This window comes from Salvelinus fontinalis, chromosome 6 (assembly GCF_029448725.1).
Source record: "Salvelinus fontinalis isolate EN_2023a chromosome 6, ASM2944872v1, whole genome shotgun sequence".
NCBI lineage: Eukaryota > Metazoa > Chordata > Actinopteri > Salmoniformes > Salmonidae > Salvelinus > Salvelinus fontinalis.
The window spans coordinates 76,516,761-76,588,849 of NC_074670.1; the positions used below are offsets into that span (position 1 = coordinate 76,516,761).

Here is a 72,089-nt window from a genome sequence, read left to right on the forward strand (position 1 = left end):
GTAGTCTAGAACCATAATGACATTAAAACATTTGTTTCTTCCTCAATATTAAAATATTCTTATTAGAAAGGTTTTTGCTGTTGTCGGCTGACTTTGCCCACTTCTACTTTTTTTTTTATTTAACATTTTTTTAACAAGGCAAGTCAGTTAAGAACAAACTCTTATTTACAATGACAGCCTAACAGGGGACAGTGAGTTAACTGCCTTGTTCAGGGGCAGAAGAACAGATTTTTACCTTGTTAGCTCTGGGGATTCAATCCACCAACCTTTCCGTTACTGGCCCAATGCTTTAACCCCTAGGTTACCTGCCATATAGACAGTATACGATACTGTATTTTATACAGACCTGTTAGCCTGTGTAAAATTGCATTGGGCAGTAACCGCATTGCTGTGTAAAATTGCATTGTAACTTTACACTAAGTGACAAATTACAGGTCATTCTTATTTATATATCTCTGCAGTGTCCCCATAACACGAAAGATTGCAAACCATTCATTCCAAATATCCAGGTGAGGTGGTATCAAATTTATGGGAAAAACATTCAGATAAATATTGTCTTTATTGACAAAAAAATAGAGTGAAGGTTTAAACAGGAATAGACAGAGAGAGCAGCAAGATGGAAGGTTTCACTCTTCATTCTCGTAGTCAGCAGCAACCTTCCTCTTTCCTTCTGAGTGGACATGGTTGCCCCAGGTGTATGTCAGGTACATGCAGATCATTGCTGGAAAAGAAGAACAGGAGAAGACCGGTTAGCGACTGAAAACAGGGATGTGGCTTGGGAGGCATACACTGAAAAATACAAGCAATGCATGTAGAGTTAGGCCATTTAAAAACATCCAAAGAGTCTGTTTTTTTTTTTTTTTTTACATGGGCAGACAGAAATTGTATCGAAAGAGGTCTTTACAGTGTGCCTCAGAGCACTCCTCTCGTAGACTAAGTCGCAATGGACATTGCTTTAGGAAACATAAAAGTAGTCTGAAAGTGTTCTACACATCTATCCAACTACAGCAAACAGACTACACTGGGAAGATTCTTAGTTGTAGCTGAATAGGTGTGTAGAAGCCTGAGTAGCCACATCTGGTCATTACCTACATGGGACACAGCCAATATTACACCTCTCATTAATATAAGGTTTATTCCATAGTCACAACGTGGGAGATGAGTCATGGTCCAATGACTACCTGGTCCCAGCATGTGTCCCAGGTCCCAAGCTACATCCATAAAATCAGTAGAACTGTTCCGATTGGAGAATGAGTTTGCGCCACCGGGCAGTGAACAAGAAACTATTAAATCAGTTGATGCTAGCGCCCCCCCCCTCCTCCCCAAATCAAAACCTAATATGGATGCCAATGTTTTGTTCTGGTATGCGTGCACACGTTTCATCTACTTCAGCATGAGGCTGACTAAGACAAACAGGTGTGAAACAGACCGGTGTGCACGCAAAGCGAGAATACAACATGGAATCCATGTATGGTTTTGATTTTGGGGGGGGGGTGGGGGGGGGGGGGGTAGCATCTAAACTGGATTTAATCGTTTCTTGTTCACTGCCCAGCGATGCAAATGGTGATTCTCCAACCGGAGAACTGATTATGGATGTAGCTTGAGACACCGGACATGCTGCTACCAGGTAGTCATTGGAACATGACTCATCTCACACGTTGTCGCTATGGTCTGCCCTTAGACCTCGTCTTATTAATTAATGAATCAATGGTCTAATATTGGGCTATGAGGCCATATTTATCAAGACTAGAGCAGAAATAAATCCAGAATTTGGCTTGAGATGTTTGATAAACAATATCCTGCCTGGTTCTTCACAGAAACCAACGTCCAAACTCTGGGAGTACTTACGGGGAGCAACTTTGAAGACGGATGATGTGAATCGTCTCCAGACATTTGGGATTCCTTTAGAGAAGTAGTTGGGGAAAGCCCTCTGCTCGAAGGGGGATAGACTATAGGTGATCACATGCCTGATCTTGGCCAAATCTCCAAAGTGGCGACCCATGGTGTCTAGAGAGACTATCTGAAATGACAAGGTAGGAGTATCGGTGAGGAAAAAGGTACACTAGTTTAGATGTTGCAATGCAGTCGTCACACAACTAACAATATACTGGTCCACCAAAAGTCACATTCTTTGGAACAATTGATTAGTCCCCCAAAAAATGTGTATTTCTCCATACATTGACACATCCTATGTGTTTTAATCAAATCAACTATATGCACTGAGCTTGTCTGATGCTTTAAGCTTGATTAATTAATTAATGACAAATGACTAGAGGGAGTCCGATCAGCAATTGATTTGATCGTGCTGGGCCGGGCTCAGAATTGCAGCACTGTTAAAAAAAAATACAAATTAACACCGATGTTCTGTGGTGGTCGCTGCAGCAGGGAGGAGCGAGAGAACGGGTGCTAGTCAGTCACACAGTCACTGTCTTTTTAATTAAGGTTATTGATTATAGAATTAAGTTGAGGTTTCCTCTCATCACTTTTCTTAGACAACAAGGCAAGGGCTGTTCTCATCTCATTCTGCTGCTACCTGCACTGAATTGATCTCAACACAAATATGCTGGTTAACTTTGCACATCGCAACATGGTCTGGGAAAAGGCCCCAATTCAACAGCGCTCTGATGTGTTTCAGAACCACGGACAGCAAACACTATCCAACATGGGAGAAAGCACATTTGTTAACAAATATTATTTTTGTTAGTGTTACACCTTTGTTCTTACTGTAATAACCATATACAATTTCATTACCACATGTCTTAAACTGATGGACTGTGCCACCCCCACAGCCTCCACAACAGATCAGTCCACTCAGACAGGTGTCTTGTATACCATGATTTATTTTTGTTGTTGCTACTGCTCAACTAAAGTAGTCTCATTCGACCAACCGCCTATTGACCAAACAATCGACTAAGAATGGGGTCAGTCCTAGTTTGTGGTGAAGTAAAAATGTGAGATGTTTTACAAAACAAAGTCATCAAGGATTGGATCCTCGCTAACCAATCAGAGTTTTAAAGTCAACGACAAATTTTCAAGAAACCGCTTTATCCACGTGTTCTGGCTCTGGCCCAATCCATCGGTTTCTGGGACAAATCAGAACAGTTAGAATGTTTGCGTTCTAGAAAATCGTCAGGGAGGTAACTCCGATTCATTGAGGAGTAGAAACTAATGTCCGTGGGCATAGCGTTTGGCTCAGGGCAAGGAGTTTGGGTTGCCAGGCAAATGTGCATTTCTTCCTCTTAAGAAATGACAACCAGCCAGTCTTCCACAATAGTAGTCAGAATATATTACCACCCTTCACTTACTTACAGCTGCACTGGGGTCAGACAGGCTTTGTTTAGTTTAATACACAGCGGCGCTGGCGCGAGATATTGCTCTGAAAATGAACCTCAATCCAATGATGAGAAGTGGTGTTGTATTGTCCCATTATTCCAACTGTTACACCGAGAAGATTGAATGAGTGCTATTAAAACTAGTTGGGATAATATAGGAGAATTCTGAATACAACGCAATTTCTCATCCCTGGATTGAGGTATGTTTCCAGAGCCATATCCGGTGCCGGCTCCTTAGTGTCTTAACCTAAACTGGAAGCCAGTCCGACCCCAGTGCAGCTCTGAGTAAGAATAGGGTCGGAATCTATTCTGACTAATATAGTCGACATTTCATGTAGTCACATTTATAAAAGAGCAAATTAGTTATGGTTGGAAGTAAAAATGTAACTGTCAATAGACTATTAGAAATGTTAACGTGATATCGTCGTTTTATTTCCAAGCATAACTGGATAGCAAACATTACATTAAAGTTACTAGCTAAATTAGATTGATAGCTAGCTAACTAACGCGTTAGCCAAGTTAACATCAACACCAAACATTAGATGACATGTCATTTCGTCAGTGACATTACAACACGTAAACTCATGTCTGACAGATAATATAAAGTATGAAGACGATACAACCTAGCTAATTAGCTACCTAGAAAAATATATTGCACAAAAGTGAGGGCAAACGGGACCAACCTGCAACAAGCTAGCCAGTAGCTAACCTCCCTAGCTAACGTGAAGACCTTGCTTGACATTCACGCCAAGATTTAAAATGTGTGTAATGACACGAGACTCTTATTTCGCAAAATCCCCAAGACATACACTGATATGACACGTATACAGGTGGTTCAAATTGTGAAATTAACCACAAAACCTTCAACTTTCCGTATCTCTTACCGTACTGCTTCTCAAGACCCAGATTAATAGTGGTTGATGACGTCTTTGCTCTGGTTTAGTTCAACGTCCAGCGCAATTAAGCCTTTACGTAACTTCCGTCCTTCTTCTTCAACGGTATAACGGCGTTCGCAACAATTAAATGTGCATTCCGCCAACTACAGCGCGGGTTGATAATAAGGATCCCAAAAATTGGAAAAAATTTGAGTACAAATAAAGTATCATACTAACTACCAAAAAAAAAATAAGTTAACCAAACAAAATCAACCTGCTTTTCTGTAAAAAAATCATTTTAATCAGATCCCAACACAGGCTCAGAAGCCTCCTGTGAGGGCAGGACATTTCCTTGCGACAAAAGTTCTTGTAGTGCTTCTGCCGTGAAGTTTTGCAGCCCCCAAAACTTCTCGGCTGCAGATATATCCAGCTTCTTTGACTTCTTAGACACTTGTGCTGTACAATTAATCACAGAAGCTATAAATGCCACAAAATCCACTTTCATCAAAAGTGTTTCCAGATCACCTGATTGACTTAAAATACTATCAACTGGTTGCAATGCATCCACCTCCATATCTTCAACATTGTTTCCTCTTTCCCCTTCGACTCTCTTCACCGCCTCCACATAGGAGATAAGCTGTACAAATCTGATCCTTGACACCTCAACCTTCTTCACCCTAACAAGGAAGTCTGGAGTATGATCCCCGCCACAGTTGTAACATTTTCATTGACAGATTCTTCAATATCATACTTCTCCTGTCTGCAAACATTTGACACGTGACCATATCCTTTACAATTCTCACACTGTAATGGTTTGGACACAGACATTTACAGTTAAGTCATTTAGCAGACGCTCTTATGCAGAGCGACTTAAAAATTGGAAAGTTCATACATATTCATCCTGGTCCCCCCAAAGGAATTGAACCCTGGTCCCCCCGTGGGAATTGAACCCACAACCCTGGCGTTGCAAGCGCCATGCTCTACCAACTGAGCCACGCAGGACCGTGGATGGTCTCAATGCATACCTCACATATCCAAGCTTCACATATTCAGGTAGCATCTCCTCAAACAACAATAATATCCACAGGCTTTTCTCCTTCCTTTCATTTACCATACAGGTCAGGTGACGTGCACTGACCACTCCTGGGATTTTCTGACTAAGGTACTCATCTACAGTACCGGTCAAAAGTTTCAGAACATCTACTCATTCAAGGGTTTTTCTTTATTTTTACTATTTTCTACATTCTAGAATAATAGTCAAGACATCAAAACTATTAAATAACACATATGGAATCACATAGTAACCAAAAAAGTGTTAAATCAAAATATATTTTATATTTTTCAAAGTAGCCACCCTTTGCCTTGTTGACAGCTTTGCACACTCTTGGCATTCTCTCAACTAGCTTCACGAGGTAGTCACCTGGGATGCATTTCAATTAACTGGTGTGCCTTGTTAAAAGTTATTTTGTGGAATTTATTTTCTTCTTAAAGCGTTTGAGCCAATCAGTTGTGTTTTGACAAGGTAGGAGGGTATACAGAAGACAGCTCTATTTGGTAAAAGACCAAGTCCATACTATGGCAGGAACCGCACTAAATAAGCAAAGAGAAACGACAATGCCATCATAACTTTAACCTGTTGGGGATGGGGGCGCTGTTTAGACTACTTATGCTAATTTGGCTAATTTTTTAAACGGCTTCCCACAAAATCCTTGATCGTACAATATGCATATTATTATTATTATTGGATAGAAAACAGTCTATAGTTTCTATAGGAGTTGAAATTTTGTCTCTAAGTGGAACAGAGCCCATTCTACAGCAATTTCCCTGACATGGAGTCAGATTTGAGAAATGTTGGCCACTCTTCTGAAGTCATTTAAAAGGGCACTGTCGTTGCTATGACTATACGGACACTTCTTACGTCTTCCCCTGGATGCCTTTACGTGATGACGATTCCAACGGGGTCGATTGCTCGTTCACAGGCCCTACAAATGAAAAAACCCTGAAGCTAGTCATTCTTTGGGAGCTGCGTCATGAGCCTAGAGGACACCGGAGCGCACCTGTTCCAAGCGTTAGTTTAGCCTGTTATATTTCTCCGGTCATCTTTTCACTCGTTTTAGGAGTTAAAAACATCATAAGGTAGTTAATTTAAGGCGTTTTATAGCAATTTATATCCGTTTAGTGCGATTTTGGGACATTTATTTTTGCAACGATGTGAAAAGTTGGGCACGCTTTTCAGTTCATCCCGAACGCAGTTGACATTTCCACATGGCAAGAGGACAGCTTTCCACCAAAAGACGATTTCTCCCAAGAAAGGATCCTTTGCCCAAGATACTGATGGAAGAACAGCTCAAGGTAGGACATTTTTATTATGATAAATCGTGTTTCTGTCGAAACATTTTAGTGGCTTAGGACGCCATGTTTTTTGACGTAGCTTCGCTTGGCGCAAACTGTATTGAAAAGTAAGGATAAATTAAAAAATGTAATAACGCAATTGTATTAAGAATTAAATTGTCTATCAATCCCTGTCCACCCTATATTTTTTAGTCACGTTTATGAGTATTTATGTATAAGAGTAGATCACTGTCTAAGTGGCGCAAGGACATTTTCTGACCAGCTGAGCTACATTTCACATTGTCTAACCATGATTTTGGTGGCTAAATATAAACATTTTCGATCAAACTCTATATGGATTGTGTAATATGATGTTACAGGAGTGTCATCTGAAGAATTCTGAGAAGGTTAGTGAAAAAATTAATATATTTTTGGCGATGTTGACGTTATCGCCCACTTTGGCTAGAATCAATGCTGGGCTGCTATGTGCTATGTGCTATGCTAATATAACGATTTATTGTGTTTTCGCTGTAAGACACTTAGAAAATCTGAAATATTGTCTGTATTCACAGGATCTGTGTCTTTCGATTCGTGTATGCTGTGTATTTTTACGAAATGTTTGATGATTAGTAGTTAGGTAAACACGTTGCTCATTGTAATTATTCTAGTCCATTTGTGATGGTGGGTGCAATTGTAAACTATGCCATCTACCTGAAATATGCACTTTTTTCTAACAAAACCTATCCCATACCATAAATATGTTATCAGACTGTCATCTAATGAGTTTTTTTGTTGGTTAGGGGCTATAAATATCTTAGTTTAGCCGAATTGGTGATGGCTACTGGTGTTGGTGGACAAATAAAAGATGGTGGATTATGCTAATGTGTTTTTAGGTAATAGATGTACATCTTTACATATTGTGTCTTCCCTGTAAAACATTTTAAAAATCGGAAATGTTGACTGGATTCACAAGATCTGTGTCTTTCATTAGCTGTATTGGACTTTAATGTGTGAAAGTTAAATATTTTAAAAAAATATTTTTTTTGAATTTCGCGGCACTGGTTTTTCAGTGGGGGGGGGGGGGGGTGTGCCGCTAGCGCCACGCTGATCCTAGACAGGTTTTAAGACATGAAGGTCAGTCAATCTGGAAAATGCCAAGAACTTTGAAAGTTTCTACAAGTGCAGTCAGACCAATCTGAGGGGACACATGCCCCTGTGGGCATGGCACTTCTGATCCCACACAAGGCAGAAAACCAAGCTGATAAAGCTTTGTCAAGCAGTATGTAAACTCTCCATCTTGTATAGAAGTAAATTCGGACATGATTGCAGATGCAGACGCACAAACTTTACGCTACACAATGGTATGCGTCTCAGCAGTCAAATGTGTATTTATGTCAGAACAACCATGCAATTTACAAATTATATTGAATAAATACTCAAGGATCTGTGCATGCTCTTTATTTTTTTTCAAGCAAATATTTAGATAATTATTCATTTATTCTTTTTTGTGATAATCAGTGAGCCGAACAAGACCATACAGTACATTTCATTTGTTTTGCATAAATAGATGACATGCATTTTAGTTCAATTCGTCAATATATTAGGTATGCAGTCATTTCATAACCCAGGGTAATAAATACACACAAAAATCAAGTTGTCTATAAAAGATAACTTACATTCTGGACCGTACGAAAAGAGAGGTTGTCCGTGAAACAACAGTCTGCAATCCCCAGGAATAAAATGAAACGTGAAAGTGTTGGATACGAGTATATAGGCCCACTTTTTTAAATATTTTGTCCAGAACAGATGTACTTAAAATGTACCAGTTAGTGTGAAAGAAGAGACTAAAGATGGCAGAACACCCTAAATAAATTAACAAAAATAATAACTTAAAAATCAATCCATGTTCTCATGCGTCAACACAATGCAAAAACACAAACAAAGCAAACAAAAAAAACAGACAGTAAGTGGAGGAATATGACATCTTCACAACATTCCTGCCTATCACGTCACATAAACATGTAAACAAAGGAAATCAATGCTATATATTTTCGATTTAGATAAAAATACTTTTTTGGCAAGTAAATGCATCTGTTCTAGATAAAATCCAACTCCATGCACTGATGTTTTGACAAAGACACTGATGAGTGACATGAAGTCACCAGACCAGGATGTTACAATAGGCGATTGTGAAAAAGTCACAAAAGTTGCTAAAGTCAAGCGCTTGAGGATGGAATAAGTCTAGCAGCAGTTGATGCACCAAGTTCAAATGGAATTGAGCCTGACCCTGGAAGTGGGCCTTTAGCGGCATGTGCACCTCGTAGCGATCATGTCATCTAACTCCTTGTAGGCAATGGAGTCACCTTCAAGGGTTAAAACACTCAGGGGGATGTACTCCAAGGGAACACACGAAGGCCGTGGCACAGAGGAGTCCAGTATGTGGTAGATCATGTTCTGGAAGAAAGTGTGTCTGGGGGAGCCGTAGATGAACCCCACAGCTCTGGGACACGTGCCTTTACAGTACCTGGGGTTGTACCTGTGGGGGAAAATGATCCAATGGCTCAGTTTGAGCTCACTGAAGCTCACTCTGAAGTCGTACAAGGCACAGTCGCTCGTAGGGAAGTCAGAAGTCGGGAGGAGGTCCGGGAGGACGGTCTTCGGGCTCGTTTTGCCTCGTGCATTGTTCGTGGATAGATCTGGAGATTCTCTCCTCAGTCTCCGGGTGATCCTTCGCTCCGGTTTGAACTCCGCCAGGCTCTCAAAGGTGTCCATCTCATTGGCTGACCTCGGATGACCTTGTGACCTGGTGGGCAGCCATCTTTGGTGAGCCAGCTCGCTGGTGTCATTGAGGTACAGGAGCAAGGACGGAGACCTTAGGTGGAGCTCCACGGGGCCCCTACCGCTCCTCTCCTCTCCTCCAGCCTTAGCCTCCCTGCCTCTGCCCTCCACACACGTCAGGTTGATCAGCAAATGGATGTCCTTCTTGTGGGACTGGATAAGAGGTCGGAGGAACGCCGTGATGTCCACCTTGAGTGCCACAATAAAAATAGGTTAAGATTATTGTGGTTTAACATCCTGTGATTGTAAATGCAGTGTATCCACATAGGTGGTTGAATTGTGCATTTAAATGATCAAATAAAGCCCTTTTTCATCTTAATACAATTTCCCTAAAGGAAGAAATAGCTGTTTGCATTGAATTATATTGAACTAAATAATCAATCACCTCAACCCACTTCCTCCTGTGGTCCGTATGGAACAGGAAGTTGACTGAGTGATGGGTGTTGGGGCAGAGAAGACACTGATCCTGGGCAGCCTGCTCTTTCACATCTAGGTAACATTGGGTAGTCATGGACGTGGCCTGCTCTTGGTCGAAGGAGTACAGCAGGACAGACTTCAGGAGCTGCTCCTTGGCTCTGACACGGTCCAGATTGTAGGAGAGGTCTTGCATGAATAACTCTGTAGGAAACATCGGAAATGAAGGCCTATGAGAAGAACCAGAGATTTAAGAGGAAGCGAGACACCTCACTGTGTCAAGTTGACTGGATGTCCTTTGGGGTGGTGGACCATTCTTGATACACACAGGAAACTGTTGAGCGTGGAAAAACCCAGCAGCATTGCAGTTCCTGACACATTCAAACCGGTGTGCCTGGCACCTACTACCATACCCTGTTCAAAGGAACTTAAATATTCTGTCTTGCCCATTCACCCTCTGATTGGCACACAGGGCCAGCTCCTGGTATAAGCAGTCGCTTAGGACCCCAGGCTACTAGGGGCATCGACCCCCCCCCCCACCAAAAAAACGTTTTTTTTTATTAATTCAGTGGGGTCTCAACTTCCTGTTGAGAGTTAGTATAGTAGAATAAACAAGATGCAAGTTAGAAACTTGGTTGTGAATCAGCAATTTTTTGTTTATTTTGTCAGTCACTGACAGTCACTCAAATTGCTCAGCTAACAATTTTCAGATTGTTAGTTAGTTAAGCCAGCTATCTAAACTTGTAGTAAACATGGCAGAAAACCTTCCGGGCACATGCACAAATCTTGCTTAGGGTCCCCAAAACGCTAGAGTCAGCCCTGATGTAATACACAATCCCATGGCTCAATTGTCTCACGGCTTAAACATCCTTTAACCAGTCTTCTGTCCTTCACCTACACTGACTGATATGAAATTAACAATATCAATAAGGGATAACAGCTTTCACCTGGTCAGTCTGTCATGGAAAGAGCAAGTGTTCCTAATATTTTGTGCACTCAGTTTTGAACTAGTGTCCCTATGTAAAATAGACTTTAATGCACACACTTACACCATTGCATTTCCATGTAAATTAAGTTTCACCCAAAACTCACCTTTGCTTTGCTCCAGGCACACACCCCGCGGGGTTATAAGTCGAACTGTGTTGTACAGGTGGTTGTTCCCTTCCAAACTCCTCTCATGTCTCGAAGACATCCTATACAGTCTTTTCATGTATCGAACATATCTCGAATCAGGTTTAATTCTTGGAGTCGTGTCTTGCCATGGATCTCCCTGTGCTGTTAGCGCCTTCAGAAGGGGTGACAAGATATTGCCATGTTGGTACAAAGTAAAATCGCCAAACTCGTCAGCTAGATTTGGCGTGGTCGGGGACGAGCCAAGTGAAAAGCCGCCGATCAAGAGTAGTAAAATAGAGGTCTGGTAATTAAGAAAAATAGTTAAGTGGAGAGGAGTCTCCATTGTAAATCAGTCCGTCAAAACTTGGAGAACTCCCTCAGGTCAATAAACCTATGCACATGTCACTGAAGTTTAACAGGTGTGCGCAATCAACCCAAGGGAAGCGTGTATCGCTACAGTGTGGGCAGTATCAGAAGGAAAGAGATAGGATGAGATCTGGTATGAGGGAGAAGGGGATACAGGAAATTAGTTTAAAGAGTATATTGAGTAGAACGTTATTAGATATAGTCTCAAATATTTTGTTATATTTTTTAAGAGCAACGGTATGATTTAGTTTCTCTCTGTCTCTGGCCTACACTCCAGTACAGTAGGTGGCGGTAATGCACCATAACTTTGGATGCCAACCGCCGAGAAACCCCACCGAAGAAGAAGACGAATCAACTCAGGGCTGTCAAAACCCAGAAGGGAAATGTAAGGGGCCTTGGAAGAAGGTAATGGTTATTTTGTCATCTACACAGAATATGTATAAATATGAAACGTTCCCAAGGATCAACTTCAACTGTCAGTGTATAGTAGAATGACTGATGAGCTGATTACAAGTGAGCATCATCTTTGCAATGAACCAAGTCATAAATGCAGTAAACATTAACTGTGACCACAAAAATCAGCTTACATCAGAAGGCCGATTGTGTCAGGGTGGGCTTGTGCTGATACGCAAACCTCTGTGTGTGTGTGTGTGTGTGTGTGCGTGCGTGCGTGCGTGCGTGCGTGTGTGTGTCTGTCTATTGTACCCTCCTTTACATCCTCGTGTGTGTTATTTCAGTCCCCAGCCTCTGTCTCCAGCGTTCCCAAACTCTTCCACTTGACTGGCTTCTTGGAACAGAACAGCTTTAAAGGTCCAATGCAGCTGTTTTTATTTCAATATCAAATCATTTCTGGGTAACAATTATGTACCTTATTCTGATTGTTTTCAATTAAAATGGTCAAAAAGAAACAAAAATAGCTTATTTTTATTGTTAAAAATGCACATTATTATTACAACCTAATAGTGTGAAAAGTTATATAAAACACAGGAAAATCACAGTCTTTAGTGCACTGGGTCTTTACCAGTTCTCTGCTCAGTGTTCCATGAGTTTAGGGGTAGAAAGGGGTTATGAAAGTACTGGTTACTGTTATACAACCCGACACAGGCCATACTTTAATAGTGTTTAAGGGCAGGGGAATGGGGAGTCCTATTAAAAGAGAGGCCCCTTTACTGCAGTTAGCCCAGAGCACTTCTAAGGATAAAGGTTGTCTGGTAGGCCTATATTTATATGAGAGGGACTACTTCTTCATCTTTTCACTTAAGTTGAACGTTATTTCCCCTGACAGTTCCATGCAGACAGAGGGTGATGTGGTCTATTTAAGCAATACGGCACGAGGGGGTGTGGTATATGGCCAATATACCACGGCTAAGGGCTGTTCTTAGGCACGACGTAACACGGAGTGCCTGTATACGGCCCTTAACTGTGGTATAATGGCTATATACCACAAACCCCCGAGGTGCCATATTGCTATTATAAACTGGTTACCAACGTAATTAGAGCAGTGAAAATACATGTTTTGTCATACCGGTGGTATACCACGGCTTTCAACCATACAGCATTCAGGGCTCGAACTTTAATGTAAAGTTATTCTATAATAATGACAGCTTTTGTTCACTTCACAGAGCCATGGTGGCCTAAGGAGATCGAACAAGCCCATAGAAGGATGATACCTAATTAACAGGGTTGAATGGCCACGGTGACACTGTGAATACAATTGTTTAACTGATTGCATCATCACCATTCTGAGTGCTGCCCTCTTCCCAGACAGAGAGACAATAGCACATTGTTTAACAAACTATCACTTAATTATGCTATTGTTGTCTGTGTTCCAAACCATGTCATCACTATTGTCTGTGTTCTAAACCCGTCATCACTATTGTTGTCTGTGTTCCAAACCATGTCATCACTATTGTCTGTGTTCTAAACCCGTCATCACTATTGTTGTCTGTATTCCAAACCCTGTCATCACTATTGCTGGTCTTTGGTGAAAATAAATCCTTGTAAAAGATGCATGAACTGATTCAAATTATTTCAATCTTTTTTTTTATAATGTAGCATTGGATCAATTTGAAATGTAATGGTGTGCTCTCTACATGGAAACTTTTTTTACACTGCAAAGATATATTTTTTGTAACAAATTTTACACAGAGGTTTTCTGAGAGGTTTTAAAGGGTTGAGGTGATACAAGTATGCTATTATGAGCCACACCAACCTGACTCAATACAGATAATTACATGAATGAGCAGCCAGCTGTTCATCATCTCTAAGCTGCTCCTCATCTATTGCCAAAGTAATAACAGAAGGCTGACTCCTTGTTTCCTTAACCGTGGTGGGGGTTGGAGTGATGGCTGATGGGTAAGTTGTGATAAGTGACTAATAGTACCCCTCATTCATGCTTAATGGTTTACTAATGGGGAACAGTTACGACTCTGTTAAAAATTCCATCTAAATTCCAGTCAGTTCTGGAATTGAGTTCTATTCCGGATTAAATTCTTACTCAATTCAGCAATTGAAATGGAATTGACCCTCACATAATTGTCATTATTATGTGGTGATTTTCAATGCAATTTCAAATGGCATGTTGTCTGACAAACAAACGTGTGAGACAAGAGAACCCGACTCCCCGGGCAGAATTCTCCCCACACAGAATGGGGAGCAGTGAAATCATAAATGTGGGGACGCGTGCGTGCAGCCAGCCAGGCAGGTAGCGTGCGTGCAGCCAGGCAGGTAGCGTGCGTGCAGCCAGCCAGGCAGGTAGCGTGCGTGCAGCCAGCCAGGCAGGTAGCGGCGTGCAGCCAGCCAGGCAGGTAGCCTGAGTGAACATGTTAAGTTCACTGCTCCTCACATAACTAACCTCACAGACGTTAAAGCTGCAATCTGGGATTCGTGTTTCAGCCCATCGGGAGCCCTGCCACTGAGGGATATACAGGGACATATCACAGACCGCACCTTTTAATAACACATTTAACCCCGTAGTCAGACGAATCCCAGCCATGTGTGAGCCTGTTTACGACCGGGAGGGTGAATTTATGTCTGAACGACTAAGCCAGCAGAAAAATATCTCAAATGGCTTGACACAATCATTGCTTAAAGATAGACTCAGCAAAATTACGTTGCTATGAGCAGCACCGCATATATTGAGAGGAGCGAGATGCAAGACTTCGCTCTCTCACAGTCACACACAGTATCTGCGCAATGTGCACGGCTTCGCCGGTAGCCAGGGGACCAAAACAGCGGAGAAGTTGACCAAGTATGCTGTTTACTTTCTGCATCTAAATGTCATATCGCTGAGTCCACCTTTAAATGAATAATGATCAGTGTAGGAGCAGTACTTCAAAGCTTCTAAAAACCAAACTGGTCATATGTGCAGAATAGCTTATGTCTAGGGCCCTGTGTTTTTGGGCTATCATCATGTTACATGACCTAGGACTTAACCTTTATTTTGAGCCTTTTCCACAAGTGGTAATTACACCAAAAATAAAACAACTACTGTCTGAGAATGGCGCTGGACAATCTGACATGGAAAAGCTTTGTTGAAAAATGTTTAAATAAAAAGATTAAAATCCAGGTCGTGACATCCCACTGACGTCAATTCAACGTCAGTCTTCCACGTTGGTTCATGGGAATTTCATTGAAATTACGTGGAAACAACTTTGATTCAACCAGTGTGTGCTCAGTGGAATGATTGTCCAAAAACACTGGGCCCTACTTATGCCTGATCTTGTCCTCTTCTGGCCATCTCCTGTACTGCCAAAGGAATCTGGAAAGGAATGAGATACTGATAGTGTGGCCTGTACCTCCTAGCTCCTCCATCACTCCTTCATATAAACAAAGCTGATAATTTAATGCGAAGGCAACATTCTATCCAGCTACTCGTAGCATAATGGCCTCCCACTTACCTCCCCTCGCCTACAATCACATTCTCAAGCTGAGAGGCTGCTTTCTTCTGCATTAATGTCACAGAAACAAGCTAAATCAGATAGGGAAAAGGGCAACCTTTTAAAGAACGAACCGTGAGGTTTTTCTCTACAAATGTATTTTGTAAATTTTTATTTAACTAGGAATGTCAGTTAAGAACAAATTCCTATTTACAATGACGGCATAGGAACAGTGGGTTAAACTGTCTTGTTCAGGGGTAGAACGACAGATTTTTACCTTGTCAGCTCAAAGATTCGAGCTAGCAACCTTTCGGTTACTGGCCCAACGCTCTAACCACTAGGCTACCTGCCGCCCCAAATGTAATGCTCTGTTCTTAGTGTTACGAGAACAGACAGGCACATCCCAATAATGTGTTTTACTTTGACACATTCCTGACAAACAAGATTGATTAAAGCAGAGGAAGAAATATGTGAAAATAAACAAAGTGGAATCAACACCATGGCATCAACACCATGGCATCAACACCATGGCATCAACACCATGGCATCAACACCATGGCATCATTCATGATGGCATCAACACCATGGCATCAACACCATGGCATCAACACCATGGCATCAACACCATGGCATCATTCATGATGGCATCAACACCATGGCATCATTCATGATGGCATCAACACCATGGCATCATTCATGATGGCATCAACACTATGGCATCAACACCATGGCATCATTCATGATGGCATCAACACTATGGCATCAACACCATGGCATCAACACCATGGCATCAACACCATGGCATCGTTCATGATGGCATCAACACCATGGCATCAACACCATGGCATCATTCATGATGGCATCAACACTATGGCATCATTCATGATGGCATCAACACTATGGCATCAACACTATGGCATCAACACCATGGCATCAACACCATGGCATCAACACCATGGCATCGTTCATGATGGCATCAACACCATGGCATTATTCATGATGGCATCAACACCATGGCATCAACACCATGGCATCAACACCATGGCATCAACACCATGGCATCAACACCATGGCATCAACACCATGGCATCAACACCATGGCATCAACACCATGGCATCAACACCATGGCATCAACACCATGGCATCATTCATGATGGCATCAACACCATGGCATCAACACCATGGCATCACTGTTAATGGAGAACACGAAGGTGTTTCTGTCCACTCGGTTGTTGCCAAGGTGTGGTTTGTTGACGTATGTCTATCTATAGTTCGGCTGAATCAATGAAATGACAGGTTGTTTCCATGCTGCAGGTACAGGACTACACCCCTGCAGTGCAGACAGAGAGTGTGAAACATAGAAAACACAAATGGTATTTGTTATGCAACTTTATAAAATAACTTGGGTCAGTATATATATAAAAACTTACTTCAACACATTACAGTCAATAACTTTCCTAAGAGCTTAGAAATCCTTATATAGCTATACATATGTCTCACCACTAAATCAAGACAGGTACAATATTAATACCTGAAAAGTAGATTGTGTTACCATCAGTACATGGCTTATACTAGTGCTTGTTCAGTTAGCTTAGTGAAATACTCAACATTCACATTGAGGCTTGATCAAATATTGTAATACAGTCTCAAGAGGGTTTAAATAGATTATCTGTTCAAATGTTGAACATTCAATGATGATAGAACATGTCTGAGAAGTGTCTGCGATGGTACGGCTGTGGCCCATCCTTTCTGTCATCCTCTGTGTCTTCACCAGCGTGGTTTTTGTTTCTCTTCCTGTGTCCCATCAGTCTGCTCAGTGTATTCAGTCCCCTGGGTAGCTCCCTGTCCTCCTCATCCTCTTGCTTGTCCTGACACCTGTCCTGTTGGGATACCCGTGGGTCCCCTAGCAGTTCCCTGAGCTCAGATGACACACCTTTCTCCAGGTAGTGGTACGACTTCTTCCCATCATTATCCCTTATATTCACACTGGCGCCGTAGTCTCTCACCAGCAAGGTTATGACTCCATCATGTCCGTGTATGACAGCGATGTGTAGAGGAGTATAACCCGCCTGTGTTCTGCTGTTGACGTCCACCTCCGTGCCTCTCTTCCTGCAGATGTCCAGGATATTGCGGACCATGTCTGTATTGCCGCCCTTGGCCGCCCAGTGGAGGGCAGTGAAACCCGAGATGAAATCTTTCTTCTCGGCAAGCTGCGGGTCCTGTAACAGGAGCCTGTAGATATGTCCCCAGAGACCGGCAGCAGACTTCACCAGCCACTCATGAGCTGCAGCTTCCAAAGGGATAGATTGATCAGAGTACTTATTGGCATCTTTAGTGGTAACCTTATTGGCCGCCGTGGTGAGATCATTGGTGGTGTCGTTGCCCTGTTTCAGGAGCTTGTTTGGGGTTCTCTTCAGCTGTGGAGACTGAGACTCAGAGTACTTATTGACATCCTTGACATTGTCCCCTTGTTTCAGGTGCTTGTTTTGGGTTCTCCTCAGCTGTGGAGAGCCAGATGTTTGTGGTGCTACTCCTAGCTCTGGATGTCTGATTTTAGCCCCAGGGGAGGTGTAGGTGCCCGTACCCCACTCTGAGCTCACTCTGCCTGGGGGTTTAGGAGTCACGGCTGCCTCTGGTGGTAGAGGAGTGGGAAGTCTCTTTGCCAACATGCTTGGAATCTCAGAAGTTTTTGGTCCCACAGACACTTTGTTATTAAATCCATCCTGCCTCGTCAGATCTTCTCTCTGTGATTGTGGTGGAGATTTCACTGCCACTATAGCAAACACAGGGCCAGTAATTTTCCCAGTTTTTCTGATCCCTTGATCAGCTGAAACATTCAGTATCTTGATTGTGGGTGTTTCTTGATAAGTATTTTTGATAAGGTTACTTGACCTAACTGCACCCCCATAACCTTCTGGGTGCACATTAGGTCTTCCTCCCAATTCATTTATATGCAGAGGCATATGTTTTACAATATCGTTGAAACAATTTCCATGTATGCTTGAAACACAACATGAATTGTTATTTTCAATGTCAGAGTTCAGTATCCTACCAGATTTGGAAATGGCTGAAGTTTCACTGTGTTCTGAAGAACTGGGTGAGAACGACGTGTTTTGACTGCAAATGCTCTCGTCCAAGTCCGACTTCTCAGTGGTTGAATGCATTCCCTCTTTCACAAAGTCGTGAAACCTTTTCTTTACAACGACAAACTTGACATCATCGATCTGTTTGACGACCGCAACGCTGTTTATAATTGTCTTGAATATATCCCTATTGTGCTTCTTTTCCGCGGGATCACTGCAATTGATCTGAGGTTTAAAATTATTCAGCAAATCCGAATTCTTCACTTTGCCCCCGTGCTCCAACAAAAAAGTCAAAATAGTTTCTTGAGTCAAAGCCATATTTTTCAATGTTCACCTCTGCCTAGATAGAGGAGAAATGTTAACTTGTTGTTCTGAAACTCTCCACACCCCGACTGTCCCGCCCGTCTTCTTCTATGAGGATTGATGCCCCTCGCGTTGAGGGTCCCACCACCACTACCTGCTGTTTCCGGTGTCTAGTTAAATACATTTACTGAGAAATTATCTTCTTGGCATGAACGCAAGATTGGGTTGGGAGATTGCGGATTTGCGGTGCATGCCAAACGTGCCAGGCTGGTGCGCGTCATATGCGCGTTCACGTTTCAATATCATCCGCTTTTCTTTCCCGGTATAGAGGATCTATTCTATTCCATTCTATCCTAGTCTAGTCTGGTCTAATTTTGCCAGATATGTGGACTCGAGTCACGTGACTTGGACACGTACCACTAGAGTTGCACATTTTGCGACTCGAATTTGCGAGAAGAAAAAAAACACTTGCCACTCGACTTCGATTTGAGCATCTATGACTCGTGACTTAACTTGGACTTGAACTGTATGACGCGAGAGACTTGATTTGTCACCTCGCGCACTATGTAAACCTATCTGTCCTTCATATGGGAGTGCTGCAGATTCTGTGCGTTCTGTTCTGTGTTTTAACCAATCAGATTCGCGGAAATCACAGGTTGCGCAGGCCGGGCACAAAAGGTGCTCAGCTCCACTGTCCTCCAGTATTTATTTAGCAAACGTGATAACACATCACTCACGACAAACACAATACATGACTATTTACAGAAATGTTGCAGCAGCCTACACCTAAACTGTATGGGAAGAAAACGATTTCTCAGTCTGATCAACTAGGCTAATTATAACAACCACAGCCCGCAGGGTAAACGAAGTGGTCATGTTATGTAGCCTATTTATAGTCCGTTTATTTGTTTTAGGAGAAAATGTGAATGTGATCAAATTTGGTTTAGGCTATATTCAAACTTGGGCTGGCTGGCTCAGGCTACCTTGACCTTTTCAATCCAACATGTCAATCCAAAACATAAATAGACTGGGAGTTACTTTTTAATGACATTTGCTCTGCCCTGTGAGTTCTCTTGTCAAATTGCAGTGTTTGTGTCTGTGTAAAGGAAAGTAGTTGTAAAATATAATTCATATTAACGACTACAAGGTTGCTGCAGTTTCACAGGAGTTTCATCCTCTCTAGGGCCAGGAGTTTTTCCAGAATTTCTTTACAACCATGTGACCTGTTTAGAACTTATACCTAGGCGGCAGGTAGCCTAGTGGTCAATGGTTCGAATCCCCGAGCTGACTAGGTGAAAAATCTCCCGATGTGCCCTTGAGCAAGGCACTTCACCTTAATTGCTCTAGGTAAGAGTCTGCTAAATTACTAAAATCTAAATCTGGTCCCACTCCCATCATTGCACATATAAATACCTTTTTACAACTACTAATTAATCACTGTCAGACCCTATAGGGTCCTGATTTATACCTGGTTAGGCTACCAGATTAGGAAATGCTCCGGACTCCAGCGAAAACAATTTGCCCCACCACTCTGTGACCTGTAGTGCCACCTCACCGGTCCCAAAAACCATTGCATTGGGTTTCAAAGACTATTACTTAACCCGGACGACGCTGGGCCAATTGTCCGCCGCCCTATGGGACTCTCAATCACGTCCGGTTGTGATACAGCCTGGAATCGAACCAGGGTCTGTAGTGACGCCTCTAGCACTGAGATGCACTGCCTTTTAGACTTGAGACTTGCTTAGGACATGCAAAAATTGTGACTTGGTCCCATCTCTGAGTTTTACACCTTGGTTTTCTTTAGCAGAATAGTTTTTTTCATTGTGTCAGTTCATAAAACACCTGTTATTAGCCTACATGTTGTAACGAAGTAATAATAATGCGCAATAATGCATACTTGATCAATGATGGATGGAACATATATTTTTTTTCCGCCAGGTCTTTGACTATTAGCCTATAATAAAAAATAAATCACTTTCCAACCTCTTGATTTATAGTCTGTATTTACAGCTCACCTTCAGAACCAGCCCATACCAACACAGCGCAGATTGTCTGTTTTCTCCTTCTCTGTGCGTAAAAATCTGTTCTCATGGAAAACCAAGGCGCATCATTCGTCTCCTCTCTACAGTACTAAATCAATGCAATAGAGGCTCCACCTTGTACAGTACCGTCTTACTACATGTGAGACTTTAAGAAATTGCATTTCAGCACATAGGGGGTGTTGCCGCAAAGTAGCCATATTGAATGAATTGAGACGTTCCGCTGTCAACCATCGCCGTCCACCCAACTAGGTCCCGATGAAGACAGCTCCTTGTAAATTCTACTCCCCACACTTTTCTTCTTCACGATGGCCGCCACGGACATAGACATTTTCGCTGTAAGTAGCCTAGAGATTTGCTGCGTTTCACAAACATTGTGAATTAACAGCCTAGTGCATTATGCATAGCCTACGTTGCAGTGTGCCTACTGGTATGTTCTGGTTTAAGGTAGTAGCTGATTCGGCGGATATGCAGCATCTAAAGTGGGGTATCATCAACACCGGGAGAGCAGTGATTTCCTCCCCGTAGACTAGATAGCCTTTGGAGAACTGTAGCCTACTCTTGACGCATTATTACGTCGACCCTGTTCTGGGTTGTTTATAAAATGTTAATTGATGCTAGGAATGAAATTGACGCATTTTATACGTTGCACTCTGATATTGCTGATATTGACACCTCACTCTGCTGTCACTCAGAGATTAAACCAATAGCCACTCGATGCTACATTGTATCAATTCGGTCCACAGATGTATCCTTTGCCACTGTCAGTGAAACATTGTAACAGTTTTACAACGTGTTTATTGTAGCCACGCAGGCATTACATGTTAGTCGAGAGAAGAGGGTTGATACATTGTAACTACATCACTACAATGAAAGGAGGGAGAGTTGAACTGTCAGCGCAACCCTAGCTAAGAGGCTAGTTAGTTTGAGTTGTTGTGAATTGAAGCTAACCTGCGCATAACAGGGTAAGTAGCAGCCACTTGTCTCTCCATGAGGGAACTGAAGGAATACTCAGTTCAACAGTATAGGAACACAAACACTCTGGGGACGTGTGTATCTGTCAACATATGACATCCTTCAATGTTTGTTCGTTATGGCAGCCTACTGAATTTGAAATTGATCCCCAGGCCAGAGGGGTCATAACTTAAGGTTTGAACACAAGCCACTTATCTTCATATCAAAGCTACTTATTTTCACTCATTCTGAGCACATAGTTATTGAGTTAGTCCTTCAATTAAACACTGTAGTTCAGTTTGCACCACACACACACATACACACACACACACACACACACACACTACGGCACATGGATGTGAAGCGGATGACAGATTGTGTTTGTTGAGGGTGTGAAATAACAGCTACACAGAGGGATCTTTGTGCCCGTGTGTATGTGCGTGTGTGTGTGTATGTGCGTGTGTGTGTGTATGTGCGTGTGTGTTGGTGTGGGTAGAGCACTGGGCCATTGGCACAGATGATTGTTGTGTTGACCTCATCCTTGTCCTCATGGCTAGACGGCCCAGCTCTCTGTGCTGTGAATAACAACATGCTGTGTTTCTGAAGACAGCCCAGCTCTCTGTGCTGTGAATAACAACATGCTGTGTTTGTGAAGACGGCCTGGGCACACTCCCAAATTGCACCCTATTCCCTATGTAGTCACTACTTTTGACCAGGGCCTATTTAGCTCTCGTCATAACTAGTGCACCACATAGGGAATAGGGTGCAATTTGGGAGTGTGCCTAGACCGTCTTCAGAAACAGAGGTTCAGTATCTGGCTATGGGAAAATGGATTGCATGGACTGCATGCTAATATTCTGAGTTAAATATAACCTAGCATTATACAGGCCTTCATCCTGGGTTAAATATAACCTATAATTAGTCAGGCCTTCGTCCAGGGTTAAATATAACCAAGAATTAGTCAGGCCTTCATCTTGGGTTAAATATAACCTATAATTAGTCAGGCCTTCATCTTGGGTTAAATATAACCTATAATTAGTCAGGCCTTCATCTTGGGTTAAATATAACCTATAATTAGTCAGGCCTTCATCCTGGGTTAAATATAACCTAGCATTAGAGTCGGGCCTTCATCCTGAATCCTGAAATTGTCAAGAAACTGAAGATCTCGTACAACGCTGTGTACTACCCCCTTCACAGAACAGCTTCATTAAATAGTACCCACAAAACACCAGTCTCAACGTCAACAGTGAAGAGGCGACTCCAGGATGCTGGCCTTCTAGGCAGAGTTGCAAAGAAAATGCCATATCTCAGACTGGCCAATAAAAATAAAAGATGAGCAAAAGAACACAGACACTGGACAGAGGAACTCTGCCTAGAAGGCCAGCATCCCGGAGTCGCCTCTTCACTGTTGACGTTGAGACTGGTGTTTTGTGGGTACTATTTAATGAAGCTGCCAGTTGAGGACTTGAGGCATCTGTTTCTAAAACTAAACACTGATGTATGTGTCCTCTTGCTCAGTTGTGCACCGGGGCCTCCCACTCCTCTTTCTATTCTGGTTAGAGCCAGTTTGCGCTGTTCTGTGAAGGGCGTAATACACAGAGTTGTACGATATCTTCAGTTTCTTGGCAATTTCTCGCATGGAATAGACTTATTTTCTCAGAACAAGAATAGACTGACACGTTTCAGAAGAAAGTTCTTTGTTTCTGGCCATTTTGAGCCTGTAATCAAACCCATAAATGCTGATGCTCCTGATACTCAACTAGTCTAAAGAAGGACAGTTTTATTGCTTCTTTAATCAGAACAACAGTTCTCAGCTGTGCTAACATAATTGCAATATGGTTTTCTAATGATCAATTAGCCTTTTAAAATGATAAACTTGGATTAGCTAACACAACGTGCCATTGAAACACAGGAGTGATGGTTGCTGATAATGGGCCTCTGTACGCCTATGTAGATTTTCCATAAAAAATCTGCCATTTCCAGCTACAATAGTCATTTACAACATTAACAATGTCTCCACTGTATTTCTGATCAATTTGATGTTATTTTAATGGACAACAAAAAAAAATGTTTTAAAAACAAGGACATTTCTAAGTGGCCTCAAACTTTTGAACGGTAGTGTATATTTTTTGTTTACGTATTTTTTGTTTACACATTTATAACATGCGATTGTCTCTCCACAGAATGAAGAGGAACGTTGCCTGGAGCTGGGCGGCCATGTTGGGTTTGACAGTCTTCCAGACCAGTTGGTCAGTAAATCAGTCACACAGGGATTCTGCTTCAACATCCTGTGTGTTGGTACGTAACGTCTGAGACCATTCCAGCCTGCAACATCTTAACGCGTCTCATTTCTCACTACAGATACAATTCCAGCCTTAGTGCCAGTCTATTTCTACTGTAGCTAAAGGCAAGGATGTTTTCTGAACGCAGAAACATTCCGGTACCCAGGCTAAAACATCTTCAGTCACAGCATTTTTATTTTCTCACTCACATCTTTTTAAAATGTTCATCGTATTTTCTACTTTTCTCTCTTTTTCTTCATCTCAGGTGAGACAGGGATAGGGAAGTCAACGTTGATGAACACGCTGTTCAACACACTGTTTGAGGCCGAGGAGGCCAGCCACTACCAGAACGGTGTGTACCTGCGGCCCAGGACCTACGACCTGAAGGAGAGCAACGTTCAGCTCAAACTGACCGTAGTCGACACCGTGGGGTTCGGAGACCAGATCAACAAGGAGGAGAGGTGATAATACAGGAACAGATGGGTGCTTCGTTAGTGAGGCGGATAGGAGGTGGTTTGGTGAACCACACTCGCGTGATGAGTAACCTTGCCTGACATCTGGTTGAGATGTTTAGCTCATGGATTTGTGTAGGTACTGTAGGGAGAGGAATAGCATCAGGACTGTTCAGTTAATGGTTCAGGCTGGGGTTGGGGTTCAGGTTGGGGTTCAGGTTAGGGTTCAGGTTAGGGTTCAGGTTGATGTTCAGGTTGGGGTTCAGGTTGGGGTTCAGGTTAGGGTTCAGGTTGGGGTTCAGGTTGGGGTTCAGGTTGGGGTTCAGGTTGGGGTTCAGGCTAGGGTTCAGGTTGATGTTCAGGTTGGGGTTCAGGTTGGGGTTCAGGTTCAGGTTGGGGTTCAGGTTGGGGTTCAGGTTGGGGTTCAGGTTGGGGTTCAGGTTGGGGTTCAGGTTGGGGTTCAGGTTGGGGTTCAGGTTAGGGTTCAGGTTAGGGTTCAGGTTGGGGTTCAGGTTGGGGTTCAGGTTGGGGTTCAGGTTGGGGTTCAGGTTGGGGTTCAGGTTGGGGTTCAGGTTGGGGTTCAGGTTAGGGTTCAGGTTGGGGTTCAGGTTGGGGTTCAGGTTAGGGTTCAGGTTAGGGTTCAGGTTGGGGTTCAGGTTGGGGTTCAGGTTAGGGTTCAGGATGGGGTTCAGGTTAGGGTTCAGGTTGAGGTTAGTCATTAAAATAGCACTTCTTCTTGGATGGTTTCTAGATACTGAACCTACTTTCATTCAGTGGTTAAAGGTTATTAAGACAGGCTGTAGCTATAAGAAGACCAACGTTGGATATTCAGCATTCCTCCTCAGGCCCTCTCGACTAGTGGCCCTCCAGCCGACACACATACAGTGTAAAGGATTGGCATAGCTCAAGGCTTTGGGTCTTTGTGCAGCCATGAATGGGAAGGGAAGAGTAGGGAGAGGATGATTAGAAGAGCTAATGCAGTCTGAAAAGGAACTTGAATAGTCAAACAACAGGGGAGTGGGAAAGTGCATTTTTGGAGCCGTATTATCGTGGCGGTTTGTAACCCAGATACTCTACTGTTTGTTTCTTGAATAGCAGGGGAAACTTTCCTGCTTTTCTGGTGAAAATGCGAAGTTGAGGTTGAGAATAAATACTGTATATGTTTTCAGACCCTGTATTGTTTTATCACTTTTCTCAGGGATGTGATTGTTCCCGATTTAATCAGGAATTCCTGCTTTTCTAACATTCTCCATTCACTTGTAATTGAAACTGACCTATCCCCAAAGCCCAAATCCTGATCACATCCATGTTTTGTCTTTCTGTGCGCTGCAGCTTCAAACCCATAGTGGACTACATCGACACCCAGTTTGAGACCTACCTGCAGGAGGAGATGAAGATCAAGCGTTCCCTGTTCGACTACCACGACACCAGGATTCATATCTGTCTCTACTTCATCGCCCCCACCGGACACTCTCTCAAATCACTGGATCTGGTCACCATGAAGAAACTGGACAGCAAGGTAACGTTTGAAATACACTGTATAAAAGTTTGTGGACACCCCTTCAAATTAGTCTATTCGGCTATTTCAGCCACACCCGTTGCTAACAGTTGTATAAAATCGAGCACACAGCCATGCAATCTCCATAGACGAACGTTGGCAGTAGAATGGTCTTACTGAAGAGATCAGTGACTTTCAACATGGCATCGTCATAGGATGTGACCTTTCCGAAAAGTCAGTTCTACAAATTTCTGGCCTGCTCAGGCCCCCGAGAGGCGCAGCTTTCTAAGGCACTGCATCTCAGTGCTAGAGGCGTCACTACAGACCCTGGTTCATTCCAGGCTGTATCACAACCGGCCGTGATTGGGAGTTCCATAGGGCGGTGCACAATTGGCCCAGCGTCATCCGGGTTAGGGTTTGGCTGGGGTAGGCTGTCATTGTAAATAAGAATTTGTTCTTAACTGACTTGCCTAGTTAAATAAAGGTTAAGTACAAATAGATCTGCCCCGGTCAACTGTAAGCGTTGTTATTGTGAAGTGGAAACGTCTAGGAGCAACAACGGCTCAACTGCGAAGTGGTAGGCCACACAAGCTCATAGAACGGGATCACCGAGTGCTGAAGAATGTAAAAATCGTCTGTCCTCGGTGGCAACACTCACTACCGAGTTCCAAACTGCCTTTGGAAGCAACGTCAGCACAATAACTGTTTGTCGGGAGCTTCATGAAATGGGTTTCCATGGCCGAGCAGCCGCACACAAGCCTAAGATCACCATGCGCAATGCCAAGGGTTGGCTGGAGTGGTGTAAAGCTCGCCGCCATTGGACTCTGGAGCAGTGGAAACACGTTCTCTGGAGTGATGAATCATGCTTCACCATCTGGCAGTTTGACAGACGAATCTGGGTTTGGCGGATGCCAGAAGAATACTACCTGCCCGAATGCGTAGTGTCAACTGTAATGTTTGGTGGAAGAGAAATAATGGTCTGGGGCTGTTTTTCATGGTTCGGGCCCCTTAGTTCCAATGAAGGGAAATCTTAACGCTAAAGCATACAATGACATTCTAGACACTTGTGTGCTTCCAACTTTGTGGCAACAGTTTGGGGAAGGCCCTTTCCTGTTTCTGCATGACAATGCCCCTGTGCACAAAGCGAGGTCCATACAGAAGTGGTTTGTCGAGATCGGTGTGGAAGAACTTGACTGGCCTGCACAGAGCCCTGACCTTAACCCCATCGAACACCTTTGGGATGAATTGGAACGCCGACTGCGAGCCAGGCCTAATCGGCCAACATCAGTGATCTGACCTCACTGATGCTCTTGTGGCTAAATGGAAGCAAGTCCCCACAGCAATGTTCCAACATCTAGTGGAAACCCTTCCCAGAAGAGCGGAGGCTGTTAAAGAAGCAAAGGGAAGGACCAACTCCATATTAAAATGCCCATGATTTTGGAATGAGATGTTTGACGAGCAAGTGTCCACATACTTTTGATCACATATTCTTGTATTAAGAGCTGCTCTTCCACTGTTGCAGGAAAACATTTTTGGACATTGACGTGTTAGCATCTGAAGCGTTGGACATCATAGAGGTGAACAGGTGCTGTAGGCCTGAAGGATACTGACAGGTGTTCAGCTTCAGGCACAACCAGTTACATTTTTATCTCAAAGTAGAGCTGCATTGCATTTTGATGCTTGTATTTGTGTCAATCCAGAGTTAATATTTTTTTTTAAACATAGTAGACCTGATGATTTAAAACGCTATTGGAATGCAAAAGCTGCTCCTCCCTGTACTCCAGGTAAACATAATCCCCATCATTGCCAAGGCAGACACCATATCTAAGAGCGAGCTGCACAAGTTCAAGATCAAGATCATGTCAGAGCTGGTGAGCAACGGTGTTCAGATCCACCAGTTCCCTACTGAGGACGAGGCTGTCACCGAGATCAACTCCTCTATGAATGTGAGTCTTACACACACATACGCGCACGCACGCACACACACACACACACACACACGCACGCACGCATGCATGCACGCACACACACACACGCACGCATGCACATGCACGCACACACACACACACACCCACACACAATTATACACACAAACATGGACACACACACATACACACACACAATTATACACACAAACATGGACACACACACACACACCCTTGTCACATCACAGTGCAGTTGTGTATGCCAGGCACTTGTACACTGTAATCAGATTGCTTGCCTTCCTGATTGACTGCGTCAGCCGAGGAGCCGATTATTGATTGATTGATTGATTAAAAGAGACAACAGTGTCTTCCTCTTCTTCAATGCCTTAAAAAAACACCAGCTTATTTGTGACACATTGCTGTGGTCTTGTGTTTTTAAGCAACAAGTCGTTGTTATATTATAACGTGGGTCATACATGCTCGTGACAGTCTTATCATGCGTTATAAAGAGTTACTAAATGTTCCCATATTAAATTAAATCCTTTCTTGCAGGCCCATCTGCCCTTCGCTGTGGTGGGGAGTGTTGAGGAGGTTGAAGTGGGGAATAAGATGGTGAAAGCCAGACTGTATCCCTGGGGAACTGTACAGGGTAGGTATCTCTCTATTGATCCTGTACCCCTGTGGAACTGTACAGGGTAGGTATCTCTCTATTGATCCTGTACCTCTGGGGAACTGTACAGGGTAGGTATCTCTCTATTGATCCTGTACCTCTGGGGAACTGTACAGGGTAGGTATCTCTATTGATCCTGTACCCCTGGGGAACTGTACAGGGTAGGTATCTCTCTATTGATCCTGTACCTCTGGGGAACTGTACAGGGTAGGTATCTCTCTATTGATCCTGTACCCCTGTGGAACTGTACAGGGTAGGTATCTCTATTGATCCTGTACCTCTGGGGAACTGTACAGGGTAGGTATCTCTCTATTGATCCTGTACCTCTGGGGAACTGTACAGGGTAGGTATCTCTATTGATCCTGTACCGCTGGGGAACTGTACAGGGTAGGTATCTCTATTGATCCTGTACCCCTGGGGAACTGTACAGGGTAGGTATCTCTATTGATCCTGTACCTCTGGGGAACTGTACAGGGTAGGTATCTCTCTATTGATCCTGTACCCCTGGGGAACTGTACAGGGTAGGTATCTCTATTGATCCTGTACCTCTGGGGAACTGTACAGGGTAGGTATCTCTATTGATCCTGTACCCCTGGGGAACTGTACAGGTTAGGTATCTCTATTGATCCTGTACCTCTGGGGAACTGTACAGGGTAGGTATCTCTATTGATCCTGTACCCCTGGGGAACTGTACAGGGTAGGTATCTCTATTGATCCTGTACCCCTGGGGAACTGTACAGGGTAGGTATCTCTCTATTGATCCTGTACCGCTGGGGAACTGTACAGGGTACGTATCTCTCTATTGATGCTGTACCTCTGGGGAACTGTACAGGGTAGGTATCTCTATTGATCCTGTACCCCTGGGGAACTGTACAGGGTAGGTATCTCTCTATTGATCCTGTACCCCTGGGGAACTGTACAGGGTAGGTATCTCTATATTGATCCTGTACCCCTGGGGAACTGTACAGGGTAGGTATCTCTATATTGATCCTGTACCGCTGGGGAACTGTACAGGGTACGTATCTCTCTATTGATGCTGTACCTCTGGGGAACTGTACAGGGTAGGTATCTCTATTGATCCTGTACCCCTGGGGAACTGTACAGGGTAGGTATCTCTCTATTGATCCTGTACCCCTGGGGAACTGTACAGGGTAGGTATCTCTATTGATCCTGTACCCCTGGGGAACTGTACAGGGTAGGTATCTCTCTATTGATCCTGTACCGCTGGGGAACTGTACAGGGTACGTATCTCTCTATTGATGCTGTACCTCTGGGGAACTGTACAGGGTAGGTATCTCTATTGATCCTGTACCCCTGGGGAACTGTACAGGGTAGGTATCTCTCTATTGATCCTGTACCCCTGGGGAACTGTACAGGGTAGGTATCTCTATATTGATCCTGTACCCCTGGGGAACTGTACAGGGTAGGTATCTCTATATTGATCCTGTACCCCTGGGGAACTGTACAGGGTAGGTATCTCTATATTGATCCTGTACCCCTGGGGAACTGTACAGGGTAGGTATCTCTCTATTGATCCTGTACCTCTGGGGAACTGTACAGGGTAGGTATCTCTATTGATTCTGTACCCCTGGGGAACTGTACAGGGTAGGTATCTCTCTGATCCTGTACCCCTGGGGAACTGTACAGGGTAGGTATCTCTATATTGATCCTGTACCCCTGGGGAACTGTACAGGGTAGGTATCTCTCTATTGATCCTGTACCTCTGGGGAACTGTACAGGGTAGGTATCTCTATATTGATCCTGTACCCCTGGGGAACTGTACAGGGTAGGTATCTCTATATTGATCCTGTACCCCTGGGGAACTGTACAGGGTAGGTATCTCTATATTGATCCTGTACCCCTGGGGAACTGTACAGGGTAGGTATCTCTATATTGATCCTGTACCCCTGGGGAACTGTACAGGGTAGGTATCTCTATATTGATCCTGTACCCCTGGGGAACTGTACAGGGTAGGTATCTCTCTATTGATCCTGTACCTCTGGGGAACTGTACAGGGTAGGTATCTCTCTATTGATCCTGTACCGCTGGGGAACTGTGCAGGGTAGGTATCTCTATTGATTCTGTACCCCTGGGGAACTGTACAGGGTAGGTATCTCTCTGATCCTGTACCCCTGGAGAACTGTACAGGGTAGGTATCTCTATTGATTCTGTATATTGATATTACGCAATCACTAGAGACCCATATCAATAATGCCAATATAAAAAAAGACTTTAATTGTTATTTTCTCAAATGCATATTGTTGTTAACTTGCTATTGAATGACCAGTCCCTTTCAAACTATAAGGTATATTACCATATTAAACCAACCATATAACCCAGTCCTGCTGTGTTGTGTTGATCAGTGGAGAACGAGAGCCACTGTGACTTTGTGAAGCTGAGAGAGATGTTGCTGAGAGTGAACATGGAAGACCTGAGAGAGCAGACTCACGCCAGACACTACGAGCTCTACAGACGCTGCAAACTGGAGGAGATGGGATTTACAGATACAGACCCCGACAACAAACCCTTTAGGTGAGACCAGCTCTTGTTCAACGTTACATAGCGGGCAGGTTGTCTATCCTTTTTTTGGGGCTGAAGGTTTGATGACAAATATGCACAATATAAAGTGAAATTAGATCAGTGTTAGAAGTCAAAATACGGCCAAAGCATCAGAACACCTAGATGTCCAGGGGCCGGCGAGTACATCTACAGTAAGGAGCAAAAGCCCATGGACGTCTCACAGCAGTCAGAGACCTAATACACATTCTAGAATGAAATATAGACACCCTATTCCCTACCTAGTGCACTACTTTTGACCAGGGAACCCTGTTCCCTATGTAGTGCACTAGGTAGGGAACAGGGTTCCATTTGAGATGCATCCATATGCCTGTTTACCTGTAACTACCTCGTCTTCCCTCACCAATCAGTCTGCAGGAGACGTATGTGGCCAAGCGGAGAGAGTTCCTGGGGGATCTGCAGCATAACGAGGACGACATGAGACAGATGTTTGTCAACAAGGTGAAGGAGACCGAGGCAGAGCTGAAAGTAAAGGAGAGGGAGGTAATCATTCACAGGTGCTTCTGGGAGTTTGTTTTGTTTAGATTATGATGTTGTTCTGCTCCCTTTCATACTTGAACTCATCCTCATTTTGGGACTGTGTGTCTACAGTCATAACGTAACAGGGCATTTTGGGACTGTGTGTCTACAGTCATAACGTAACAGGGCATTTTGTGACTGTGTGTCTACAGTCATAACGTAACAGGGCATTTTGGGACTGTGTTTCTACAGTCATAACGTAACAGGGCATTTTGGGAGCTTCCAACAGTTTGGACCCTTTTACTTTAGTTTGAATTGTTTGCTCAGTGCAGCAGTCCGAGACAGTTCCTTGGATGTTCCACTGCCTATATTATTAGACGTTAAAGCACAAAGTGCCTATATGTTACCATGTTACCAACCCCTCCTCTCCAGCTCCATGAGAGGTTTGAGCAGCTGAAGAGGATGCATCAGGAGGAGAAGAGGAATCTGGAGGAGAAGAGGAGTGACCTGGAGGAAGAGATGAACGACTTCAACAGGAGGAAGGTGGCAGCTGAGACGCTGATGGGTCAGTCTCTACAGGGATCCTCACAACCATTCAGAAAGGACAAGAAGAAGTACGTATTTTCTTTCTCTCTGTCTGTCTGTCGGTCTGTCTCTGTCTCTGTCTCTCTCTCTCTCTCTCTGTCTGTCGGTCTGTCTCTGTCTCTGTCTCTGTCTCTCTCTCTCTGTCTGTCTCTGTCTCTGTCTCTCTCTCTGTCTGTCTGTCGGTCTCTCTCTGTCTCTGTCTCTATCTCTGTCTGTCTGTCGGTCTCTCTGTCTCTGTCTCTCTCTCTGTCTGTCTGTCGGTCTCTCTCTGTCTCTGTCTCTCTCTTTGTCTGTCTGTCTCTCTCTGTCTCTGTATCTGTCTGTCTGTTGGTCTCTCTCTGTCTCTGTCGCTGTCTCTGTCTCTGTCTCTCTCTCTCTGTCTCTCTCTTTGTCTGTCTCTGTCTCTCTCTCTGTCTGTCTCTCTCTGTTTGTCTCTCTCTGTCTCTCTCTTTGTCTGTCTGTCTGTCTCTCTGTCTGTCTCTCTCTCTGTCTATCTCTCTGTCTGTCTCTCTGTCTGTCTCTCTCTCTCTCTCTGTCTGTCTCTCTGTCTGTCTGTCTCTCTCTCTGTCTGTCTCTCTCTCTGTCTCTCTCTCCCTCCTTTACTTTCTTTTTCTGTTTTTAGCATTGAATTCATTATTTGATATACTATAGCTCAAGTGATATTTGTAATCTTCACTATAAGTGTTCAACTCCTGACAGTCCTTGAGTGTTTCAGTGTCACTATAGCCAAGCCTTTAACTGACCAAACGCTATAGTAGCAGAACACTAGAGCCCTGAAGCTCTGGCCTTGTGTTCTGCTTGTCTCTATGGGACTGACACTCGCACAGTTGCAGTCAGGAAGTGACTAATGATATAGCATTACAGTGCCAGGAGACATCTTGGCTTGGAAACTGTGATACGGGGGACGGATTGAGTCTGACATTGTTTTCCCAGACAGTGGAGGATGGCACAGTTTGCTCTGTCACTGCCTGATCGCCTGATGCTTGTGGTTCTGCAACACACACACATACAAACACAATAACACACACTACACACACACCACCACCACCACCAGACCGTCTCTGCATAGCACGACCTGTCAGTCTCGATATCCGCTAGGCTGGGTCACTGGTGTTTAGCGACACACAATATGAATTGATAGGGTAACACTAGTCTTTTCTCACAGCCTCAGTGTATGATAACACAAATCTGACTAGACTGTGATAACACCAGTCATATGTAGCTAGTGTTATCATAGAGGCTGTGGACTGCATGTGTCATTCACTGTTTGGGTGCTACCAGAAACATAGACTTGTCTGTGGGTGACACTTAGAAGGTTCAGAGTTAGACATCTTAGAAGGTTCAGAGTTAGATATCTTAGAAGGTTCAGAGTTAGATATCTTAGATGCTTCAGAGTTAGACATCTTAGAAGGTTCAGAGTTAGACATCTTAGAAGGTTCAGAGTTAGATATCTTAGAAGGTTCAGAGTTAGATATCTTAGATGGTTCAGAGTTAGACATCTTTGATGGTTCAGAGTTAGACATCTTAGAAGGTTCAGAGTTAGACATCTTAGAAGGTTCAGAGTTAGATATCTTAGATGGTTCAGAGTTAGACATCTTAGATGGTTCAGAGTTAGACATCTTAGAAGGTTCAGAGTTAGATATCTTAGATGGTTCAGAGTTAGACATCTTAGATGGTTCAGAGTTAGATATCGTAGATGGTTCAGAGTTAGACATCTTAGATGGTAGCCCATTCAGTTCAGAGTTAGACATCTTAGAAGGTTCAGAGTTACATATCTTAGATGGTTCAGAGTTAGACATCTTAGATGGTTCAGAGTTAGACATCTTAGATGGTTCAGAGTTAGATATCTTAGATGGTAGCCCATTCAGTTCAGAGTTAGACATCTTTGATGGTAGCCCATTCAGTTCAGAGTTAGACATCTTAGATGGTAGCCCATTCAGTTCAGAGTTAGACATCTTTGATGGTAGCCCATTCAGTTCAGAGTTAGATATCTTAGATGGTAGCCCATTCAGTTCAGAGTTAGACATCTTAGATGGTAGCCCATTCAGTTCAGAGTTACACATCTTAGATGGTAGCCTATTCAGTTCAGAGTTAGACATCTTGCATAAAGAATATCAGTGGTTACAAGCTTCTGTCTGCATTCCTATCCCAATGTTAATCTGTCTATTGTAATGGAATAATGATCTCTCTCCTCAGACCAAAGAGAGATCTGTTGGACATTTATCTTCATAGAGTCTCAATGACAGGAAATGTTAAGCAGCACACTGATGAGGAGGAGAAAGTGTGATGAAATGTGAGGAAATAAAAGGTTGACTATTGACTATGACTCTGCTGACTCCATAGACTTGGCTGATTCACCAAGTTAATGTGGAGGTTATAGTGCCCTCTATTGGACAGTTCCCACATTTCACATCATAACCAGTTCATTTTATTCGTAGAGAGATGGTCCCTGTTGACAGATCATAAAACGGTTTGGTTCGATCTGTAAAACTGAAACATCCATAATGTTGAAATGATTGCGATCATTGTTAACACACTATTCTCAACTTTTTTTTTTAGTTTTGCATACTATTTTCTTCTTATGATTTTCAATTCATCAAATTCTATATATGTTCCTTTTACCATATTTTTTGCCATATTTTCTTTATTTCAGTTGATTCGTGGCACCACAGCAACACCAAGGCAACCAGGAATGTGTCTCTTCATCACCATGGAAACAAGGGACTTATTTTATCTTCACTTTTTATCTTCAGGGACTATTTAATTCTCAAATTGTATGAATGGACCCCAATGACACCTCTTTGACACTACATGTGAGAGAGCGAGCGAGAGAAATGTGTGTGATGATGATGAGTTGGCTGTGAGCCGCTCTGTATTCAAGGATCAGAAAGATGACCTTACACAGTGGACTTCATGGGCGTGTCCAAAATGGCCCCCTATTCCCTACAGTATACATGTCTTGTGGAGTCAGCACTGGAGATCAAAGTGTGCATCCTAAATGGCCCACTATTCCCTATATAGTGCACTACTTTTGACCAGCGCCAAGTAGTGCACTATATAGGGAATAGGGTGTAATTCAGGACGCTGGCGTTCTCTCCAGTGCTGACTCCACAAGACGTGTGAAAACAAAACCTGTGGACTCAGTTATGATAACTTTAGTGTATGTGGTTTTACGTTCCTGGTGTGAATGTGTCAATCTACCATCTGAAACGTACATAGACATTAGAACCAGGAAACGTAAGGCTAGGAAGAAAGTATGTATAGTTCTATCTTGGTTTCCAAACTGCTTCTGAAACAGAGCGACAGCTCGCCTTCCAGGCTAATATAGTTTACCCATCACTGTGTCAAATATTGACTGTGAACTGTGTGTGTGTGTGTGTGTGTGTGTGTGTGTGTGTGTGTTAATTTGTATGTGTGTATTAATGCCAGCGAAGACAGTTTTTGGAGGATATATTGGCACGGATGTTTTTAGGCATTATCACTTTTATACAACGGGCTACCAACATATTCAAATAATGATTTACATATTTTCATTAAAAAAGTGTATTTTGATTAATTTATTCATACTATTTCATCTTTCCATGAGATATAGTCCTGACACAAATTTAAGGTTGCTACCCAATCCAGCTGATTGCTGGTCGTTCGTTCTATCGGTTTGGTTGACAGAGATGCGACCCAGTCGTTAAGTCTTTTTGTTCTGTATCTATAGACCCAGTCGTTAAGTCTTTTTGTTCTGTATCTATGGACCCAGTCGTTAAGTCTTTTTGTTCTGTATCTATGGACCCAGTCGTTAAGTCTTTTTGTTCTGTATCTATGGACCCAGTCGTTAAGTCTTTTTGTTCTGTATCTATAGACCCAGTCGTTAAGTCTTTTTGTTCTGTATTTATGGACCCAGTCGTTAAGTCTTTTTGTTCTGTATCTATGGACCCAGTCGTTAAGTCTTTTTGTTCTGTATCTATAGACCCAGTCGTTAAGTCTTTTTGTTCTGTATCTATGGACCCAGTCGTTAAGTCTTTTTGTTCTGTATCTATAGACCCAGTCGTTAAGTCTTTTTGTTCTGTATCTATGGACCCAGTCGTTAAGTCTTTTTGTTCTGTATCTATAGACCCAGTCGTTAAGTCTTTTTGTTCTGTATCTATAGACCCAGTCGTTAAGTCTTTTTGTTCTGTATCTATGGACCCAGTCGTTAAGTCTTTTTGTTCTGTATCTATAGACCCAGTCGTTAAGTCTTTTTGTTCTGTATCTATGGACGCAACAGTCATGCGTTCTAAATGTTCCATTGCCATACTGGCTGGCAACGTTCTTATCCCTTGCTTGCCAGCTAGCCAACTATGGCTAATTTACAGTCACGTCAAACAGTACAGCCAGGATAACAGCAAAGTAGCTGCGTTTGGGTTTGTTTAAGGTGTTTTCTAGTGACATTTATTTGGATACATCCATAACAATGAGCTAATGATGCACAATTTTGCATGGCATAGAATGTGCTCGCTCGTCAGGACAGTGTTGTTCAGAGGAGCTAGCCAACAACACAGCTAACACAATCACTAGCTGCATTTCGTTTCGTTTTACCTGTTATCTATTGACATTTCTTTGTATATATCCATACAAATGATGCCAGCTGATTCATGATTTCCACTGGCTGAAAAAAACTGTCTGTCTGTCTCGTCCGGACTCCCAACATGTTCATTACTATGGGACAGCTGGAGATGATGTCAAATTTTAAAGAGACAGACAGAAAGGGTTATACAAATCTCCGCTGTTGAAAACCAATTGCTAGTCTAAAAGAAATGGGATATAATGTCCAGATGCTTTTTATAGTGGAGATCAAGTTTATAAATGACCTGGCTGGGCTGATGAGACAGTGGATTGCGCAGTGAGATGGAACAGAGTAAATAGACATTTTAACTTCATAGGTTTAGCCGGTGGTGACTAGTGGAATAGACACTGGCTGGAATGCGGTTTTAACCAATCAGCATCCAGGATTAGACCCATCCGTTGTATAACATAGATTATGCATTTGTGTATTTATACATGCAAATGTATGTAAAGTAATCTAAATATGACTAAACCATAGTCAATAGAAGTGTAATAATTAATCCAGTGCTGTTTTACATGAATACAGAACTTGTATACTGTATATGAATATATGCATATTAATACTATATTTTCGAGTTGCTGATAGCTAGGTAGAGTCCAGTATGTAAATACTGTATCTAGGTAGAGTCCAGTATGTTATCTGTAGCTAGGTTACCTGCAGCTAGGTAGAGTCCAGTATGTTATGATGCTGTTGCTAGGTAGAGTCCAGTATGTAAATACTGTATCTAGGTAGAGTCCAGTATGTTATCTGTAGCTAGGTTACCTGTAGCTAGGTAGAGTCCAGTATGTTATGATGCTGTAGCTAGGTAGAGTCCTGTATGTTATGATACTGTTGCTAGGTAGAGTCCAGTATGTTATGATGCTGTAGCTAGGTAGAGTCCAGTATGTTATGATGCTGTAGCTAGGTAGAGTCCAGTATGTTATCCTGTAGCTAGGTAGAGTCCAGTATGTTATCCTGTAGCTAGGTAGAGTCCAGTATGTTATCCTGTTGCTAGGTAGAGTCCAGTATGTTATGATGCTGTAGCTAGGTAGAGTCCAGTATGTTATGATGTAGCTAGGTAGAGTCCAGTATGTTATGATACTGTTGCTAGGTAGAGTCCAGTATGTTATGATACTGTAGCTAGGTAGAGTCCAGTATGTTATGATACTGTAGCTAGGTAGAGTCCAGTATGTTATGGTGCTGTAGCTAGGTAGAGTCCAGTATGTTATGATACTGTAGCTAGGTAGAGTCCAGTATGTTATGATACTGTAGCTAGGTAGAGTCCAGTATGTTATGATGTAGCTAGGTAGAGTCCAGTATGTTATCCTGTAGCTAGGTAGAGTCCAGTATGTTATGATACTGTAGCTAGGTAGAGTCCAGTATGTGATGATGCTGTAGCTAGACAGAGTCCAGTATGTTATGATGCTGTTGCTAGGTAGAGTCCTGTATGTTATCCTGTAGCTAGGTAGAGTCCAGTATGTTATGATACTGTAGCTAGGTAGAGTCCAGTATGTTATGATACTGTAGCTAGGTAGAGTCCAGTATGTTATGGTGCTGTAGCTAGGTAGAGTCCAGTATGTTATGATACTGTAGCTAGGTAGAGTCCAGTATGTTATGATACTGTTGCTAGGTAGAGTCCAGTATGTTATGATGCTGTAGCTAGGTAGAGTCCAGTATGTTATGATGCTGTTGCTAGGTAGAGTCCTGTATGTTATCCTGTAGCTAGGTAGAGTCCAGTATGTTATGATGCTGTTGCTAGGTAGAGTCCAGTATGTTATCCTGTAGCTAGGTAGAGTCCTGTATGTTATCCTGTAGCTAGGTAGAGTCCAGTATGTTATGATGCTGTTGCTAGGTAGAGTCCAGTATGTTATCCTGTAGCCAGATAGAGTCCAGTATGTTATGATGCTGTTGCTAGGTAAAGTCCAGTATATTCTATTATAATTATAATAATTATAATTTATTACATTTCTATAGTGCTTTTCATAGAATCTCAAAGCGCTTCAATTGCAAAAAAAAACAAGCAAGCAATGTAACATGACAGGTTAACCAATAAAGAGTCCAATAAAGAGTCTTTGAAAGCTGCATCCTCTGAAGATAGAGAAAATCAGTTCAGAGAGAAGGTCAGTTCAGCGTTTGAGCGGAGAGAGCTGGTCAGAGGATGGTGATGGAGTCCGCTGATGATCTTGTAGTGGGCAAGTCTGGGAACCAGCCTGAGTCTTATAGCCGCCACTGGACTTCTCCTCTTCCACTCTGTGTAACACTGATGCCTCAGCAGCTCTGGGCGCCAGAAAGTTCACCACACGAAGTTCAAGAATAAGTAGCAAATCGTCCTCACTACCAGCCCTCTGCCTCATCACTGCTGTATTCCTCTGTCTGCTCTTCCTCTCACGCCACTCCTCAAATGATGTTCTTAGAAGATCAGGAATTAGCAGCCAGTTAAAAAAAATACATTTAAAAAGGCTTGTACTGCGTCCAGATGCATAATTCAAATAAAAACATTAGCCATTTAGCTAGCTAGCCAAGCCAAAAAGTGTTAACCTGTCAGTCAACCTGCAAAGCCATGGCTCAAAAACACCAGTTATATGCAATGTTATCAAAAACAAAAGAGATGATTTTAAAAATCCACAATTAAAAACATCTAAAAAATAACTAAATATGTACACATTTACAGGAGCTCTGTACTTAGGCTTCTACTAGGGCACCATGGCAACTAAACGCAGCAAAAAAAGAAACGTCCCTTTTTCTGTCTTTCAAAGATAATTCGTAAAAATCCAAATAACTTCACAGATCTTCATTGTAAAGGGTTTAACACTGTTTCCCATACTGACTCTGAAAAACACCAAAAGAAAGAGGCCCAGGGTCCCTGCTCATCTGCGTGAACGTGCCTTAGGCATGCTGCAAGGAGGCATGAGGACTGCAGATGTGGACAGGGCAATAATTTGCAATGTTCGTACTGTCAGACGCCTAAGACAGCGCTACAGGGAGTCAGGACGGACAGCTGATCGTCCTCGCAGTGGCAGACCACGTGTAACAACACCCACACAGGATCGGTACATCCGAATATCATACCTGCGGGACAAGTACAGGATGGCAACAACAACGGCCCGAGTTACACCAGGAACGCACAATCCCTCCTTCAGTGCTCAGACTGTCCGCAATAGGCTGAGAGAGGCTGGACTGAGGGCTTGTAGGCCTGTTGTAGAGGCAGGTCCTCAACAGACATCTCCGGCAATGACGTCGCCTATGGGTACAAACCCACCGTCGCTGGACAAGACAGGACTGGCAAAAAGTGCTCTTCACTGACGAGTCGCGGTTTTGTCTCACCAGGGGTGGTGGTCGGATTCGCGTTTATCATCGAAGGAATGACCGTTACACCGAGGCCTGGAGCGGGAGCGATTTGGAGGTGGAGGGTCCGTCATGGTCTGCGGCGGTGTGTCACAGCATCATCGGACTGAGCTTGTTGTCATTGCAGGCAATCTCAACGCTGTGCGTTACAGGGAAGACATCCTCTTCCCTCATATGGTACCCTTCCTGCAGGCTCATCCTGACATGACCCTCCAACATGACAATGCCACCAGCCATACTGCTCGTTCTGTGCGTGATTTCCTGCAATACAGGAATGTCATCATTCTTCCATGGCCATCGAAGAGCCCGGATCTCAATCCCATTGAGCACGTCTGGGACCTGTTGGATAAGAGGGTGAGGGCTAGGGCCCTTCCCCCCAGAAATGTCCGGGAACTTGCAGGTCCCTTGGTGGAAGAGAGGGGTAACATCTCACAGCAAAAACTAGCAAATCTGGTGCAGTCCATGAGGAGGAGATGCACTGCAGTACTTAATGCAGCTGGTGGCCACACCAGATACTGACTGTTACTTTTGATTTTGACCCTCCCTTTGTTCAGGGACACATTATTCCACTTCTGTTAGTCACATGTCTGTGGAACTTGTTCCGTTTATGTCTCAGTTGTTGAATCTTGTTATGTTCATACAAATATTTACACATGTTTGCTGAAAATAAACGCAGTTGACAGTGAGAAGACGTTTATGCGCAGTTTATACTATGCAATAAGGGTGAAAGCGACCATACAATTGAATTAAATATGTAAAGGTAAAAAGTTGAGAGGAGATATGGTTTACAGAGCTGAAGGACATCTGACTGCTGTTTATTCTCTGAAATGTTACTGTTAAAGAGAAAGAGGAGAAGACCTCTGTATGCCTTTTCATTCCAATCAAGAAGTAAAAGGGAATTCACTTGGGACGTGTATGCATTGTTCTGGGACTTCAGAAGGCGAATCGTGGTTTTATCAATGCTGTATATTTGCAGCCTATAAGGAATGTATAGATACAATTCATGAGTTTTTACCAGCTACACTGATCACTCACCTGTACTTTACTTCTCTGTTCTCTGTATCACTTGGCTGACAACTCAAACTGAATTATTCCACTGCTCTATCGTTCTCTACGTACTTCAGTCAGAGACTGACATCATTTAAGTCGTTTGTGGTGATGTCATAATGAGGGGTGTTGCACAAAACATAGTCATCAAAGATTGGATCATTGATAACCAATCAGAGTATCAAAGCCAATGACACATTTTCAAAACAACGCTTTACCCACGTGTGTTCTGGCCCTGGCCCAACACATCGGTTTCTGGGAACAATCAGACGGCCTAGAATTGATTTACATTCTAGAAATCGTCAGATCCAGACTCATTGTGGAGAAGAATCTAATGTCTGTGGGTGTGGCGTAGCATTTGGCCAGAGCAAGGAGTTTGGGTAACCAGGCAACTGTATTGCATGAAATGGTGCAACCATATCCTATAGCAGCAGGCTTTAAAGTAGGGCGTCTTAAAATACCCAAGACCTGGTTGACTGTGGTGTTTGTGGGTCATGAATGTTGTTTCCCAACCCTGCATATCCTCCTCCCATTACTTTGCTCTGAAAGTTTTATTTTAGCCTGAGTGCTAGTGTGTTTGTGCTATCATGCCTACTCCAGCATGTATGGCTTGACAATGAGCAGTGGAGTTGACAAGAGCACAAACAGATCTGTGACCAGGCTAGTTTTTTATTTCTCCAGTAAGCCTGGCTTATCTGAGTTACGTAGGAGAGATTGTTTTATTGTTCCCCGGGCAATGAATCAATGAATAGCAAGTATTGTCATAGTTTTAACCTGTTTCAATTGAGGGTTAATTATGTAATAAACAGTTAATCTAGGGATTAGCATATGCAAAATACTGGTCATCAAAATACTAACTTACTTATAGACTACTTTTAGTCACATAATCATCATATTCATGTTCATAAATGTACAGTACTCAATTCCCAGTGAGTAGAGGTTTACAGAAAGTAGTATAGTTTTATGTTCTGTTCATTTATCATGACTTTCCTGGGCATGCAGTATGTATACTCTTGTAGGCTAGCCTGCCTCCTTGTCTCCTGTTCAAATCAATGACCTGAGCTTTTTCTTTTTCTTTTCATAGCTTCTTTAGTCTTCCGTCTGCGTACTCCCTAACATCAGGAAGGAATTTAAATTAGAAGACTGACTTTCTACCATGCCAAAAGGATGGCTGTTCTATTCTTCCCCGATTTGACTATTAACAAGCTATTGAGGTTACTATTTTTTACAGCGTGATTCAAAGCTTAATTTTTGTAAAAATATGTGAGTCTGAGTCCCAAATGACACCATATTCCCTATGTAGTGCACTACTTTTGACGTAAGCCCCTGGTCAAAAGTAGTGCACTACATAGGGAATCGAGTGCCATTTAGGACGGACACCTTGCTGTGATGTGCTCTCCTTTCTGAACTCTTGAAGTGATGTTCCTACCAATACCTGGTCCTGGAGTCTTCAATACAGTGCAGGCCAAGCTCAGCATAATATTAAACACATTCTCTAATACTTAGAAAGTATACAGGCTATCTATAGGGCTATAAAGTAGTGCACTATATAGGGAATAGGGTGCCATTTGGGATGCAAACTTGGTTCAATAAAAGCTGATGCTCTAAAGCCGTCAAACTCAACTCTGGACCTCAAAGCCAGTTCCACTGCATTTTTTTCATTGACCACGTTTACATGTGCACAGTATTCTGGATAATATCCTGCTTAAGGTCTTATTCGGGATAAGCTATTTACATGCACCTTTTGATATCCCGCTCTTGAGTATCCCTGTAGCCATGAATAAACTGAATATTCCTCATTTAATTATATGGCTTAAATGGATTAGTAACTGAAATATGGACACTGAGTAGTAAGCTTATAACCTCACGTAGTGTAATATAATATTAATTCTTGCAGAATTATGAATTTCAGGATGGCCAGACAGGATGGCCAGTGTTGAATGTTTATCATTTTTAACTTAAAAAAGAGACCCTTAAACCCAGACTTTGGACCACACACCCACTCCACTGAATAACAGGCTAGTGATTGCTTTGATGTGTTTGCAGTAAGCCACTGATTCCTTCCAAACCACTCATTGTTGAATTTGCAATTTCCAACTTTTTGTATAATTTTTTATTTTATGATTTTTTAAATTACTTTTATTTAACTAGGCAAGTCAGTTAAAAACAAATTCTTATTTACAATGACGGCCTACTAAAAAGCAAAAGGCCTCCTGCGGGGACGGGGGCAGGGATTTAAAAATATATATATAAATATAGGACAAAAAACACACATCGCGACAAGAGAGACAACACAACACTACGTAAAGAGAGACCTAAGACAACAACATAGCAAGGCAGCAACACATGACCACACAGCATGGTAGCAACACAACATGACAACAACATGGTAGCAACACAACATGGTAGCAGCACAAAACATGACACAAACATTATTGGGCATAGACAACAGCAAAAGGGAAAGAAGGTAGATGTTTATGTCCAATGGTCGATGAGCACTGATACGTTTTATCTTCATTATTTCTCTTCATATGACAAGAATTAAAAAGGATTTACCAGTAGATTGTCGACTTGATTCATGATGATGACTGCTAGCTAAGATTTTGAAGTCCAATCAAAGCTACTGTAGATATAATGTGATTTGATGTAATTTTATCTGTGGCCAATGACCTCGAGCCTTCTTGGATGCCCAGTCCAATCAAAGCTACTGTAGATATAACGTGATATGACTTCATTTTATCTGTGGCCAATGACCTTGAGCCTTCTTGGAAGGGCACTTCTTATGTAAGTCTATGTCAGCACCCAAGAGGCTTGAATTTTCAAGCTCTACCCTTAGATTTGGCGGTAACATAGTGTCCCCATGAGTGATAGAACACTGAGCCGATCATGGTGCAACTAGAGAACATTACCAACCCCTACACTCCGTATTTTCCGCTGGCTGCCCCACCACCACAGAAAGCACTAAGCTAGGCTGAAACACCTGCATTTTGGAGCTGCCTTACTCAAGAAAGCAAAAAAGAGAGCATGTATGTGGCTTTATTAACTGAATTATTTATTTATTTTAAATGTTTTTTTTACATTATTTGCAAACTGATATGTGACCGGTATTAATGCCAAAATAACATGCAAAACAGGAAACCCAAATAAATGCTGGGCTCAAAGCCCCACCTGCCTTGAATGACGGGTCGCCACTGATCATATCCCAGGCATCTTATCCGGGTTTATCATAACCGGGTTACAAGCTTTTTCGGGTTATTGTAAACGAGATATGATGTTTATATGCGTCAACTCAAAAACGGAATACTTGAGTATCCCGAATAATAACGGGATATTGGTGTGCATGTAAACGTGGTCATTATTGTTGATTTAGACCTGGGCCACCAGGTGTGTGAAATTAATTATTAGGTAGAACAGAAAACCTGCAGGCTCTGGACCTCGTAGGGTCAGTTGAATGCCCTGCTCTACAGCATGCTTCTCTGCATGGCATTTTACAGGATGGTTTTCTTAAATAAGCATTAGATAACTAGCCTGGGTGCCAGTCTGTTTCTATTCTAGAAAGCAGTTAGCAAGAGAGCAGAAGCAGACTGGCACCCAGGCTATAATATAACAATGTTCAGATTAAAAGCTCCCAGAGGTTATAAATTAATTTGATTAACGAATGTGCTTTCCTTGCTGTTGTCTAGGTGAGGGTCCCCCCCACCCACCCAGGTTACTGTTCTAATTAGGGTTGCAACTTTCACTTGGGACAGGGGGGAACATTCTGAAATTGCCTTTTTGTGTGTGTGTGTGTCCCCCCCCCCCCAAACGAGGCAACGGTGTGCTTTAGGACCACGCAGACGCCTCTGAGTGGTCGGGTAGGCTGTTTGTAGTGTATATCCGACTCTGGATAACAAAAAAATTATAATTATGTCCCCCCCACTTCAAAAACCAAAGTTGCGCCCCTGGTTCTATTTATTGCCTTCGACTAGTAACTTGTCTTATTACACTGTGAAATTGTAGTGTATGAGTTTCATTAAGGGTGCTGCAACCTGTAAGAGGTTGTTAGGGTTGTCTATTTAGAAGGAATAATAACTTGATTTAACATACTGACTTTGTGGACCCCCCCATATGATCTATGGATTAGTATACCTACTTGTGAATAATAATGCGATTTGTGGGGTGGTGTTAACAGTTGGGAATGTATCATTTGATGGCTATAGATGAATCATTAAGGTGTATTGTTGAATTTGTCTGCAATTGAGAACAATATTCCAACAGAAAAAAACGAGACACTAAAACTACTGAAAAATATTAATATTATCCTGAAGTGTCCAAGAGTTTAACTATAATACCTTAAAATATGTTATCTTATAAAAGTTATTGATTATACCCTATCTTGTATAGATTAGTATTTGCTCGCTATGAATAAAAAATACTTTAAAAAAAAATATTCTCCTCTCTTTTATTCAATGTTAATGAATACATTCTGACAGCTATGAACTTTGTTTTTTACCTCTTCTCATGTCCACACAAGCGAATAGGGTGTCAGAGCGCCACTGCACTCTCTCTCTCTCGAGCCCCTGGCGTTCTAGAATGTTCCAGAGTCCAGACCAATGACTGATTGGTCCAGACACAGAGCTACTGGTTTCCAGTTACCAAATAGACTTAGTTTTGAATTGTTGGTTTTACATTAATTGTGAAAATGTTATGAAATTAAAGCCAATCTGCAAATGGTTGTTTGGACATATATGCGTAATGGTTCATAAATAATTTAAATGCATTCAATTTATGTAAACTCAATTTATAACAGTAGTTTGACACAGTACATGTATATGCCTAATTATTCTGGAGATGCCGTTTACATTGGTCAACCAAAAACTGTCTGCAACTGTTCCAAACTGTTCATCGTGTCAACAATATGGCACAATAAAGATCCTGGAGATTGTACAGTGCGTTCGATTGGAACTCTGCATTCCATGGTGCCCGGGTTGTTCTTTCTCTAAAGAAGGTATCTCGCCATGATAACATAACCCCACCCAGTACTGGGACGGGCGTGACTTTCTTACTGATTGAAGGGTTTGTATCGAATGAAAACTGAGAAGTAGGGAGTGTCGTTTCAACATTGGCCAATTAGACCTTGCTATTTTTGGGCATGGTCTGGACTAGTACTAAAGGCTGAAACCCCCTTTCCTTTTGCCTTACGCCAAGGGTAAGGGGTGTGTATAGGAGGAGAAATTACGTTTGCTTACAGCTTTCTGATTGAAAGTACATACTGTCATCTTAACCTTTCTTTTCCTGAAACTATATATTTAATCCGCTTGGGTTACTGTCCACTGCAACAACCAACGCTCCTCATCATATCAAAGACAAGGTAAGAGCCCTCCCTTTCACCATTATACCTATTTCTTTGGTGTCCAACTTCTAAGTACAATGTTAAACCATCTCGTTGTCTAGCCATATTGTTTCAACGATATCCTACATGTTCGTTTAGTTATTTTGTAGTATCGACGGCCTACCGGTGTGTTTTGCCATGGCCTGTTGTCCTCTTGCTGTGCCTTCAACTCTTAAAGCCGCCTGTTGTGTAAATCTTTTTTTAATTCTATTTTATTTTACATGAACATATAACACTAACATCAATGTAGAAAAGTATTATTTTGAGGAGAACCGTATACGTTGTAGTGTAAGCTTCGTTTAAGTTACGGTGTTAAGGATTCTCCATTGGTCTCTATGGGCAGGGAACATGTCCTGACACATCACGCAGACCTCGCGTTGCCTATGTAATGACGTACTGGCGTATGTGGCCTTGCTTGTTCACATTTCGCACTATTTAAAAACTAGTCGTTTTATATTTTAAATAGTACTGGTTTATTGTCCAATTTGAACTGTATTGCTAATGGTTTACACACAGAGATAATTCTAACCTTTTTGGGTGGGTGTATGTGAACATTTTGACATGTCCATACATGCCCCCCATACAGTATTAAGTTGCGACCCCTATAGTAGGATTCAGACCAGTTCAATCCAGTTAAATAACAATTCAAGAGATCGTGGTGACAGGAACCAGTAGTGAATAATGACTATATAATAATCTAACGTTAGCTAGATCAGGTGGCTTCAAGCTTATCTTGCCCAGGGGCCCTTTCCGAGGTAAACCTGTGACCCCCCCATCATAAGTATTATCAGGTGAATTATAATGGCAAGGAGAAGTAATCAACATTTTAGTTTGAATTTATTTTGACCTCACTTTTATATAAAATTGGAAGATGAAGTGTAAACTGTAACATAGCGTATTAGCTCAAAAGGTAACAGATTTTCGAATAGCGCAAGCTGTTTACCTGGTCAAACAACGGTTAGGCATGTGTTGGCAAAAATGAATGTCCAAGCCCAGAAAGTTTACCAGGAGCCTGCGGTTTCCGCACCGGTAGTCTATTACCTGGTGCACGTGACATTAAAACGGGGGAAAACACAAGTACAGTGAAATGCCTTTCTTGTGACCTATAACCCCAACAATCCAGTAATCAATAACAATGTATTACTCAAAAATACCAAGGTAGAACCAAAAACACACGAGATATAAAAATGAGAAGAACACGATTAAGTAAGCATACTATATACAGTATCAGTTCCTGTGCCATATTTGCAATTTGCAGGGATACTGGATCGATAGAAGTTTATAGCAAATTATTGATCGTTTGTATGTGTGTTGTAGTATCAGTGTGCGTAGTGTGTAGGGCCCTGTGAGTGTTCATGGAGACAGTGCAAAAATAAGCCAGTGTCGCCATTTAGCAGTTTTATGGCATGGTGGTAGCTGATCAGGAACCTGTTGGTGTCAGACTTGATCAACTTGCCGTGCAGAAGCAGAGAACCGTCCATGGCTTTGGTGGTCGGAGTCATTACGGGCCTTCCTTTCACACCGCCTGATAATAGAGATCCTGGATGGCAGGGAGCTCAGCCCTAGTGATGTACTGGGCTGTCCGCATCACCCTCTGTAGCGCCATGCGATCGAGGGCGGTACCTATTGCCATACCAAGCAGTGATGCAGCCGGTCAAGAGGCTCTCATTGATACGTACCAGTACCATTGTTACGCGTACTGCCAGAGCATCCCCAAACGGGTTTTAAATTCATCTCAAATAAATGCTTAATCATCAAGTTGATATCAAATGTTACGATCGATACCATTCCTCTTAGTCACCATACCATCAGTGTAATATCTTATTAAAAATGGAAATCTCTTATTAATCAATTCCCTTGAATTAATGTATTCACCATGCATTCTGTCCCCCTTTTGTCAACAGATGATGACAGTACTCATGAAGTTAATTTGAAACATTATATAATCAATTCCCATGAATTAATAATTTAATACATTCTCTCCTTTCCCTCTCAATAGATGCTTCCCACAGTGACTGGACCAGGGGCTCTGCCCTTTGCCGTGCAGTTGAAGGCTCTGACTGACCAGGAGTTCAGGTACCAGCCCAAGCTGAGCGGGCTGAGGATCATTGAGACGGCCCATGACAACGGCCTGAGGATGACCGCCCGGCTCAGGGAGTACGAGGTGAAGGACCTCCTGTCTCTGACCAGGTTCTTTGGCTTCAGTGCAGAGACCTTCTCCCTGGCCGTCAACCTGCTGGACCGCTTCCTCGCTGTCATGAAGGTAAGACCTCGACATCAGACAGGGTTTGATTAGAATTCATTAAAATCCGTCTTTAGTTCATTTGGTTTTAGGGTGAGCAAAACAGACAGGGAAACAAATGACTGTTATTAGATGTGCAAGGACTGTAAAATCGTCACTCTATTAGGTACATTAAGTAATATCAGAATGTTCTACATCTCTTCACTTTGAAAATATTTCAAAGATAAAACCCCCAAAATCGATTAAATGATATTCAATATCTATCAGTGTGACCATTAACTTCAACCATTTGGTAAATAACATTCCTCTCATTCTTCTCCCATCCCCAGATCCAGCCGAAGCATCTGTCATGCGTGGGCCTGTCCTGTTTCTACATCGCTGTGAAGACCTCGGAGGAGGAGAAGAATGTCCCCATGGCCAATGAGCTGATCCGGATCAGCCAGAACCGCTTCACCGTGTCCGACATGATGAGGATGGAGAAGATAATTCTGGAGAAGCTCTACTGGAAGGTCAAAGCCCCCACGGCCCTCCACTTCCTCAGACTGTTCTACAGTTGCATACAGGACACGCTTGAAGATGACTGGTACGAAGACTGTAGGCTTGGACGGTAAACCGTGTATGTACCAGGGGTGTCAAACATACAGCACGTGGGCCGGATCCTGCATGGGGGTCCATAACAGGTGTGTCCAATCCGACAGGTGGTTTGAGAAAAAACCAAAGGAACAAACTCGGTATACTTTAAAACGACTAAAACCAAAACAACTGACTAAAACATAATGACCTATATTCTTAGTTTCTTGACTGTCCAGCTTGTTAATCACCACTTTAGTGCGGCCCCAGGTGCAAAATGAGTTTGACACCCGTAGTGTATACCAGGGTATCACGGTGTGATGTTGTTTATGCAGTCAACTTGTGCAATAGGTTAATAGATAAAGCCCATTTTGCATTATTTGTTCATTATGAAGCCGTTCCACAAAGCAGCTGATTGAGCCTGTGTGATGGTTTGTGTTCACACATGCTTTTTATAAGTAGTGGCTGGATAATGGGGATTTGAATAAGGTTGATGCTTTTATCTTAAACTCAGTTTCTTATATATATCATCTCCATTACATATGGATATTTCTCTGTAGCTCTTATGCTTTATAAGAGACTTGACAAACATCTTGAACAAAAATTATTAAAACACATTTTCTCTCCATAGCAAGGAGATCCTGAACATTGAGAGACTAGAAGCCCAGCTGAAGGCCTGCCATTGCTCTTTCACTTTCTCCAAAGTCAAGGTAAGATACTGTAGTTCTGTGTGTCAAAACAAATCTATTTTGGTCTCATTTAGAATCTCTCAATACTATGTGCATGTCGCTAGTTCATGTTGTGACATTGGATCTAGGTCTATTTTGGGCAAGGCACTTGGGGAAAGGGGTGCTTTGAGTGTGTGGGTGGAAAAATGTACTCAAAATAGTTTCAAACCAACTGTAAATGTTGATGTGTACAAATATCCCTCTTAATGTGTAGCTTTCATGCCAACCTAATGTCTCTTCCCCCTCCCCCTCTCTTGACCCCTCTCTATCTATCCCCCCTCTCTCTCTCCACAGCCCTCTCTGCTTGCCCTGTCCTTATTGGCTCTGGAGCTTCAGGAGCAGCATGACCATGAGCACGTAGACAAGCTGCTAAACGCCTTCAAGTCTCTCCAGCAGCAACTCACTGTGAGTGTTTACTGTCCAGTCTAGCCAGATAGCCTGGTCTCAGCTGTTTGTACTGTCTTGTTCCTATGTCATCACACCAAACATTGGGCATAGGAGTTGGCAAGAGAGTACAAACAGATCTGGGACTCAGGCTACCACCCAGTGTCATATCACTCCCCAAACATGTCTGTTGTAACCAAAACACTAACCAGGGTCTTGTTCATTAGGGCATACAACGGAAAACGTTTGAAATGTTTTGCAACGGAAAACGAGAGAAAAGACGCGCTCAAAGAAAATGAGTTTCTTATTGGACAAGTCCAAGGTAGTTTCTCCCCGTTTGAGTGTTTTGTTTCCCCGTTTGGTGCCTAATGAACACAACCCAGCAATGGAAGGTGTTTACACTGGGGTTGCGTCTCAAATGGCAACCTATGGGGCCTGGTCAAAAGTAGTGAACTACAGGAAATAAGGATCCATTTGAGACACAGCCACTGTTAGCTATGAGGTGGAGTGTTTGCGCTGCTGTGTTGGAGCCCCAAGGCCTGTTGCCCAACGGATTGCCTAATGTTGCGGGATCATGGAAAATGTAGGCAAGTTGATGATTAATCAAGACTCTGGCGAGACGTTGAGTTTGATCTTTGGCATTGGGAACCCTCTCTGATGTTTTGAATGATGCAGAGAATAAATGGGCAAATAGACCAGCAGCAGCACTAACACTCTCTGATTGGCAGGTTTTTAAATAATTTAATACTCTGGTGTGCTGTATAATAATCATTTTTCTGCTTGTGTTTCCTCAGGTCCGAGAAGGAGACCTGGTTATCGTGACAGAGTTGGTTATGAAGTGTCTGATTGAGTATTCAACCACCAGGGTCTCCAGGCCCAACAGCCAGAGGCTTCGTTGGATCCTCTCTGGCAGAACGCAACGCACGTTAAAACACAGCTATTACAAGATCGCCCATATGCCCACAATCCCCGAGTCCGCCTACTGAACTCTGGGGCTGGGTGACCACCGATACAGAAGTAGGAGTACACCGATACAAAAGGAGAAGTAGGCTACCACCTCTTCTCCCCTAAAACATGTTTTGTTTTTCAGTTTCATGGAAAAAATAACAAAAAGCCCCCCAAAAAAAACAACTTCCTGTACTCTACTTTTGCTACACGGTCACCCACCTCCACTACTAACCCATTTCCCTTACAGAACTGCATTATGGATGATGTAGTTCTTTAAGGGGAAAAACCTGTTACCTTTTCTTTCCCTTTCTCCTGGTTTTTCTGTTCTGTTCTTTTTGAATAAGCTCCCTATTTATTAGCCTACATCTGCTACATTGACTAAGTCTGCATCTGAAATGGCGCCCTATTCCCTATATAGTGCACCACTTTTGATAGGGTTGGATCGCTCTTTACAGGGAATAGGGTGCCATTGAAGGCACACTAAGGGAGTAATGCCCGGTCAAGAGTGGGTTTATCCGCTGCCATCTAGCGAAGATTAAATCCTTCCTGGTTGAAATGCTTGCGTGTGTATACAGTATGTTCTTATCTAAATCAGTACCAACATGAATACTCTGCATAGTATTCTATCGTGGTTGCTGGTTTTAAGCAATGAAGTATAGAACCACCTAGGTCCTCAGTCCACTATGTGGAAGAGGAGGGAGAAGGGTTTTGTGAAAATGCAAAAACAATGGAACCAAGAAATCGGACCCAAAACCCTTAACTTCCACCCTAGGTTGACGAACTGGCCTAAAAATGCACACTCCTCTACCCAAGGTGATGAAAAATATTTTATTTCGATTTTTTGTTGTTGTACTTGTGAGGGTGTTGCGGTTTCCTCAGTGATGTGATGAAACTAGCAACAATCCTGCACATGTATTGGTTTTAGCTTGCAGGATAGCATGCTCTTGGAGCTGAAACTGGCTGTGGATGACACCCCCCATTATCTACTGTGACGTCGATATAACTAACAATGGTTACAGATGAACACGATCACTATTACAAAATGTGATGTTGAATTATCTTGATTTGTGGCAAAAACCATAGCCTTTTAGAAAGCAACCACTCACAATGAATTTATTGTGTTATGCTAAAAATGCACTAAGTCACTTAGATAAGCACAGTAGACATAGGAAATGAAGTTACTTTAGTAAATGCAGATCAAACTATTTGATGTGCAGAGGCCATAGCCAACCACAATTTAGCTAAGTATTTTAAGAATTTGAAATAAAGTTGATGTTCTGGAATTTGAAAACTTTGCCTCAAAAAAAAAAAAGTTGGAACTAAATCTGTTTAACCCACGTGTTTGGACCTTTCAATAAAACCATATTGAAAAGCTGTGTGATTGCACTGTCTTCAATGTTTTGAAAACACACATCCCATAAAGACCACTTTTCAACGATTTCCATACCAATAGCTAGTTAACTGAATTATGGCTTTGAAGTCTGCTATGATATAAGTTTGGCTGAATAAAACACAGGCTCAGAGAAAAGGCAGGATTTAGGGCTGTATATTACTATGGCTTATAGTTCAGTTTCAAAGGACTGAGTATTCTAATTGTTTCAGAACACACAGTCCATTCTTTGCCCAAAGGCAATTGCTCTTACTTTGCTGCGTTCATAACCAAGAGGGAAGGTGGTAATTACAAGTTGTGAAACTGAAAATATAAGCTGGATGCATTCACATGCTTGAAATGTTTGAGAAACGCCAATTTGGCTAACAAGCTGCATCAACTATAAACTAAAAGTACAGATTTCATGCTTGTGAACAAATTAGTGTTAAAAAAACAACATACTAATAGATTGCATTTTATAAATGTTTTGTTACGTTTAACTGCTGAAAATGCTGTTATCGAAGTCATTTCATTAGTCGGTGAAAGAGGTCTGCATGTGGGAGAAGTCAGAGCTCAGGGGTGATAGGAGTTTCCCACTAGTAACTAGTTGGAGGGCCATTCAAAGGGATTTTCCACCAGTCATGTAAGTACCATATTCCCACTTGGTTATGAATGCAGCACTAGTCCTACAGTACAATCTCTTCACCCCTAGGCCTTGGGCAGGCCTCAACAGTGTCCATATGACACAAGTCTTGGGTATAATGTACAGTGGGTGAGTCCCTCTTGCTGTTTGACGTCACTTTACTTCTGCAAGCTGTAGAAGGCTGGCCCACCATCTGCAAAGTTCCCAGAGATCTCTGCTCCACTGACGTCAAAGCCAGGGTTCTGTTGACAGAGTGGGAAGTGACACAGAGGTGGAAGAAGCAAGTCAAATCTAATTTTATTTGTCACGTGCCGAATACAACAGGTGTAGACCTTACTGTGAAATGTTTACTTACAAGCCCTTAACCAACAATGCATTTCAAGAAGTAAAGTTAAGAAAATATAAATCAAATCAAAAAGTAACAAGAAAATTACAAAACGAGACTATATACAGGGGATACCGGTACTGAGTAAATGTGCGAGGGTACAGGTTAGTCAAGATAATTTGTAAAGGGACTATGCACGGAAAATAAACGGCGAGTAGCAGCAGTGTAAAAACAGAAGCAAGCCTGCATGTTAATATGCCTTCATCTATCCAGGTTTTTCAGATGTGGATGAAGAGGCTTGAGGTTTTAGGCTATTGAGAAGTGTAATCAGTGTTAAAGCTCCTTGTGTGACTGCCTATAGCAGGGGTGGGCAAACTATTTGACTCGAGGGCCACATCGAGATTTTGAAATTCAACGGAGGGCCACAGTTTTTGGGGGACCAATTGTTAAAATCAATTTGCGGGGTCCTCCCGAGTGGCGCAGCGGTCTAAGGCACTGCATTACAGTGCTTGAGGCGTCACTATAGACCCGGGTTCGATCCCAGATTGTGTCACAGCTGGCCATGACTGGGAGAGCCATGAGGCGGCGCACAATTGGCCCGGCGTCGTCTGGGTTAGGAGAGGGTTTGGCAGGCCAAGATTTCCTAGTCCCATCGCTAGCGACTCCTGTGGCGGGCCGGGCGCATGCACGCCGACACGGTCGTCAGGTGTACGGCGTTTCCTCCGACACATTGGTGCGGCTGGCTTCCGGGTTAAGCGGGCATTGTGTCAAGAAGCAGTGCGGCTTGGCTGGGTCGTGTTTCGAAGGGACGCATGGCTCTCGACCTTCGCCTCCCCCGAGTCCGTACGGCAGTTGCAGCGATGGGACAAGACTGTAACTACCAATTGGATACCACGAAATTGGGGAGAATTTCATGTTATCTCCACCTCTATGGAACCTCTCGAGAGTTAGTTTCCTCTGCATCTGGTCCTGGAGCCAGGCATCAGCACAGTACTCTCCCTCAAGCAGAGGCCCAGCAGTTACCTCCCTCCCTGTTCGTCTTCATCAGCACGATACAGATCAGACACATCACTTAGCAGATATTGGTTGAAAATAGACCCTAACGGCTTATCCACTGAATGAGAAATGTGTAGAGAGGAATGATTGAGTCTATCTTGTGGAAGACTGATTTATTATGCAAGCTTTACACTCAACCATTATGTGTTGATTGATTTAAAAGAGAGTGGATGACCCACCAGATGTCCACGTTCCTTCATCAGCAACAGAGATGCCCAAATCATTTACCGTGGACGTACAAGAGACGGGACTATAAGCAAATACAATATGCAATCCTTCAGAGTCAGCGACTGAAATGACTGCAACACTTAACAAAGAGCTGTAGTTAGTTTCAGAACGGGTGGGAAAGGAATAAGTCCTAAATATTTCTCAAACTAAAAGCATTCATTAAACCCGAGATTGACTTCATCACTACTTGTTTCTGTAAGAACTGTTGACATGCTGAATGCACCGAGGTGTCTGTTTAAACTACTAGCACACAGCTCAGACACCCATCCATACCCTACAAGACATGCCACCAGAGGTCTCTTCACAGTCCCCAAGTCCAGAACAGACTATGGGAGGTGCACAGTACTACATGGAGCCATGACTACATGGAACTCTATTCCACATCAGGTGACTGCTTGGAACTCTATTCCACATCAGGTGACTGATGCAAGCAGTCAGAATCAGATTAAAAAACACTTAAAAATACACATTATGGAACAGCGGGGACTGAGAAGAGACACACGCATACGCACACACACTCTACACACACGTACATTATGATATTATTGTATGGTGGTATTAAACATTTTGTATTGTAGATATGAAGTGGTGTAATAATGTTATATGATGAAGAGGAATAGTAGCTGCTTCCTTGGCAACAGCTAATGGGGATCCATAATAAATACAAATACCTGTAGCATACTTGCAACCAATAACAGCAAACAAACAGGTAAATAACATGGACCAATAAGCTTGCAGTTCACAACCATGACTACCAAAATTCACCTGAATCTTGCCGATGTGAGGTCACCAGAAAACACCTGAACATCTGGTTCAGTGATACAGTCATAGACAACACAGTGATACAGTCATAGACAACACAGTGATACAGTCATAGACAACACAGTGATACAGTCATAGACAACACAGTGATACAGTCATAGACAACACAGTGATACAGTCATAGACAACACAGTGATACAGTCATAGACAACACAGTGATACAGTCATAGACAACACAGTGATACAGTCATAGACAACACAGTGATACAGTCATAGACAACACAGTGATACAGTCATAGACAACACAGTGATACAGTCATAGACAACACAGTGATACAGTCATAGACAACACAGTGATACAGTCATAGACAACACAGTGATACAGTCATAGACAACACAGTGATACAGTCATAGACAACACAGTGATACAGTCATAGACAACACAGTGATACAGTCATAGACAACACAGTGATACAGTCATAGACAACACAGTGATACAGTCATAGACAACACAGTGATACAGTCATAGACAACACAGTGATACAGTCATAGACAACACAGTGATACAGTCATAGACAACACAGTGATACAGTCATAGACAACACAGTGATACAGTCATAGACAACACAGTGATACAGTCATAGACAACACAGTGATACAGTCATAGACAACACAGTGATACAGTCATAGACAACACAGTGATACAGTCATAGACAACACAGTGATACAGTCATAGACAACACAGTGATACAGTCATAGACAACACAGTGATACAGTCATAGACAACACAGTGATACAGTCATAGACAACACAGTGATACAGTCATAGACAACACAGTGATACAGTCATAGACAACACAGTGATACAGTCATAGACAACACAGTGATACAGTCATAGACAACACAGTGATACAGTCATAGACAACACAGTGATACAGTCATAGACAACACAGTGATACAGTCATAGACAACACAGTGATACAGTCATAGACAACACAGTGATACAGTCATAGACAACACAGTGATACAATCATAGACAACACAGTGATACAGTCATAGACAACACAGTGATACAGTCATAGACAACACAGTGATACAGTCATAGACAACACAGTGATACAGTCATAGACAACACAGTGATACAGTCATAGACAACACAGTGATACAGTCATAGACAACACAGTGATACAGTCATAGACAACACAGTGATACAGTCATAGACAACACAGTGATACAGTCATAGACAACACAGTGATACAGTCATAGACAACACAGTGATACAGTCATAGACAACACAGTGATACAGTCATAGACAACACAGTGATACAGTCATAGACAACACAGTGATACAGTCATAGACAACACAGTGATACAGTCATAGACAACACAGTGATACAGTCATAGACAACACAGTGATACAGTCATAGACAACACAGTGATACAGTCATAGACAACACAGTGATACAGTCATAGACAACACAGTGATACAGTCATAGACAACACAGTGATACAGTCATAGACAACACAGTGATACAGTCATAGACAACACAGTGATACAGTCATAGACAACACAGTGATACAGTCATAGACAACACAGTGATACAGTCATAGACAACACAGTGATACAGTCATAGACAACACAGTGATACAGTCATAGACAACACAGTGATACAGTCATAGACAACACAGTGATACAGTCATAGACAACACAGTGATACAGTCATAGACAACACAGTGATACAGTCATAGACAACACAGTGATACAGTCATAGACAACACAGTGATACAGTCATAGACAACACAGTGATACAGTCATAGACAACACAGTGATACAGTCATAGACAACACAGTGATACAGTCATAGACAACACAGTGATACAGTCATAGACAACACAGTGATACAGTCATAGACAACACAGTGATACAGTCATAGACAACACAGTGATACAGTCATAGACAACACAGTGATACAGTCATAGACAACACAGTGATACAGTCATAGACAACACAGTGATACAGTCATAGACAACACAGTGATACAGTCATAGACAACACAGTGATACAGTCATAGACAACACAGTGATACAGTCATAGACAACACAGTGATACAGTCATAGACAACACAGTGATACAGTCATAGACAACACAGTGATACAGTCATAGACAACACAGTGATACAGTCATAGACAACACAGTGATACAGTCATAGACAACACAGTGATACAGTCATAGACAACACAGTGATACAGTCATAGACAACACAGTGATACAGTCATAGACAACACAGTGATACAGTCATAGACAACACAGTGATACAGTCATAGACAACACAGTGATACAGTCATAGACAACACAGTGATACAGTCATAGACAACACAGTGATACAGTCATAGACAACACAGTGATACAGTCATAGACAACACAGTGATACAGTCATAGACAACACAGTGATACAGTCATAGACAACACAGTGATACAGTCATAGACAACACAGTGATACAGTCATAGACAACACAGTGATACAGTCATAGACAACACAGTGATACAGTCATAGACAACACAGTGATACAGTCATAGACAACACAGTGATACAGTCATAGACAACACAGTGATACAGTCATAGACAACACAGTGATACAGTCATAGACAACACAGTGATACAGTCATAGACAACACAGTGATACAGTCATAGACAACACAGTGATACAGTCATAGACAACACAGTGATACAGTCATAGACAACACAGTGATACAGTCATAGACAACACAGTGATACAGTCATAGACAACACAGTGATACAGTCATAGACAACACAGTGATACAGTCATAGACAACACAGTGATACAGTCATAGACAACACAGTGATACAGTCATAGACAACACAGTGATACAGTCATAGACAACACAGTGATACAGTCATAGACAACACAGTGATACAGTCATAGACAACACAGTGATACAGTCATAGACAACACAGTGATACAGTCATAGACAACACAGTGATACAGTCATAGACAACACAGTGATACAGTCATAGACAACACAGTGATACAGTCATAGACAACACAGTGATACAGTCATAGACAACACAGTGATACAGTCATAGACAACACAGTGATACAGTCATAGACAACACAGTGATACAGTCATAGACAACACAGTGATACAGTCATAGACAACACAGTGATACAGTCATAGACAACACAGTGATACAGTCATAGACAACACAGTGATACAGTCATAGACAACACAGTGATACAGTCATAGACAACACAGTGATACAGTCATAGACAACACAGTGATACAGTCATAGACAACACAGTGATACAGTCATAGACAACACAGTGATACAGTCATAGACAACACAGTGATACAGTCATAGACAACACAGTGATACAGTCATAGACAACACAGTGATACAGTCATAGACAACACAGTGATACAGTCATAGACAACACAGTGATACAGTCATAGACAACACAGTGATACAGTCATAGACAACACAGTGATACAGTCATAGACAACACAGTGATACAGTCATAGACAACACAGTGATACAGTCATAGACAACACAGTGATACAGTCATAGACAACACAGTGATACAGTCATAGACAACACAGTGATACAGTCATAGACAACACAGTGATACAGTCATAGACAACACAGTGATACAGTCATAGACAACACAGTGATACAGTCATAGACAACACAGTGATACAGTCATAGACAACACAGTGATACAGTCATAGACAACACAGTGATACAGTCATAGACAACACAGTGATACAGTCATAGACAACACAGTGATACAGTCATAGACAACACAGTGATACAGTCATAGACAACACAGTGATACAGTCATAGACAACACAGTGATACAGTCATAGACAACACAGTGATACAGTCATAGACAACACAGTGATACAGTCATAGACAACACAGTGATACAGTCATAGACAACACAGTGATACAGTCATAGACAACACAGTGATACAGTCATAGACAACACAGTGATACAGTCATAGACAACACAGTGATACAGTCATAGACAACACAGTGATACAGTCATAGACAACACAGTGATACAGTCATAGACAACACAGTGATACAGTCATAGACAACACAGTGATACAGTCATAGACAACACAGTGATACAGTCATAGACAACACAGTGATACAGTCATAGACAACACAGTGATACAGTCATAGACAACACAGTGATACAGTCATAGACAACACAGTGATACAGTCATAGACAACACAGTGATACAGTCATAGACAACACAGTGATACAGTCATAGACAACACAGTGATACAGTCATAGACAACACAGTGATACAGTCATAGACAACACAGTGATACAGTCATAGACAACACAGTGATACAGTCATAGACAACACAGTGATACAGTCATAGACAACACAGTGATACAGTCATAGACAACACAGTGATACAGTCATAGACAACACAGTGATACAGTCATAGACAACACAGTGATACAGTCATAGACAACACAGTGATACAGTCATAGACAACACAGTGATACAGTCATAGACAACACAGTGATACAGTCATAGACAACACAGTGATACAGTCATAGACAACACAGTGATACAGTCATAGACAACACAGTGATACAGTCATAGACAACACAGTGATACAGTCATAGACAACACAGTGATACAGTCATAGACAACACAGTGATACAGTCATAGACAACACAGTGATACAGTCATAGACAACACAGTGATACAGTCATAGACAACACAGTGATACAGTCATAGACAACACAGTGATACAGTCATAGACAACACAGTGATACAGTCATAGACAACACAGTGATACAGTCATAGACAACACAGTGATACAGTCATAGACAACACAGTGATACAGTCATAGACAACACAGTGATACAGTCATAGACAACACAGTGATACAGTCATAGACAACACAGTGATACAGTCATAGACAACACAGTGATACAGTCATAGACAACACAGTGATACAGTCATAGACAACACAGTGATACAGTCATAGACAACACAGTGATACAGTCATAGACAACACAGTGATACAGTCATAGACAACACAGTGATACAGTCATAGACAACACAGTGATACAGTCATAGACAACACAGTGATACAGTCATAGACAACACAGTGATACAGTCATAGACAACACAGTGATACAGTCATAGACAACACAGTGATACAGTCATAGACAACACAGTGATACAGTCATAGACAACACAGTGATACAGTCATAGACAACACAGTGATACAGTCATAGACAACACAGTGATACAGTCATAGACAACACAGTGATACAGTCATAGACAACACAGTGATACAGTCATAGACAACACAGTGATACAGTCATAGACAACACAGTGATACAGTCATAGACAACACAGTGATACAGTCATAGACAACACAGTGATACAGTCATAGACAACACAGTGATACAGTCATAGACAACACAGTGATACAGTCATAGACAACACAGTGATACAGTCATAGACAACACAGTGATACAGTCATAGACAACACAGTGATACAGTCATAGACAACACAGTGATACAGTCATAGACAACACAGTGATACAGTCATAGACAACACAGTGATACAGTCATAGACAACACAGTGATACAGTCATAGACAACACAGTGATACAGTCATAGACAACACAGTGATACAGTCATAGACAACACAGTGATACAGTCATAGACAACACAGTGATACAGTCATAGACAACACAGTGATACAGTCATAGACAACACAGTGATACAGTCATAGACAACACAGTGATACAGTCATAGACAACACAGTGATACAGTCATAGACAACACAGTGATACAGTCATAGACAACACAGTGATACAGTCATAGACAACACAGTGATACAGTCATAGACAACACAGTGATACAGTCATAGACAACACAGTGATACAGTCATAGACAACACAGTGATACAGTCATAGACAACACAGTGATACAGTCATAGACAACACAGTGATACAGTCATAGACAACACAGTGATACAGTCATAGACAACACAGTGATACAGTCATAGACAACACAGTGATACAGTCATAGACAACACAGTGATACAGTCATAGACAACACAGTGATACAGTCATAGACAACACAGTGATACAGTCATAGACAACACAGTGATACAGTCATAGACAACACAGTGATACAGTCATAGACAACACAGTGATACAGTCATAGACAACACAGTGATACAGTCATAGACAACACAGTGATACAGTCATAGACAACACAGTGATACAGTCATAGACAACACAGTGATACAGTCATAGACAACACAGTGATACAGTCATAGACAACACAGTGATACAGTCATAGACAACACAGTGATACAGTCATAGACAACACAGTGATACAGTCATAGACAACACAGTGATACAGTCATAGACAACACAGTGATACAGTCATAGACAACACAGTGATACAGTCATAGACAACACAGTGATACAGTCATAGACAACACAGTGATACAGTCATAGACAACACAGTGATACAGTCATAGACAACACAGTGATACAGTCATAGACAACACAGTGATACAGTCATAGACAACACAGTGATACAGTCATAGACAACACAGTGATACAGTCATAGACAACACAGTGATACAGTCATAGACAACACAGTGATACAGTCATAGACAACACAGTGATACAGTCATAGACAACACAGTGATACAGTCATAGACAACACAGTGATACAGTCATAGACAACACAGTGATACAGTCATAGACAACACAGTGATACAGTCATAGACAACACAGTGATACAGTCATAGACAACACAGTGATACAGTCATAGACAACACAGTGATACAGTCATAGACAACACAGTGATACAGTCATAGACAACACAGTGATACAGTCATAGACAACACAGTGATACAGTCATAGACAACACAGTGATACAGTCATAGACAACACAGTGATACAGTCATAGACAACACAGTGATACAGTCATAGACAACACAGTGATACAGTCATAGACAACACAGTGATACAGTCATAGACAACACAGTGATACAGTCATAGACAACACAGTGATACAGTCATAGACAACACAGTGATACAGTCATAGACAACACAGTGATACAGTCATAGACAACACAGTGATACAGTCATAGACAACACAGTGATACAGTCATAGACAACACAGTGATACAGTCATAGACAACACAGTGATACAGTCATAGACAACACAGTGATACAGTCATAGACAACACAGTGATACAGTCATAGACAACACAGTGATACAGTCATAGACAACACAGTGATACAGTCATAGACAACACAGTGATACAGTCATAGACAACACAGTGATACAGTCATAGACAACACAGTGATACAGTCATAGACAACACAGTGATACAGTCATAGACAACACAGTGATACAGTCATAGACAACACAGTGATACAGTCATAGACAACACAGTGATACAGTCATAGACAACACAGTGATACAGTCATAGACAACACAGTGATACAGTCATAGACAACACAGTGATACAGTCATAGACAACACAGTGATACAGTCATAGACAACACAGTGATACAGTCATAGACAACACAGTGATACAGTCATAGACAACACAGTGATACAGTCATAGACAACACAGTGATACAGTCATAGACAACACAGTGATACAGTCATAGACAACACAGTGATACAGTCATAGACAACACAGTGATACAGTCATAGACAACACAGTGATACAGTCATAGACAACACAGTGATACAGTCATAGACAACACAGTGATACAGTCATAGACAACACAGTGATACAGTCATAGACAACACAGTGATACAGTCATAGACAACACAGTGATACAGTCATAGACAACACAGTGATACAGTCATAGACAACACAGTGATACAGTCATAGACAACACAGTGATACAGTCATAGACAACACAGTGATACAGTCATAGACAACACAGTGATACAGTCATAGACAACACAGTGATACAGTCATAGACAACACAGTGATACAGTCATAGACAACACAGTGATACAGTCATAGACAACACAGTGATACAGTCATAGACAACACAGTGATACAGTCATAGACAACACAGTGATACAGTCATAGACAACACAGTGATACAGTCATAGACAACACAGTGATACAGTCATAGACAACACAGTGATACAGTCATAGACAACACAGTGATACAGTCATAGACAACACAGTGATACAGTCATAGACAACACAGTGATACAGTCATAGACAACACAGTGATACAGTCATAGACAACACAGTGATACAGTCATAGACAACACAGTGATACAGTCATAGACAACACAGTGATACAGTCATAGACAACACAGTGATACAGTCATAGACAACACAGTGATACAGTCATAGACAACACAGTGATACAGTCATAGACAACACAGTGATACAGTCATAGACAACACAGTGATACAGTCATAGACAACACAGTGATACAGTCATAGACAACACAGTGATACAGTCATAGACAACACAGTGATACAGTCATAGACAACACAGTGATACAGTCATAGACAACACAGTGATACAGTCATAGACAACACAGTGATACAGTCATAGACAACACAGTGATACAGTCATAGACAACACAGTGATACAGTCATAGACAACACAGTGATACAGTCATAGACAACACAGTGATACAGTCATAGACAACACAGTGATACAGTCATAGACAACACAGTGATACAGTCATAGACAACACAGTGATACAGTCATAGACAACACAGTGATACAGTCATAGACAACACAGTGATACAGTCATAGACAACACAGTGATACAGTCATAGACAACACAGTGATACAGTCATAGACAACACAGTGATACAGTCATAGACAACACAGTGATACAGTCATAGACAACACAGTGATACAGTCATAGACAACACAGTGATACAGTCATAGACAACACAGTGATACAGTCATAGACAACACAGTGATACAGTCATAGACAACACAGTGATACAGTCATAGACAACACAGTGATACAGTCATAGACAACACAGTGATACAGTCATAGACAACACAGTGATACAGTCATAGACAACACAGTGATACAGTCATAGACAACACAGTGATACAGTCATAGACAACACAGTGATACAGTCATAGACAACACAGTGATACAGTCATAGACAACACAGTGATACAGTCATAGACAACACAGTGATACAGTCATAGACAACACAGTGATACAGTCATAGACAACACAGTGATACAGTCATAGACAACACAGTGATACAGTCATAGACAACACAGTGATACAGTCATAGACAACACAGTGATACAGTCATAGACAACACAGTGATACAGTCATAGACAACACAGTGATACAGTCATAGACAACACAGTGATACAGTCATAGACAACACAGTGATACAGTCATAGACAACACAGTGATACAGTCATAGACAACACAGTGATACAGTCATAGACAACACAGTGATACAGTCATAGACAACACAGTGATACAGTCATAGACAACACAGTGATACAGTCATAGACAACACAGTGATACAGTCATAGACAACACAGTGATACAGTCATAGACAACACAGTGATACAGTCATAGACAACACAGTGATACAGTCATAGACAACACAGTGATACAGTCATAGACAACACAGTGATACAGTCATAGACAACACAGTGATACAGTCATAGACAACACAGTGATACAGTCATAGACAACACAGTGATACAGTCATAGACAACACAGTGATACAGTCATAGACAACACAGTGATACAGTCATAGACAACACAGTGATACAGTCATAGACAACACAGTGATACAGTCATAGACAACACAGTGATACAGTCATAGACAACACAGTGATACAGTCATAGACAACACAGTGATACAGTCATAGACAACACAGTGATACAGTCATAGACAACACAGTGATACAGTCATAGACAACACAGTGATACAGTCATAGACAACACAGTGATACAGTCATAGACAACACAGTGATACAGTCATAGACAACACAGTGATACAGTCATAGACAACACAGTGATACAGTCATAGACAACACAGTGATACAGTCATAGACAACACAGTGATACAGTCATAGACAACACAGTGATACAGTCATAGACAACACAGTGATACAGTCATAGACAACACAGTGATACAGTCATAGACAACACAGTGATACAGTCATAGACAACACAGTGATACAGTCATAGACAACACAGTGATACAGTCATAGACAACACAGTGATACAGTCATAGACAACACAGTGATACAGTCATAGACAACACAGTGATACAGTCATAGACAACACAGTGATACAGTCATAGACAACACAGTGATACAGTCATAGACAACACAGTGATACAGTCATAGACAACACAGTGATACAGTCATAGACAACACAGTGATACAGTCATAGACAACACAGTGATACAGTCATAGACAACACAGTGATACAGTCATAGACAACACAGTGATACAGTCATAGACAACACAGTGATACAGTCAGACAACACAGTGATACAGTCATAGACAACACAGTGATACAGTCATAGACAACACAGTGATACAGTCATAGACAACACAGTGATACAGTCATAGACAACACAGTGATACAGTCATAGACAACACAGTGATACAGTCATAGACAACACAGTGATACAGTCATAGACAACACAGTGATACAGTCATAGACAACACAGTGATACAGTCATAGACAACACAGTGATACAGTCATAGACAACACAGTGATACAGTCATAGACAACACAGTGATACAGTCATAGACAACACAGTGATACAGTCATAGACAACACAGTGATACAGTCATAGACAACACAGTGATACAGTCATAGACAACACAGTGATACAGTCATAGACAACACAGTGATACAGTCATAGACAACACAGTGATACAGTCATAGACAACACAGTGATACAGTCATAGACAACACAGTGATACAGTCATAGACAACACAGTGATACAGTCATAGACAACACAGTGATACAGTCATAGACAACACAGTGATACAGTCATAGACAACACAGTGATACAGTCATAGACAACACAGTGATACAGTCATAGACAACACAGTGATACAGTCATAGACAACACAGTGATACAGTCATAGACAACACAGTGATACAGTCATAGACAACACAGTGATACAGTCATAGACAACACAGTGATACAGTCATAGACAACACAGTGATACAGTCATAGACAACACAGTGATACAGTCATAGACAACACAGTGATACAGTCATAGACAACACAGTGATACAGTCATAGACAACACAGTGATACAGTCATAGACAACACAGTGATACAGTCATAGACAACACAGTGATACAGTCATAGACAACACAGTGATACAGTCATAGACAACACAGTGATACAGTCATAGACAACACAGTGATACAGTCATAGACAACACAGTGATACAGTCATAGACAACACAGTGATACAGTCATAGACAACACAGTGATACAGTCATAGACAACACAGTGATACAGTCATAGACAACACAGTGATGCAGTCATAGACAACACAGTGATACAGTCATAGACAACACAGTGATACAGTCATAGACAACACAGTGATACAGTCATAGACAACACAGTGATACAGTCATAGACAACACAGTGATACAGTCATAGACAACACAGTGATAAAATCATAGACAACACAGTGATACAGTCATAGACAACACAGTGATACAGTCATAGACAACACAGTGATACAGTCAGACAACACAGTGATACTATCATAGACAACACAGTGATACAGTCATAGACAACACAGTGATACAATCATAGACAACACAGTGATACAGTCATAGACAACACAGTGATACAGTCATAGACAACACAGTGATACAGTCATAGACAACACAGTGATACAGTCATAGACAACACAGTGATACAGTCATAGACAACACAGTGATGCAGTCATAGACAACACAGTGATGCAGTCATAGACAACACAGTGATACAGTCATAGACAACACAGTGATACAATCATAGACAACACAGTGATACAGTCATAGACAACACAGTGATACAGTCATAGACAACACAGTGATACAGTCATAGACAACACAGTGATACAGTCATAGACAACACAGTGATACAGTCATAGACAACACAGTGATACAGTCATAGACAACACAGTGATACAGTCATTGACAACACAGTGATACAGTCATAGACAACACAGTGATACAGTCATAGACAACACAGTGATACAGTCATAGACAACACAGTGATACAGTCATAGACAACACAGTGATACAATCATAGACAACACAGTGATACAGTCATAGACAACACAGTGATACAGTCATAGACAACACAGTGATACAGTCAGACAACACAGTGATACAATCATAGACAACACAGTGATACAGTCATAGACAACACAGTGATACAATCATAGACAACACAGTGATACAGTCATAGACAACACAGTGATACAGTCATAGACAACACAGTGATACAGTCATAGACAACACAGTGATACAGTCATAGACAACACAGTGATACAGTCATAGACAACACAGTGATACAGTCATAGACAACACAGTGATACAATCATAGACAACACGGTGATACAGTCATAGACAACACGGTGATACAGTCATAGACAACACGGTGATACAGTCATAGACAACACAGTGATACAGTCATAGACAACACAGTGATACAGTCATAGACAACACAGTGATACAGTCATAGACAACACAGTGATACAGTCATAGACAACACAGTGATACAGTCATAGACAACACAGTGATACAGTCATAGACAACACAGTGATACAGTCATAGACAACACAGTGATACAGTCATAGACAACACAGTGATACAGTCATAGACAACACAGTGATACAGTCATAGACAACACAGTGATACAGTCATAGACAACACAGTGATACAGTCATAGACAACACAGTGATACAGTCATAGACAACACAGTGATACAGTCATAGACAACACAGTGATACAGTCATAGACAACACAGTGATACAGTCATAGACAACACAGTGATACAGTCATAGACAACACAGTGATACAGTCATAGACAACACAGTGATACAGTCATAGACAACACAGTGATACAGTCAGACAACACAGTGATACAATCATAGACAACACAGTGATACAGTCATAGACAACACAGTGATACAATCATAGACAACACAGTGATACAGTCATAGACAACACAGTGATACAATCATAGACAACACAGTGATACAGTCATAGACAACACAGTGATACAGTCATAGACAACACAGTGATACAGTCAGACAACACAGTGATACAATCATAGACAACACAGTGATACAATCATAGACAACACAGTGATACAGTCATAGACAACACAGTGATACAATCATAGACAACACAGTGATACAATCATAGACAACACAGTGATACAGTCATAGACAACACAGTGATACAGTCATAGACAACACAGTGATACAGTCAGACAACACAGTGATACAATCATAGACAACACAGTGATACAATCATAGACAACACAGTGATACAGTCATAGACAACACAGTGATACAATCATAGACAACACAGTGATACAGTCATAGACAACACAGTGATACAATCATAGACAACACAGTGATACAGTATTTTCAACCGAACTTCCGTTTCCCCTAAAAAATGGATGTGGGAACTCCGCTCAGGCATATTTTAACACCTGCTACGTTAGGTTAACCTGAATCAGAGAGCGAAGCACCTTCACCAAGAAACCATTCTGGACTGTAGATAACTACACTGAACAAAAATATCAACACAACATGTAAAGTGTTGGTTTCATGAGCTGAAATAAAGATCCCAGAAATGTTCCATATGCACAAAATGCTTATTTCTCTCAAATTTTGTGCACAAATTTGTTTACATCCATGTTAGTGAGTATTTCTCCTTACCAAGATAATCCATGCACCTGACAGGTGCGGCATATCAAGAAGCTGATTAAACAGCATGATCATTGCACAGGTGCACCTTGTGCTGGAGACAATAAAAGGCCATTATAAAATGTGCAGTTTTGTCACATAACACAATTCCACAGATGTCTCAAGTTTTGAGGGAGCATGCAATAGGCATGCTGACTGCAGGAATGTTCACCAGAGCTGTTAATTTCTCTACCATAAGCCGCCTTCAACGTTGTTTTTAGAGAATTTGGATGTACGTCCAACCAGCCTCACAACCGCAGACCATGTGTAACCACCTCCACATCCGGCTTCTTCACTTGTGGGATCATCTGAGACCAGCCACCCGGACAGCTGATGAAACTAAGGAGTGTTTTTGTCTGTAATAAAACCCTTTGAAAAACTCATTCTGATTGGCTGGGCTCCCCAGTGGGTGGGCCTATGCCCTCCCAAGCCCATCCATGGCTGTGCCCCTGCCCAGTCATGTGAAATCAACAGATTAGGACTTTATTTATTTATTTCAATAGACTGATTTCCTTATATATGAACTGTAACTCAGTAAAATCTTTGAAATTGTTGCGTTTATATTTTTGTTCAGTGTAGGTAATAGCTACATCTTTATCAAAGCATTTATTTAAATAAATTGTACTTGGAAAATACATGTAGTGGGAATGATAATTATTTGGGAGTCACCTACTGTACAGTATGCAGGTAAAACTAGACAAGTTTTGGAAGGATGGCATTGCAAGACTAAGGGATGGATCACAATGTACAGAACGGGTACCTGGAGGAAAATGGGGGAGGGTCATGCTTTTTCAATTTCAGTCAAGGAGAGGGTTTAGTATTTTTGAACCCTAGTCCTTGGAAGGGTCATGTCATTTGTCATTCATGAAATGTCTATATTTCTCAATGTTTTATAATGAGTTACTTATTAGACTATAGATCGATGTGCACCTATAGGCTATTTAGTGTGGTCTCAATCAAATGATCCAGTTTCAACTGTTCTGCCTGCGGCTATGGAACCCTGACCTGTTCACCGGACGTGCTACCTGTCCCGGACCTGCTGTTTTCCACCCTGACACTCTCTAACTCTGAATGATAGGCTATGAAAAGCCAACTGACATTTACTCCTGAGGTGCTGACCTGCTGCCCCCTCTACAACCACTGTGATTACTATTTGACCCTGCTAGTCATCTATTAACGTTTGAACATTGTGAAGAACGATCTGGCCTTAATGGCCATAATCTCCACCCGGCACAGCCAGAAGAGGACTGGCCACCCCTCAGAGCCTGGTTCCTATCTAGGTTTCTTCCTAGGTTCCTTCTTTGCTAGGGAGTTTTTCCTAGCCACTGTGCTTCTACACCTGCATTGCTGCTGTTTGGGGTTTTAGGCTGGGTCTCTGTATTTCTTTATAAATGAATTTGATTTGATCCATAGTCTACAGACTGCAAAGTGAGTGCTAGGAGAACCACAGAGCAAAGTTATATTTCTAAGATAGCTGCTGGGATGGTGTAAATAAAACTAGGCTGCATTACACACTGCAATGGATATTCCAACCCTGAGCCCCGGCCTGCTCTGATCAATCTAAAACTTTTTTTGTGTGCTGCCTAACCAATGGCTGTGCTGTGTAGGCTTACGGTGACAGTTCAGGAGGAGGATCAAAGGCTTTTTCTAAAAATAATCTTGCGTGTGGACTAGCCTATAGCCTATGTTCTGTTCAGTTCAAGAAGGAGAGCGTGAAGAAGAGGAGGACCGGTCAACTTTGATAGCTTGCCACTACTATAACTGAGTTTATTAAACATAATATATGTGTCTTGCCCCTGATGTATTTATCAGACTTATTACCTCACAATAAGTCAGGTTCTAATAACTTACATTCTGGTGTTGAAACTTCCCCTGATGTATTTATCAGACTTATTACCTCACAATAAGTCAGGTTCTAATAACTTACATTCTGGTGTTGAAACTTCCCCTGATGTATTTATCAGACTTATTACCTCACAATAAGTCAGGTTCTAATAACTTACATTCTGGTACTAAAACTTGAAACAGCAGCCACTGCACAATCAAAGGGAAATGGACAGCTCATGGTGCTGAAAGGAGGTAAATTCGAGTAGGCATAATTAATTTCAATGTCTTAATTTTAATTAGACTTTACTAACGACAAGAGAGCTTTGTTTTGGATACTATTTCTTCCTATTTAAGAATAAGAGGTAGGCCAACCAGTTTGACAGATGACATTAGGCTATAGGCCGTTATATTCATAGATTTGTCCATCAATTCCTCAACCCACCATGCACTCTTCGAGTAGCCTACCTCCATGTCAGTGAAGGGCTGTTAAGTTAAAACTAAAACTCGAATTGAAGGGGTATTGAGAGGGTATGCCATAGACCTACATTTATTAAAGAAAATGGGGAAAAAACTCAGGCCTACCCTTGCAAGCTTAAGATTTTAAAGAATCCGATTATATAAAGTGATCTATAACAATGCTTTGGTCCACAATGCTTTATGCTAGACAAAGCTAACAT

The 72,089-nt window shown here is 41.9% G+C and overlaps 5 protein-coding genes and 1 long non-coding RNA gene across 11 annotated transcripts; 3 read left to right on the forward strand and 3 right to left on the reverse strand.

Annotated features, from left to right (window-relative positions):
• Positions 1-540: 540 nt before the first annotated feature.
• LOC129858457 (cytochrome b-c1 complex subunit 8-like) lies at positions 541-4,325 on the reverse strand. Its single transcript, XM_055927705.1, has 3 exons — positions 4,217-4,325; positions 1,849-2,020; positions 541-721 (listed from the first exon to the last, which is right to left on the reverse strand). Exons 2-3 carry the CDS (start codon positions 2,000-2,002, stop codon positions 627-629), a joined length of 249 nt encoding a protein of 82 aa, XP_055783680.1. The 5' UTR covers positions 2,003-2,020; positions 4,217-4,325; the 3' UTR covers positions 541-626.
• Positions 4,326-7,981: 3,656 nt separating this feature from the next.
• On the reverse strand, positions 7,982-11,572 carry LOC129858458 (growth/differentiation factor 9-like). The gene is made up of 3 exons (XM_055927707.1): positions 10,883-11,572; positions 9,762-9,994; positions 7,982-9,565 (listed from the first exon to the last, which is right to left on the reverse strand). The coding sequence occupies exons 1-3, from the start codon at positions 11,244-11,246 to the stop codon at positions 8,840-8,842; spliced, it is 1,323 nt and encodes a 440-aa protein (XP_055783682.1). The 5' UTR covers positions 11,247-11,572; the 3' UTR covers positions 7,982-8,839.
• Positions 11,573-11,584: 12 nt separating this feature from the next.
• On the forward strand, positions 11,585-13,264 carry LOC129858459 (uncharacterized). The gene is made up of 3 exons (XR_008760035.1): positions 11,585-11,674; positions 12,007-12,079; positions 12,892-13,264. It is a non-coding gene; the product is annotated as an uncharacterized LOC129858459 (long non-coding RNA).
• A 2,040-nt stretch (positions 13,265-15,304) lies between these two features.
• LOC129858460 (ankyrin repeat domain-containing protein SOWAHA-like) lies at positions 15,305-20,519 on the reverse strand. The gene has a single exon (XM_055927708.1). It carries the CDS (start codon positions 18,547-18,549, stop codon positions 16,837-16,839), a length of 1,713 nt encoding a protein of 570 aa, XP_055783683.1. The 5' UTR covers positions 18,550-20,519; the 3' UTR covers positions 15,305-16,836.
• A 159-nt stretch (positions 20,520-20,678) lies between these two features.
• Positions 20,679-45,370, forward strand: LOC129858461 (septin-8-A-like). Of its 5 annotated transcripts, none has more exons than XR_008760036.1 (11): positions 20,679-20,911; positions 23,711-23,825; positions 24,075-24,270; positions 25,594-25,780; positions 27,544-27,705; positions 28,237-28,333; positions 30,718-30,886; positions 31,282-31,414; positions 31,823-32,004; positions 34,629-38,370; positions 38,404-45,370. XR_008760036.1 is itself a non-coding variant. In XM_055927710.1 (10 exons), the coding sequence occupies exons 1-10, from the start codon at positions 20,882-20,884 to the stop codon at positions 34,630-34,632; spliced, it is 1,275 nt and encodes a 424-aa protein (XP_055783685.1). In that variant the 5' UTR covers positions 20,679-20,881; the 3' UTR covers positions 34,633-45,370. The 5 variants fall into 5 exon arrangements, 2 of the variants coding, with proteins under 2 accessions (XP_055783685.1, XP_055783684.1); XR_008760037.1 differs by having other exon boundaries at positions 34,629-38,016; positions 38,248-45,370; XR_008760038.1 differs by having other exon boundaries at positions 34,629-37,476; positions 37,567-45,370.
• Positions 45,371-46,067: 697 nt separating this feature from the next.
• Positions 46,068-52,562, forward strand: LOC129858462 (cyclin-G1-like). Of its 2 annotated transcripts, none has more exons than XM_055927711.1 (6): positions 46,068-46,293; positions 48,314-48,577; positions 48,886-49,139; positions 49,758-49,836; positions 50,149-50,259; positions 51,033-52,562. In XM_055927711.1, the coding sequence occupies exons 2-6, from the start codon at positions 48,314-48,316 to the stop codon at positions 51,222-51,224; spliced, it is 900 nt and encodes a 299-aa protein (XP_055783686.1). In that variant the 5' UTR covers positions 46,068-46,293; the 3' UTR covers positions 51,225-52,562. The 2 variants fall into 2 exon arrangements, with proteins under 2 accessions (XP_055783686.1, XP_055783687.1); XM_055927712.1 differs by lacking the exon at positions 51,033-52,562 and adding an exon at positions 50,466-50,538.
• Positions 52,563-72,089: the final 19,527 nt, after the last annotated feature.

Coding starts and splice junctions, on each gene's coding strand:
- LOC129858457 (XM_055927705.1), bottom strand. CDS start 2,002: ATGGGTCGCCACTTTGGAGATTTGGCCAAGATCAGGCATGTGATCACC. Junction 722..1,848: donor CGTCTTCAAAGTTGCTCCCC/GTAAGTACTCCC, acceptor CTTCTTTTCCAG/CAATGATCTGCATGTACCTG.
- LOC129858458 (XM_055927707.1), bottom strand. CDS start 11,246: ATGGAGACTCCTCTCCACTTAACTATTTTTCTTAATTACCAGACCTCT. Junction 9,995..10,882: donor GTGCCTGGAGCAAAGCAAAG/GTGAGTTTTGGG, acceptor TGTTTCCTACAG/AGTTATTCATGCAAGACCTC. Junction 9,566..9,761: donor ACAGGAGGAAGTGGGTTGAG/GTGATTGATTAT, acceptor GTGGCACTCAAG/GTGGACATCACGGCGTTCCT.
- LOC129858460 (XM_055927708.1), bottom strand. CDS start 18,549: ATGGCTTTGACTCAAGAAACTATTTTGACTTTTTTGTTGGAGCACGGG.
- LOC129858461 (XM_055927709.1), top strand. CDS start 20,882: ATGGCCGCCACGGACATAGACATTTTCGCT. Junction 20,912..23,710: donor CGGACATAGACATTTTCGCT/GTAAGTAGCCTA, acceptor GTCTCTCCACAG/AATGAAGAGGAACGTTGCCT. Junction 32,005..42,027: donor TTCAGAAAGGACAAGAAGAA/GTACGTATTTTC, acceptor TTCTTTTCATAG/CTTCTTTAGTCTTCCGTCTG.
- LOC129858462 (XM_055927711.1), top strand. CDS start 48,314: ATGCTTCCCACAGTGACTGGACCAGGGGCTCTGCCCTTTGCCGTGCAG. Junction 48,578..48,885: donor GCTTCCTCGCTGTCATGAAG/GTAAGACCTCGA, acceptor TCCCATCCCCAG/ATCCAGCCGAAGCATCTGTC. Junction 50,260..51,032: donor CTCTCCAGCAGCAACTCACT/GTGAGTGTTTAC, acceptor GTGTTTCCTCAG/GTCCGAGAAGGAGACCTGGT.